Source organism: Typopeltis vanoorti, chromosome 16, assembly GCF_054136105.1.
Source record: "Typopeltis vanoorti isolate ZY-2024b chromosome 16, IOZ_Tvanoo_1.0, whole genome shotgun sequence".
In the NCBI taxonomy this organism is placed as follows: Eukaryota; Metazoa; Arthropoda; class Arachnida; order Uropygi; family Thelyphonidae; genus Typopeltis; species Typopeltis vanoorti.
The window spans coordinates 23,232,178-23,304,266 of NC_143564.1; positions in this window are offsets into that span (position 1 = coordinate 23,232,178).

Consider the following 72,089-nt stretch of genomic DNA (forward strand, 5'->3'; position numbering starts at 1 on the left):
GAGCATAAATGATACAGAAGAGATAAATGAACGATGTATTGGCTGAAAGACAACAATGGACCATCCATCAACAAGCGTTTCTTACACATCTCAACAGCACATATCCAAGCACCACTCGATTTACCGCGGAAGAATGATACATAGAATCACTTCTGCTCTTAGATCTCCTCACCCGTAAAGGGACAAATCAGTCAACAGAAAAAGGAAGATACACGACTCATACTTGCGAAAGCTGGGGAAGCAATCAATTCATGTACGAGGCCTGGTTAAATCGCATCCATTTTCTAAAACGGAAGAATGTACAGGAAGCAAACAGGACAATGCAGATAGCAAGATAACCAAAGCCTGCTGAGCAACAATTCACGCAAGAAATCTGGATAAAAAAGTATCCGGACTGGATGAATATTTCGATGTCAGCTGCACGCTTGGTATTTGAACAGTACAGAACATATCAGTGTACGTTTAGATAAGTAGGTCACTACAGCTCTCAGTACTTTAACTATCAGTACTTAGTTTTTTTAAATACTTTTTTAAATCTAAATAAAAGTGCCGTGAGCCTTCTCTGGCAAGCAAATAAATTTTCTTATCAGCTGTAGATAAGTGACGTCATTGATCTGAAGTACAGGGTGTTCGGGATAAATTTGACAGTTTCGTAAGGAAAAAGAAAATCTTCTTTGTATCTATTAAATTTAATGAATTGACAAAAAAACATTACAGGCAGAGTTAATTACAATACTATCAACAAGATTTACTCAAAATAACCACCATTAGCATCGATCACAGCTTCAATTCTGCTTCGGAACCTCGAACAAGCTGATGCTACAGTCTCCCTGGGAAGGGCCGCAAAAACTGTTTTAATTTTATCCATTAACTGGGCTTTTGTATTACTGGAAGTGCGATTGGTGTCTTTTTCAACTGCGCCCCATACAAAATAATCCATGGGGTTAAGGTCTAGGGAGTTTGGAGGCCAAACATTTGGACTGGTGAAGTCGTAGAAATTTTCAGACAACCATTTTTGACTTTTCCCAGAGGTGTGGCAAGGGGCCGAATCCTGCTGCCATACATACGGCCTACCATTGGCTACCCTTGTTATCCAGGGCTTGACTACAGTTAGCAACTCCACGAACAAAGCCCGAATTCCAATGCCAGGGTTCTTCAACACCTGTTCCTGCAGATTTGAGAGGAATTCTGCTGTACGAACGCAATCAGATCGTCTGCTAGGGATCTTTCTTCTTGCTACATCCTCGTAGTCACCATTGCAAGTCTCTAGTTCATGCCTGATTGTTTTACTGTATTCAGGGAGCATTGGGCAGCAGTCGTAATATCCTTATTTTGATGGCGGGCACAAATCATCATGATACAAGTTATTCTCTTCCATGATTCAGGTGGGTTCCAGCTATCCATCCTTTCTGACATCTTGTATATGAATGAAGAAGGGTCCAAACTTTTAAATGAAGAGAAGTGTGTGTTAATACATGTAACTTACGGAAAAATATAATTAATTATAAATATGTCAAATTTATCCCGAACACCCTGTAGATAAGTGAAGTCATTATCGAGATGTAGTTTCATGACGTCATCTGTATCCTGGATGCATGAGTTGTGCGAGCGCCCTCTTTTTGTTTGGTTGTAGTGGTGCATTATGGGTAATGGTTCGAGTATCACTGAAAACCAAATAGAGGTAGGGCAAATTGGGAGGATGTGACGATGTCACTTATCTACATCTCATAAGAACAGACAGGGATGATAATGACGTCACATCCCCCATTGGCCCTGTCCCTATTAGGTTCTTAGTGACTGGTAATATGCGAACATACCATTCAATTATATTAAAAATGTAACAGAGAGATCGGCTTTAGGCGGTACACAAAATAAGCATCAGGAACAGAGACGCAACTAAAGGAAAGGGTTGAACATTTTGAAGAAATCTGTAGCTAACCATGTTTGTAAGCTAAACACATGAATTAAAAACGATTACAACTATAACTTATAACCATATAACAATTTAAACTGAAGCCTTTTGGAGAGCATGATATGCATGTTTTCTGAATACAAGGGAAAAATATCCTTGCGTTTATTTTAATGCAAAGGTTTTATTGAAAACATTCTCCCGATTTTAAAAATAAAATGCAAAAATTGACCACATTAAAGGTCATTTACTGAAAATCAAAATAATGGTTGAATTGTGATTTACATCATCTAAATTTTATGGAAGAAAAAGTGCTTAAAAAGACTTCGTCTGTATACTGAAACACATCCAAAAAGAAGGATAAAAATATCCACATTTTTATCTTTCTTTTTTGGATACTTTTCGAACTGGAGACATAAAAAGTTCTAAAGAAGTTTCGAAAGCGATCAACATTTTACAGAGCTCCGCAGACTATACTTTGCATCGGCATTAAAAACATGGTTATTTTATACTTATTTTTTTACGAAATGTCCTAGTTTATTACATTCTCTTTGGCTCAAATTACATTAGAAGTTCCCTTTTCTAATTGTATGTGAGAAGTTCATCTTAAGTTTTCTGCGGCAGGTATAACAAAATTCTATTTATTATTTCTTTCCCAGTTGAATGCGATGAAACCACATGTTTCCTGTTCAGGCGCCCTCTTGTGCTTCCACTGAGTATTTAGACGTAAGTTAAGAAGCAACGTGTGCGCTAGTCGCTTCAGTGGCGCGAGACTCCTGTAAGCATTCGGATGTCTGAGCTCAGATGTCAATGCTACCTTTAGCTAAGCGAGAGAGAGTTATATAATATTATATAAATAACATCAGTGACTCCTGCTTTGGGGAAAACAGATGGAACCAACTCTAAGAAAAAGTGCAGGTCGCATATCGTTCTACTACAAAAATTATTTCGTCTAAGTCAGCAATGTCTGCAGAATCATAGGATCGTCAACGTCTGTGTAGCATTCTTTAATTGCTAAGATCATCAGGTAAGCGTTTGCTGTTTACTCAATTATTATTATATGACATCAGACGATGTGGGTCGTCTAGCTCGAACTGTAAAGTAATTCGTATCCTAGATACGGCAGTTATATACACGATATAAATAAATTAAATGGGCTGGACATCTAGTTATTTTGGCCCAAACAAGTCTTAAAATATCTTTATTCTCTGTTTTGTGTTAAAAGACGATCCAGAACTGTTATTTATCGTATACCTATATCGATTACATCTAAAACAAATTTAGATGCAATCCTAGAATGGGAAAGTGAATCTTTCTTTGCAGAATAGTGGAAGAGTTACGACCAAAGTTGTCATCATTACACGTTTATCAATGGGTTATGATGACAACTGATGCTTCAGAAATTGGCGGGCTTAATGAACTACTGGAACTTGACGCTTTTCATTGGTTGTTATAACAGCAATGAAAACAACACTTATTTTCGTCAGTTATAAGGTTTCCAGGATCTGCTTTAACTGCGTTATCAGAATTCGTATTATTTTCATCATGTGCATCATGGTCTATATCTCCAATTTCTTTTTTTCGAGTCAGTAACTTTGACTTTCCAAATTGAGTTTTCTTAAAATCCATCACAGTTAAGCGTACCAAGATTTCTAACATTTTGGATTAATTTTAAATTGTTTTCGTTTTGTTTCAATAAATCACATAAACAAGTGTCTATATGACAAAGTACTGTGTGTTGGTTTGCCAAACATGGGTTTCCTCAAACTGTCATTTGCCGATGCGAAATTTGCACTAATGCCAGTGGTTGGTCATCGCTGACCCAGAGCGTTATTGTCCGGTTAGTCTCATTAAGTTTGATTATATTAATTATATTGTGCCTGTCAATTAACTGCTTATATCCTACACCTGGTATGACTCAATTGTCAGAGTAACAACAAGAGTTAGCGGAGGAAACGCTATTGCCATACGAGGCTGGTTAAATGGTCTCTGACCATTTAACCAGCCTCGTATAAGAAAGTCGTTCCCATTTGCATAGTCAAAAGACTGAATGCTTATTTAGATGACAGATGTCCATCTCTCACTTTGAGACTGACATATCTCGTTTACTGGGAGACAGTAAATGCTAATTTCTCCAAAGACTATGCTAATTTCTTCCCAGCAAGATTTTCGATTTATCCAATTTTTAACAATAGAATCAATGTCGTTTTATAGACGTGTCAAAAATGATTTATGAAACAGCGAATGATACTGTATTTTTATTTTATTCCAGTATTATTCGGATTGTATTAATCTATCCATTAATGGATACATTAAGAAGTGCATTCTTCTTAAACAGATTAGAACACTAAAGATGGGTCAGACCTAGAAAACCCAGTCAAAGCGTACATTTATATTATAAAAGTGAGAATTTACGTTAATTCTATCCACTTTTTATTAATAACTCAAGAAACATTATACAAAATATCAATAAGATGTGTTTGATAACAGCTCATAAAGCACATCTCATATTTAGATTTAAAAAAGTATTTAAAAAAACTAAGTACTGATAGTTAAAGTACTGAGGGCTGCAGTTTAGAAACGGCCACTTTACTGACATCATTTTGAATAACCAGCGATATTTTTACATAGGCAAAGTGGATATTAAAGATCCAACATTATTTCAAAGCCGATTGTTTGTAGAAAGTATGAAAGTTTCGTAAGTTGACCTAAGAGCTTACGAGAATACAATCCTCGCCATCCCCGAGTTGTCTTAGCTGTACTACTTAAGGTATGAGCTCTGCCCAGGCGTCCATATATTCACCTTTTGTTAGTGCATTTCATAAAGGTTTCACTTGCCTGACAGCTGTTTCGAACTGGTTGGTTGTCTTCAGAGACCAGGCAGAAACCTTAAGAGAGCAAAAACTCTCGTTCAGTACTAACGAAATCGAAAGGTCAGAGAAATGTAGTTTTCGTAAGTGAACTCTCGGCCGGTGCGTAAAAGTAATACTAAAGAAAGAGCCAAACGGCATCATTTCGGCTTTGAAATAATGTTGGATCTTATCCACTTTGCCTATGTAATTTTACAGCCGAAATGAAGTCTTTTGGCTCTTTCTTTAGTAATTACAGTGGTATGCTGTTATGGTACTACTTGAATTTTAAAATGAATTTACATTGTCGACAATTAAAACAATAATGTCAGCCAAACGGCTGCTCTAAATTGCAGTCAACCTCATGCTTTTTCAGTACTTCGTTTACAATAAGATCTGAACTGTGTGAAAATTGTCGCTGGGGGGAGGACTTAAACAACATAAGAAACAACTACGTTCCAAATTTGATCAAGAACGATTGACAAATCGAAGGTGAATTTCTAAGGAGACCTTGAACAATTTCAAAATATCGTAAAGCGGTTGAAGGATCAGACTTTTGTAGGGGTTTTGACATAAGAGATTCTCTGCACCCTTCCCCCACCAAAAAAAACCTTTCATTTTATCCCGATAGCACTGAAATTTTCAGAGAGCCTTAAATAATATCAGAAATAGCGATGTTCCAAAGTCGAAGTCAATTGAACGAGAACTATACAAACCTTCCTTGCAACCGAATTCGTTTTTATTTGATAGAGCTAATTCAGGGGAAATGCAAACTACGTAAGAAATGTATTCCAAATTTGGTTGAAATAGGCTGAATGATGCCATAGAAGAGTATTGAGGACAACGGATCGGTAATATTCAACTTCAAACCAGAATTAACAGCAGATGGAACTTTAGCCCCAACGATTCTTGTAATAACAGTGGTCAATGACTGTTTACAGTGGGGATAAAACTATCACTCTTGAATGCAAGACTCATTTCTTATTTCTTTTAATATGTCAATTAACATAATCGGATTGCAACAAAGTGACGAATTCTAAGCAGAGCAGTAAGATAAAATGTTTTTTTTTAAATTTAGAATGCGTTATGTAAAATCCCATCCCACCAGGAAAAGTTATAAATCTACAGTAGATTAATACTTGGATTTGCAAGTGAATCCATGATTCTGGAACACATGGAATTTCAGGCCTCCACCAAGCAGGGGCTTACACCAATGAATGAATTCATCTCCAACCTAAAAATATTGACCACTGTTATTGACTCAAATCATTAAGTCAAGCAAATAAATACAGATTCCGTAAATGTAAACCTCCCGAACAGTTCTAAATTTAATTTCACATATATAAAGGATTTTAATTCCAAACTCAGGCTTGTCAATTTTAATCTTCCAAGCCACAACTACAATCCTGAAAGACCTCTATCAACTCATCAGTTTTCATTTCACTTGCTCCCAATTACATACTCTTCGAATTATTTCATGTCAAGGGTGAAATTTGTGTTCACGCTCATATTCCATATCGGAAAGTACTCGATCTAGAACTACTGCATTTTGATCTTCTTTGTCTAAAAAAATCTTGACATTCCATTGAACTGTTTGTTGTATCAACTATTCTATTCGCCAAACTACTAACCATTCTTAATTGTTCTAGTTTTCTTTCCTAAGAGAAAAGTAATCTCCCTTGGATATTTTAATGTTTGTTAATTCAGCAGTAGAGATATGTCCAAGCATTTTCTGTCACCAACAATTGCAAGCTATTGTTCTTATGCTTACCAGAATACCAAATAATAACCGTTCAAGTATGAACAGTTGTATACCGACAATAGATTAGCACCGTTAGCAGGTTAGAAAATCTGGAAACAACAGTCCAGAGACCAAACACAAACACGGAACGTTTTAAAAACACTCCAAACCATCAATGAGCAGGTTCTGGTCTTACCGATCAGTATAAATTATCTATCACCCAAAGATTTTTCACAAACTGTCCATGTTACAGTGACATTCGTATTCATGGTATGAGAGTGGAGACTTGAGACGCTTATCCTCAGCCATCCAGGCCGGCAAAGTAAGATGATCATCATGATTTCTGTGATTCGTTTCCTTGATTGGATTATTGCTCTCAGTGATGCATTCTGTTTGGTCCGCGCGGTTAGCCTAGTGGCTTTGCGCTTCGCAACCATATGACTGGGGAAGGAGTGTCCTAGGTTCGATTCCCATCGAAGACGTGAGGAGCTGAAGGATCTTCCTCAGCCATAGCCAAGTTAGCCGGTCTTGGGCGCGGGCAGTAGGGTTTTTTCCGCCAGTTTATCTGGTGTTTTTCATCCTGCAAGCAGGCAAACTGGCCCCGTGAACACACAGGGATACAGCCAAGAATACTTTGAGGCATAGGAGTGACCATTCTATCCTCGTATTTCGGTTACGAAATCCAAGCATGCTTGGAAGGTTGTGGGCCTTAAAGGCCTGTTAAAGCCATTGGGATAGATAGATGCATTCTGTTTACAGAGAACGTGTAGTTGCAAGACAATTTATTAACTTTATTACCACATCCAAAACTAAATTTGAAAGAGTCAAAAGCAATCGACGAGCACCGTGTCCAAATGACAGCCACACTTTCTGACCTTTTGACAGAATTGTCGCACGTAAGTCTTGTCCAACCCTGTTTCTAATTTTTTTCCAATCGGGTGGTCTGTCGTACCATAACCCAAAGAAAAAGTCAATATTTTGTGTTCTTACTTTTCTTCTAACTATTGTCTAATGTTCTTGGTAAATATCCCTGTATCATTTCAAATTCCAAATGTCCCTTTGATTTTCTGACAAAAGCCGAATCTTTTCTCGTCTGGATACCAAAACAACCCTTAATCCTGATGGCGTTTCTCCGATTGTGAAGGGTTCATGTTCACGATCTGAGGAATTTTGAGAAAAACATACCGCACCTTATACATCTATATACTTCACCTAATACTTAAATTTTAATTACAAGTGTTATAATTAGAGACAGTTGAACAAGATTTATCAGTGTTTGCTTTCCTAGCCATAAAACCTCAATGAAAGACATCTCAGACAATATAAGTAACCAATTTGAGTTCATATCTTAATCAAAATGTAGAAATAATCCTTCAACCACTTTGGAACTTCTTTATCAGACAATTTTGAAATGGAGATATGCTGTTCGATAAACACAGATGAGTTTATCATACTGCCTATACTTAATGTTCTGCAATGCAGAGCTTCAAAATACATTTCAGTTTTCAAAGGAATTATATTGGACACTGCGCAACCTAAAGTAAAATTTCGGAATCAAAAACTTACACGTAGGGATTTAACAACTATTCCGATTATACTAATGCCTAGAGTGTCTAAAAATCCCCACCGACTTCGAACCCACTTCAAAGGAATATTTTCGTTGAAAAACAGCCATCGCAATTTTTAAACGATGTATTTTTATCTGTATCATTGTAAATTTTAACCATTTAGTTCTTCGTTATTTTTAAAACATCGTCTGTACCCGTTTTTAACCACTAATAACGCATCCATTAGAAGACATTAGTAAAGAATGTCCCAGTCGTTCAGCACTAGTGCGAGGATCAAATGTGCGCAGTGATAACACTAAGGAGAATAGACGTGCAATTTGTTAGAGTTGCTAGGTGTGACGCCGTTACTGATTCACTGTCTCCCTGTTATTACGCTGCTGTCATCTTTCATTGTGCGTCGTCTGGTCCGAATACTCATCTAAAAGCGACACTGCCTATTTGCCATTATCTATTCGCATTAAAAAGAGACAGTTGAACCTTCCTCCTCTTCTTTATCTCCTAATTCCACTCTAGAGGATTTCTTGAAGTGTGTGTGTGTGCTAAAAATGCTTCTAAGATGTTTTAAGAACAAAGAGAGATCTCTCTGAATAAATTAATATTAGAGAGGATCGGAAATAAAGCAAGGTGGAGGCATTTGTGAAAAACCTATGCAAAAAGGCAGCATATCGATTTGAACCGCAGTTAAATTGGGCTAAGCCAACACTTCCATTCATTCGGAAACCAATAAAGGTTACTGGCGTAATATATTTTGCATTTGATATAACTTCGCTCTGCTAATGTTGGCTTATAGCTAATATCATTGGATCAGGAGATCAAATAGATCAAAGTTCGTAGCGAATTCTTACAAGGGCGTTATTAAACAGAGAAATAAATAAAGAATATTAAATCGATAAGGCTGTGATTAAACAGACTCTTTGGAAGTGTTATGTCATTGTATATGGCTTGTGAACTCATTGAGTAAGAGATAATATTTTCATTTGTAATTTTGAGTTTAAAAAAAGGTTGGCGATATCAGCAGAAGAGCTTAAAATCGCAAAGGAAATATATAAGAAATTAATGTCTGGGCAACTGTCCGGATGTAATGAGCTTAAGGATCTTTCTCAGCCATAGCCAAGTTAGTCGGTCTTGGGCGTGGACAGCAGGGTTTTTCTCTCCCAGTTTATCTGGGAGTTTTTCATCCCGCAAGCAGGCAAACTGCCCCCGTGAATACACGAAATACAGCCATAGGATAAACCGGGAGGTATAGGGCTAGTCACCTTATCTTCGGGACGGATACGACATAGAAGAGCTCAAGTCAGCTCTGTAACAGGCCAGTAGGCCTAACACGTAGTAGGGAGAAGACAGAAGATGTCTGGGCATTAAAAGTGGACAGATGACAAAATTTCCAAATACCGGAAGCAGGATGTTTTGCTGATGTGGTGACAATAACTGTGAAAGGAATAATATTGCCAAATTCAGAATGCAACATTCTATTACAGGAGTGTCATAACACTGACTTGTTAGAGAAGATTCAATGGAGAAAGACAAAAACATAATGTAATTAGAAATGTACTCATAACGTATCACGACAGAGTAGAGGATTGGCGGGGATAGCTAATAGAAGCAAAACATCCTTTTGGAAACGTATTATTGGTGTATAAGTTAACGAACAAACCAAATTTGAACAGTTAAGTTGGGAAGCTTTTTAATATGTTTAAGACCAATCCACAAGAGACGAAGCTTATTATATCAAGTAGTAAAATAATACTAGTAATAAAATATTGATAGTTGTAGCTGGAATAACTGCCAAACGAAGTAGCAAATATCTACAAAGTTAGGCAACAAGTGCTTTATCTATCTGGTCGCTGAGGAGGACCCATAGTTCGAAACAGCGATGTCGAGTCAGTGCGTGCGTAATACAGTTTCCTAACAGCCCGTAGTATATTCATCTTTTTTTAAGCTCATTACATTATGAGTATATTTATATAAAAATATAAATATTTTATCCTTATTTTGATCTTTCAATACAAGTAAAGCAATTTTAAGGTCCATTCAATAATTACAGTTAAATCCCAATTCAACTGGAAAAACGAAGGCTACTGAAATGCTTGATACGCGAAGGATGTTGCTTGTTCATTGGTTGACGTTCTTTATATAAAGATGTCATAAAGAATGAGCCCTCATAAATAAGTTACACCGGTCGTCAAATACTAAGGAAAGGTATTTAATAAAATTGGAAGTACTCAGCTAAGATGAATCACTGGGATAGGAGGAAAAGCTTTTTTTATGTCGTTCGCGTCTGTCGTTGGATGTTTTTATTGTGTAATATGTCGCTTACTAGTTTTAATACAACATTATTGCTTCCAAAAGTAGGACTAATAAGTATACAACGTAGGTTATAAAACTGAATGTTATACTGGAATTTGAGCACTAGTGAGAAAAAGGATAAACAGAATAAAATAACTGTGATCGCATAAGGTTTGAAGTTTCTCTTTAGATATTTGATAGCACCTTTTGCACTGTCAATACCTCTTCTTACATCACAACAGCTCAATCTATAAAAACGTTGAACTGTCGAACGTAGTGATTGGAGGAGGTTACACCTGTATTGGACTTTCAGATAACGTTTTATGAATTAATATAAATTTATCATCCTATTAAGAGTTATTTGTGTATGTCTCCCGATGCTAAGGCCTAACATATATAGCACTGAAACCGAACAAAAGATGACCTTCAATGCACGAATGTCTTATCTCTATTTCTTTTATTGTGCACATGTCCATCACGTTCATAAAAGTCGTAATCGCTTTTCAATTCGAAGTCTATTTAACGAAAATATAGCCTGAGGGAAGCAATATAATTGAAATCAGGACATACTTGAAGGAAAAGATGAAATAGAATGCTATAGTATATTATAGTTTATTGACCATTGCTTTCACCTTAACGTATAAACGAAGCTTACCGCTATTCGGCGTCTCTGGTTTGAGGTTAGGATTAGCGGTTAATAAGAAAAAGTTGACCAAGCGCGCTTTTGCTTCACTGGCGATATTTCAAGATAGATGACCGGAAGGTTTGCCATTATGGCATTGTGAAAGATTTCAGTTAAAGAAATCGATCAATTCCTATTTTCGTTTAATTAACTGAAAATAAAAGAAATTTTAATAAAAATAAAATGAAATAAAAGAAAGTATTTCTTTCCTGAAAAAAAAAAATCAGGACAGAATAGGCATAACTATTCTATTACAGTATTATTATTCATATACTGTATGAGTGAAGTTACTCGACCGCTAGAGGTCACTGAGCATACATTAAGCAGAAGACATGAGAAAAGACCCAGATTTCTAAAAAAAATGTACAAATAATTAATAATGGCAAATGTTTCCTGAGCTAGCTAATTTTTTTTTACTTATTAAAATGAGGCGTGTGGTGAAATAAAAAAGAGGAAAATATTAAAATGAAAGTTAACAGTGATGAATAAATATCTAGGGTTTTTTTTTTTTTTTCATTTTATTAATGAGCGCCTCTACTTTTGTAGCTGTTCCTGTGTCCGAACTGTTTTTTTTTTTTTGTTAAGTGAGTGTCGAAAATACAAGTACAGCATAAAGGTGATAATAAAAATAGTAAAAAAAATGTATTATTCGACGGGAACAATAATTTATTCATTTATTTTTTTCTATTTAATTTGAATTCGAATATGATCGTGTCTCTTGCATAGACTGTAAAGTTCTATGTTTACGTTTCTAGTTCTTTCATAGTTCTTTTATCTTTCTTGTCTGGCCTTTCACAGGACTTCAACATCTTGAAACGGCAGCATCCGCTGCCACAAATAAAATACCGTAATGGTAAACTTTTCTTTATCATCTTTATTCTCACCTTTATTTTTATCTTTATTTGCATTTTGCATGCACTTTCCTTTAAGCATTTAACAAACAAACAAAAAAGTTAAGAAAAATCGAAAAAGTTGAAGGAAAAGAAATGCAATTAAAATCTGATTATAATCTTGCCATCTGTTTAATAATAATCATTTGAGCAACATGCACAAAAGATAGACTCCCAATTACTAAAATTAACGGATTGCGAATATTAAATTTGCTCTCTTAAATGTGTGACATTTAAATTGCAGGAGCATTACAACAGCAGTATCTTAGAGATGGAACTAGAGCCCTACGAACGTTTTAACATGATTGCATTGCTCCAACTGTAATGAAAGTACTATGTTATGCTTTCCAACGTGAGGTATTAGGACCGCATCATGCTGGAACATCTAGATAGGACTATGCACTACCTGCAGTGACGTAATTCTATGGCGAAGTAACCTTTAAAACGAATTATTCTTCCTATTCCGGTGAAAAGATGTGTGATAAGTTTGAGGATTCGTGCTAGTCAAAGTAAACATATGTAGAATGCATTTGAAAGGCATCTATACAAAACGTGCCAAGGCTGTATTGTATTGTTGACCTAGGGCGTATTATAAATGTTTTAAGTTATGCTTCTGTGTGTTTCCTATGTGTACCAATACGTTTGGAAAGGTAATATACACATAATGACACCCTCTCCGTTAAATATATTTATATTGTATGTATATGCGAGTTTCACCGATAAATGTATTTCGGTTGAGCAGGCTGGTTCACCGAACCAAATAATCTACTGTTAGTGTAGACAGAATTATCACACATGATAAGAATCCGCCAGACATTGTCACGCACGCAGATCATTAAACATACTTCTCTGGGCAATATCTGTCTCTTCCAATCCGCGTCTTAGGATTAATAAACTGAGCCTTACGTCAAGACAAAATTAATGAAGATTAGTTGACAAGGAAACGGTTGTAATTATAGAACAAAGGAAGTATCTACAATCAGACAACGCTATTATTCGAGAAGTTTAACATTTTTGTTTTCACTATATTCTAAGTTGGATACTGTTGGATTCATTTGTTTCATAAGTGTAATGGATTAAACTTTCATCCGTGGAGAGATTAGAAAAGATGATGTCTGATTGGATATTAGTGATTACTGGTTGCTTTAGTTACATTAATGCTTGGCATTCAAAGGATAAGAGTAAGATTTACTGGATAAGATCAAATCTGATTGGCACGCGCACTTTTTATGAGAATCCTACAACGAAATGTTGTGAACTTATAACGTTTAATACTACACGTGGGATAAAATCCAACAACTCTGCTTTAGAGAGAGAGTAAACGCAAGTTTTTCAAGTCATTTGTGACCTCCAATTAACAGAATGGTAGCCTCGTTCGCAGTGATGAAAACCATCTACCTCTTAAAGACATTTACAAACTTCCGTGCCATACTAGCATTCGAATCAACAGCCTACCATCTGGAAAGCGAAGATATCCTCTGCTCTCAACCAGACCGGCAACGTCTAATGAAAACTGTAATAAATGACATTTCTAATCCCAAAGAGCTTGCAAGTTTTGTTTTCTTCTTCAAATGAATCACCTTGAAATCATGCTGTTGCTATCTTATTGCGCAATACTACGCAACAGGACGTAATCTATAGTTTTTCATTTGTTGGCTTAGCGTACAGCACATATTAATATGTAATAGCGGACAAATTACAATTATTATCTAAAATGCATATAATTTTACAAGGGTGAGTACAGAGACTCACTGCTGATTGTACATATAGTTGAATGATACTTTATAAGTAGAGTTTAATATTACAAAAAGAACTAATCCCTTAAAAAGATCTTTAGACTTAACTAAAGAGGTGACTTCGTCTATCTTATCGTAAATATGAATATTAAGTTCTACAAATAATTGAGATAAATTTCTAAACCAATGAGTTGAGAGTAACCTTTCACTGGTTCCCTTTTTTGTTCTCTCAGTCACGGTAAAAGTCAATTTGTTTAGAGCCCAAGAACAATTTATCTCCTGTCTACCTTAAATAGACTGGTAATGAAAGTAATCTGGGGCTCAGGCTAGTTTATTGAGAATTCTCCCACGCCATTGGTCACACGCTGATGTTTAATTAGTGTTCAATTTAGATCTTAAGAGATGGGCTACCTAAAGAAGGCTTTGTAATTAGGGGAGGGGAAAGAGCTGGGTAAGTGTATTGTGATAACACAAAAGGAGCGTTAGTGTGTGTAATGTCACCTTAGATACTACTTTTTAAATGAAGGGATCCTAGCCGGAAGCCTTCTTTGAATAACTGACAAGTCAGTTTGAAGTTTCAACGTGATCTACTCTTATTTTTTTTTTAAAGTTCTCGCATTCTTTTTTCCCTCAAATTGTCCAGTAAATGGACAGGACAGTCAATCAATGATTCTTCTAATCAAAATGCGCAAATAATGCTTCCCAAATTCAACATTAAGAAATTAATTGTAATATTATTAACGATGCATGTAATACTGATTTCATAGCGTCTGGGTAAAGAGACTATTTTAGTATTAATTTTTCAATAACCTTTTGACTTGCTGGCATCTTCGCACATAAAAAAAGTGTACATCCTTACTTCCGCATATGAAGGAGTGCATTCACTCTGTATCCATCTCCAGTAATGAGGGTGCAACTGAGGTATTCTGTTTCCATCATATTACCAAACAGGTGAACGCATGGAAAAACTAGAACGTGTAAGTGCCTGGCTGACTTTGCTGGAGAAACGGTAGTTAATGATGAAAAAATTTTAAGTGACTGAGTAGGCTGGCACCCACCCGTGATATCGCATTAAGGTTACCTAATGGATACGGCGGGAGCAATCTGCAAAGTACGGAACCGTAACACGAAAGTCTCCCGAAATTAAAATTGCGTTTAATGTTTAAGGCAACTGCGTGCATCTACCACAGATGAATCCCATTAATATTCAATACCCGTCAGATGCCCGGTCTTGAAACTATTTTAAGTTTACGCAGTTGTTCTTTGAATTCAATTAGAAATTGAGTTTAAAATCGATTTGTAAAGAATGAACAAGATTAGTTATGAGAGAAGCTCGGAGTGTATTAGCCGAGAATCAAGGGAAGAGCAAGGAGTAACGGCACTTAAAAATTATAATTATATTCTAAAAGCTGGAAATTCGTGATAAACAACTCCAATATTTCAAAAACATTTCAGATAGAGTGCCTGCCCTTACTGTGAATATATGCTGAATCAAGTATGTACTGTAGACACGCCAGTTTTAATCCCTGATAACAGCGCCACCACACAAGAATGATAGCGCAGAAAATTCGTTTTTTATGGTTATCTGCATGGGAAGAATATTTTAGTACATTTTTTGTATTATGCGAATGAAGAAAAAATAATTTTACCTTAAAACCTGAAAGATGAAGAAGATTTAGAAATAATATCACAAACAAAAAACATTTTAAGAAACATTTGAAACAGGAAAGCCAGAAAAGAGAAAACTGGCAAAATATAGAAATGGAAATAGAAAAAAATCTTGTGATTACAATCAGTAAATCCATGGGGGGAGCAAAGAAGAAAAAGGAATGACCGAAGCATGCTAGCAGAATGCCAAAGACAGAATCATCAGAATACAAAACTGCAATTAAGAACCAGTCGGAGGACTATACAAACAATGGAAAGAAGGATTACATTGAACATGTAACAGGTCTACAACATCAGGTGGAAGAAAAAAAACGATTTTACCAATCTTTAGTGATAAATATTTTTTTCAGTACCAGTGGCAGACAAGACTTTCGCTTACATCCGGCAGCATCTTGTTGATCTGAAGACAACATAACGACCTTCCATCGCTCAGAGCTGCTTTAACAACCCAGAGAAAGTAACAGAGTGAGGAGGATGTCCGTTGATGTTATCGAATGACTGTAACGCTTGCTCGGTTCCCAACAAGTCTCCTAATCCATTGTAGTAGTTGATGTGGTCATCTATCTTTTCCATCCATGTGTGTGTGTTACTAATAGCAGAGTGTAGAGGACGAGATATAGAGAGAAGAGAAAGTATAATATCTGCGGATGCTCATGATCTTGACAACTTTCTTTACCCTTTTTAAATAACCACACACACACACACACACACACACACACACACACACACACACACACACACACACACACACACACACACACACACACACACACACACACACACACACACACACACACACACACACACACACACACACTGCAGCATAGTGAATCTGCTCTCCGACCAATAAGTCGTGCGGTTAAATCCCACTAACAGACGTGGGAGTTTGTGAAAATCTTTAAAAGAGAGATGAGTTTCAGTGCCCCATGTGAGACGACCCCCTGCTTACCGAAGGTCTTAAGTGAATTGAAAAAGATCCATGTTTGAATCTATAGGTTTCCGGAGTATTTGACCCTTAGTTCATTCACAGTACTAATGTACAACAGTGTATACAAATTTTCTTGGACGGAATTCGCATGCGCGCGAGCGCGTAAACACACACACACACACACGTTATCGTTGGATAACTATATTATCTTTTATTATTTTAATGTATTTGTAATTAATTTCCATTATTTTTTGTTACTGAAAGTTTATATATGGTTATTATATTCATTGCTTTTATTCTTTTGTAAGTATGAACATCCAAACCGACTCCTTACGCTCAGCTGTTGAGCATGTCGCACACCGGATGCAATTTGTTGTACACAAGAAAGGTCAGCACATTGAAAATCGTGTATGTGGTTCAGGGGACCCTGATTCTGATGAATAAAACATTATTTCCTGCCAGTTCAATCCCTTCATTAATTTCTGTGTCTCTCGCAAGTCGTTGTTTTAGTTTAATTATTATTATTATTATTATTATTATTATTATCATTGTTACGCGCCACATATCCAGCGTCGAAATGTTATTATTCCATTTTGTCTGCCTTTAATGTAATTATCCGCTTGTTTTCGGCTCAGCCAGCGCCAACATTTCCCCTATCGGTGCTTTTTGGTACTAAATATTGTTTTCATGGAAATCATCTCCCCATGCCTTCAAAAATCTCAATATAGAATTTGGTCTCATTCCATTTATTGGTGATTTTAAAGAAACATTAGTGTGGGTCATAGTTATAACTGTTAGTTATTAGAATGATGTATCAAAATATCGTTTGTATTAGAATAATTTATAAAATATTATATCGCTTTAAAACTCACTCTTAAGTTCCCAAATCACTCACTTTAAAATGAACTTCGATAAAGCTACCATAATAGATTCTAGTTTGGATTCTAGATTCTCCTAGTTTGGATATACATTTCCATGCGTCGTAATAATGCCGATTTATTCTCTCTGTTGTTAATGGTTATTTCAAATGTAATATCCAGCGTTCAGAATTTGCCAATACAGTGCATCCCGATCGTGATCTTTTTGTACGCACAATAAGGCTTCCATAAAACCTCAGTTGTGTTTAGTTTACAGGATTAAGGTAGGGAGATGTAGCTTCGAGCCGTATTCAACGTGGATTCATTTTCTCCATAGCTTTCCACGGAAACCTATGGGGAAAATGAATTGAACTCCATTACGATGGAAATACATATCCTTCAATCGAGCAACGTACTCCAAATGAGTGGGTCGTGAAAAATTGGTCAATTTATAAGGAGCTGAAAATTCCTCCTAGATATCTTGTTAATGGTTTAAAATTGTTGATGATAGCAGAATCTTATGTAACATAATCATGTTTATTTTTATCTTTAATTTAATAAATTAACTTGACAGATTTTTTTTACAAAAAGGAGCAGCAACATCATAACCAAGATCAGGATACTCGTTTGCGTAAATATTAACATCTTAACGGTCATAATTTTTTTTTATTCCAGTAATATCACCTGGCAAAATTGCACCTGGCTGTTGAAACAAATAGTTGAAAGTTTCTGAAGAGAATGTACTGGCCAACACCCAAACGTTACCGTAATGAGATAAATTGTTATAAGTTCAAGGCTATACTTTAACCAAAGGTATAGCTTGTCTGTTCTTCATTATAACAGAATCGTTTCTCGAGCTGGGACATAACTACTGTTCGTGAAGCCAAAACATCTTCATACACGCAAAAGAAGGGATGATCCGGACTTATTTCTGAGATCGGTAATACCTCAGCGTGAACTAAGGCGACACTAGTCTCCTTTATAGCCATTAGGTGAACTGTGCTATTCCAATATTTCCCAAGCACTCCCTTTGGCGATCACTTTCTTTCTGCTGTTTATTACCTTTAATTTTCTTCATCAAGGTTATACTTCGCTTATCAAAAGCAAAAGAGAAAAAAAAATGAAGGATTACGTAAGTGCTTAATCCCCGAAAATTAAGGCAGTGAACATGAAACCATTTATATCGGTAACTATAGCAATGTATTCATGTGTGGATAACATCAAGACATCAGCTAACTGTACTCTGGGAAAATGCCAGGTTGGTTCTGGCTATCACTTTTCACATCTTACACTACCTACTCTGCTTCGATGTGTTCATATGACCAACATCCATGAAAGGTGATCAATCTATAGTACGGTGAGTTGAATAAGGAATTTTTTTATTTATTAACTAATAGGTAATTAGTTAATTTTTTAACGAATAGGGTAAAAACCCTGCTCTAGAGATCGAACTCTTTTCAAGCCTCCTGAGGTCTCACAAACGTATCGATGGTCTCAAGCTGGACGATGAAATGCATCTCTCACATAAATACACATATCCGCCACTAAATTATAGATTATTAATACCCTGTTAGAAATCCTGTAACCCGAATTACAGAGCATATGTGGTTTGGCATTGATTCCATAAGGTGTTGGATTGCATCCACGTCTATAATACCAGGCGTTCACCAGACAGTGCTTTAACTGGCTCAGATTTGACGGAAGAGGACTTTGCACCCCGATCTGTTTTTCTAACAGGTCCCATACATTCTTGATTGGGTTCAGATCCAGGCTTTGTGGTGGCCAGGGAAGATGGTGAAAGTCGCTGCCACTGCTGAAAAATTCTTGCGCGATGGACAGAAGTACTCGCGTCTACGATACAACCGAGGAGGTTGTATCGTAGGAGGACACCTTGGAGGACACCCGACCTTTCAGCAATGCTTCGATCAACTGCTGCACTCGACCAACCAGCTTGCTCGAGCATTAAATGAAATTGGAAAAGTTCTCATCATATGCTTATTTTAATACACCGCTGTTGATATTGCATAATAATGGCTATTTCACTTTTTATTCTTCTTGCATTCCTGCCCACGAAAGTATGACTTATATAGGATGTTAGTGTGAGCGGTACTGATAGGAAAGGCAAGAAAAAATTGCCTATTTTATTCTTGAATGAATGAATGTAGATTCTAGTTCCTCGGAAACACTGATGCAGGAAGCCAAATCCACAGCACAGCAACAAGAGAGTTAAATGAACAAAGGTGATCTAAATTCGAAAATAGAGTACAAATTAATGGGATTGGGTTGTAGCTGAATATTTATGTTTGGAAAGGGTATCGGAACTATAGGAACAAGAGAAAAGGCACAAAAGAGTGAACGATTCTGCAATAGATTCAAACTGTTAATCAGGCTCACTGCTTTCCGTCAGACGCAACTATGATTCTGAGGCGGTGATCTGGTTTGACCGAGAGTAGTCTAAAGCAGAATCAGAATTTTAACTTTTTAGATGCTGGAGCCACCATATATACAATATATTTAAGTCGGCTTCTCGAAGAAAAGGCTGTAATAAGATTAGAATATACTGTATATCTTATAATGGAAATTTGCTTCTGTTGTATGACACTCGAGTGCATTAATACATATGTCTATTATGTGATTTTCTTTAAACTGAAATATCCATCATGAGATATTCAGTGGCCAGGTTGGGGGAGTGGATAGTGTCTCTACTCTCCAACCATAAACAAGCTATGAGCTCAAACACCACAGTGAGCAAGGCTGTTGTGCATAAATTAGGTGTATTATGATTGTCAATGACATCAATTCCTTGCTTATTAGAAGCCAGAAGTGGCTCCAAAAGTTCCATATTTGGTCTCTAGGGAAGGATTTCTGGTTATCTAACTTAGCCCAAACTCGATGATAATAGTATAATTTTGTAGCCTTTCGCGGATGGAATTCACATATACAATGCACCTTCTTTATATTACGTTTCGTTATCTTTTTTGGTTTAAAATATAGCATAAATTTTTGCATTCGACATGGTTGGATAATAATTAATCAATTGTGGAAGTCTTCGTTTAGGTGAGAGACGATTTTCGTTTATCACAACAAGCTTTTGTTGATCCCACCGATGAGTGGCTCTAGCTTTTCATCAGGCTTTTTGGAGATCTTCACAGTGGCTTCCTTACTCTCCCATTAATATCATCCAGCGAAACCGAAATTCCAAGCTGTACGTTAATGGAATGATTTATGATCTAGAAATTTTGTTAATGGTTACACAGTACTAAACTGTTATTTTTTTTAAAAAAAATTAAGTGGATATTAAATCCAACATTATTTCAAAGCCGAATACAGAAACTATAAAAGTTTCGTATGAAATTTGACCAGAGAGCTTACGGGAATACATTCGCCGGCGTGTACGAGTTCTCCTAGCCGGATTTAATGGTGACGACGACCGCTACCAAGCCGTATATTCGTCTCCTATTTGTCCATTTTGATAAGGTTTCACTGAATTAATTTTGTATAAATTTTGCATTGTCGAACTGAAGCCTTTTGGCTCTTTATTTTTGTGTTATTTAACTCTATAAGCATTACTCTATTAATCTTTAAAAAAGAACACGAATCTGTGAATTAACTCTTAACATTACCAGTTGATAACAATTCGAGGTCAAATCAATATTGTTATCGATTCGACGTGGAAGTGATATGAATTCGCGGTCGAAGTGTTATCAATTCGTGGTAGAAGTGATAACGAATCCAAGTGATCTATTGTTAGCAATTCACGGTCAAAGTGATAACCAATCGAAATGACCAATTGTTATTGAAAAGTGACCAATTGTTAATTCGCGGTCGAAGTAACAAGTTGAAGTGATCTATTGTTAGCAATTCGCGGTCGAAGTGATTAATTGTTAGCAATTCGCGATCGAAGCGATTAATTGTTAGCAATTCGCGGTCGAAGTGATCAATTGTTATCTAAAAGTGATCAATTGTTGTTAATTCGCGGTCGAAGTGATAAATGATAATTCAATTTATCACTGTAAACCATCTTCTTACTTATTAGGGGTCTGAATTGGCTTGAAAAAAAGTTCCATGTTTGGTCTATAAAGCAGGGCTTGCAGTTACGCAAAAAATAATTTCAAAAAAGCATTATACCCCTATTAGACATACAACGTACTAATGTACTATAGATTTATAACTTTTCGTGGTGGTAGTCGCACTGGAAAAAAAAATGTATTAAGATAAAGCAGCAGCCACAGTTGAAATCAGAAAATAGCATCGCATTCAGTAATGTCATGTGAACAATACCTAGAATAGTTTCTCTTTGAAGTGGACCATTTATATCGGAAATTTCCTCCGAACTATTCAGCATTTGACAGCTTTTAATTTTAAAAGCTATCAAGAGGAAAAATTACTTCTTTAAAAAAATTCGTCGAATATATCAAGATTCTAAATTTGTTCTCGTTTTTTCCTTGGTGTTTAGATTCAGGTGCGCAGATTTTAGAATTAAATGAATAAGAAGCACATTCTTCGCATGTTTCTAACAATTTATAGTAATAATAAGTGGTCGCTAAAGACCATGAATTTTTTTTTTTTCTTTCGCTTTTCTACAAGCAGTGAGGAATATGATCGCGCACGAGAGGAGGTTCAGAAGTTATTACGCAAAGCCAGATAAATAAACATGGTTAAGACCGTTCATAAGAGTCTCCGAGAGCGCATTAGTCTTTGCCAGCCTCGAAGGTAGTTTAAGTTGATTTATGAGCAAGCACGTCAACTCTTATTTCTCTTGCTCTTTCCTTTCATTCACTGCAGCTCAGATTTAATAGCACTGTAGTGGAAGCATCCAAAAGAAAGCAGGAAATATAGAAAACTCAAATTTCAGATAGCGTAAGGGTTTGCAATTAATGAAGTTGGAGTTGGCGAACAGTCACGCATTTTTCAGAATGAATGGTACCAACAACGTTTGTAACCCCTTAGATTTAAACATTATTTAGAAGTTTTTTTCGCTTATAAAACAAGACAAATTTCGCTGTAAGTTTGACAACACTTTACGCTGCTCTCAACTTATTTGTGGCTCAATTACTGAATTAATTTTTCAGTAAATTAGATAATATAAGGTTGAACTTAAAAGTAAAATTTAAACCCACAATTCACGTTCTGCATTCATTTCAGATATGATTAGTAGTTTTACCTAGGTTGAATGACAAAGTATTAGTCTAAATAGAAAAGCCATTGTCAAAATTTTTACTTGATACTGTATGCAGTATTATGAACATTTAGAACATGCAAACGAAAGATAAATCCTTAATACATATTTTACAGATGAAAAAGATGAAAAAATTTCAGATGAAAAAATTTTCCAGATGTGATTGTCTGTGGAAAATGGTGGTAGCGGTCAGTTGGTGGATTGAGAGTGGTGGAGACAGAGTTGTAGAGATGAGTCTTTGGACTTCCTGGAGATGTTAAATAATAATAATAATAATAATAATAATAATAATAATAATAATAATAATAATAATAATAATAATAATAAAACTGCATTGTCTGGTATAATTCCAAATACAGTTTCCTTCTCTCTCTCTCTTTTGTCCACGTCAGAGAAAAAGCAGTGTTGTGCAAATTTTGTAAGTTCAGAACGTCACATTACCTGACATGTATCAGAAATGGCTCCTCTATATGAGAAGAAATATTAGTTAGCCAGATGAAAAACCGATACTCTAAGCCAGGGGTTCCCAGCCTTTTTGTTTCCTAGAGCACATTCTAAAATACCGGTAGGGCGACGGGCACCATCTCTTTTTTGAAGCAATTTTTTTGAATTCTTTTTGTTAAATGAATACATACAAAATTTACATTATAATCAAATGTTTTATTATTTAAAAGTTTATATCATATAAAAATTTAAATATATATATGTAAGCTAGTGTGATCTTTGGCATTGCATTTCATTGGCCAGTGCTTCGTAATTAGGAGAATATGATGATATTCCAGTTCTTAAACTGGAATGAACAACTTCGAATGCGCGTCTACTTTACATGGTATGCGTTTAATACTCGTCATGTGTCATTAACGCATGCGTCATATACCATGCCATGAATTGTTGCGTGATTATTTCAAACTATACGACACACGGTTGAACAGCGGCGGGCACACACAAATTGGTCAACGGGCGCCATGGTGCCCGCGGGCATAGGGTTGGGAAACCCCTGCTCTAAGCAATATTCAAACATCAACAGATCGATATCTAGGATGCATAAAAAGTTCTGTTGACAAAAATTTGAATGGCGGAGTTGGAGAACTCTGCCATTCAAATCAAAGGAAACTGCTAATGATTGCAGTTCGTAGATAACTATTTACCAATGCCTGCATTACAAGAAAATGTGGTAGCATAGCGAATACCAAAACCACTGAGAACCAAATGGCTATCCATGAAGCATTCAACCTGGAACATATATAGCAAATTGAGGATGAAGTTTTGGACTGCATCGTCCCCCGAAGAATGTTGGTTCCACCATTACGCTTCAAAGAGGAAGACGTAGAATGCAGACTATAATTGTCATTATACGGCAAAAACTCATGAACTTAATGAAATATTAAGCTAACTATTATACTCTGAAGTGTAAAATTGTATTGATTTAAATTCCTGGATTTCAATTAATATTTTCGCGGAAATAGAAAGGACAGAACTCTCGTGACGATAAGCTATTTTCCTTTCATGCAAACTTTCTTTCTCAGTATCTTAAGCTACCATCACGAGTCATTTAACGTTCTGGAAATTTGTGTTATTTAATATGCGGCAAGTTAGTTGCCAAATATTTCTCCAGCTAGTTTGTCTGTTTTTCGTGGAGAGAGAGAATTTCTGGATGACCTTCAGTCAAAAAAAAGTCTTTATAAATGTTAAGTCGTTGATGTTATGGAAAACAATTTAAGAAGAAAAGAACGGTAATAGCATTTGCACGTTCTTCTCTAGCTTTCCCGCCTTACACACAAACACTTTTTCTGTTTATTTCAAAGAATTCTACATCAATGCCTTTATATGTGCTTTGAAGCTCGTTCCATATTTCTCACTGTTGACAAATATTTCGGTTCAATTCAACTCTCGATCTTAAAAGCACGGGAAAAAAATTATATTCTGGTATTCTTTTGTGTATTATTGACGATTTAGAAAAGTGGTAAATGATAGGCTTTTAGTGGGAACCAACGAAAAGGGTAAAAGCCAGAGGGTAAAGAGCGGCACATTCCAACCAAAATCAATCAAGTAAACGATGAATCTTACTGCTCAGATCACAGATTCGTAGTGAGAAATAATTTCAGTGCCCACCTTCATATAATAGTAACTGATATGAAAATTAATACGATTAAACTAAAACTTATAAATTTTTCAAGAGAGAAATTAAAAAATGTCCTAATTGGCTGTATACGTGTTTAAAACCAACCATATTTCCATATACACATTTATAATTATTAAAGTTGAATTCAAAATTATTTTTATAATTAAATTGTTAATTACATATTAAGTAAACATTAAAAAGACGAAATTGCTTGATTTCAAAGGTAAATGGAAGACAAAACAAACGATAAAAGGTATGTCGGGGGGGGGGGTACAAGCCCTTATGGTAGGCTGTAGCCACATCTAAGGTCTTCATCCTCAAGTCCTCCTCCACCACCATCTCACTCCATCTCTTCTTTGGCCGTCCCCACTTCCTCCTCCCCTGCACATCCATCTGCATGACTTTCTTTCCACATACTCTTCCTTCTTCATCACATGAACAAACCATCTCAACCTTGCCTCCTGTATCTTTGCTCCTAAGTTCGTAACTTTCACCGTTCCCGTTACATAGTCATTTCTCAGACAGCACGATGTCATCTGCATACAACATAGTCCAAAGCGCGTCTTATCTCACCTCCTCCGTCACCACCTCCATCACAATATTAAACAGAAACGGACTTAATGCTGACCCTTGATGCAAGCCAACTGTCACTGGAAAACTTTCTGTCTCTTCCAGGCAGGTTCGAACTCTTGTCTTCACATTTCTGTACATCTCCTGCACCAACCTGACATATTTCTCCGGTATCTTCTTCTCCCTCAGACACCTCCAGACTTCTTGCCTTGGCACTCTATCATATGCTTTCTCCAAATCAATAAATACTAGATGTAGCTCCCGTTGCTTCTCTCGAAACTTTTACATGATCTGTCGTAACCCAAAGATAGCATCTGTCGTCGATCGACCAGGCATGAAGTCAAATTGTTCCTTTGCAATCTCCACCTTATGGTAGGCATCCTGCAAAAATGCACATCTCAAAAGAATACCTCATTGACAACGCCTTTGAGGTATTCTAAGTCGCCTTTTTTTTTATTAATTCTTGCTCAATGTGGCTTTGGGTTTATGGCAGAACCCATGACTTGTCTCATGTAACGAGGTCACCTATCTTCTTTGCGTGTATGCCTGTCTGAGTTTCTTGAATACGTTTTGGTCCAGTTCGCTAACTTACGCTTAGCGATGCAGCCACTTTAACATTCAGAGCAATAGCATCAGTGGAGGCTGCTCACAAACGTATTAGCTGACAGTGAGATACTGCATCGTCCCAATAATGAGTGTAAAGGAACATGTCTTGTCCCATGCAAAGATATTTGTTGCATAGTGACTTTTTGGACAACTCCAAAGCTGTAATATTTCGATAACAGTGGCTATTCTCCGAAAATATCCTCCAAGTACTGAGGATGAACGACCATCTCCTTGGAACACCAAGGAGAAGGTTTCCAAATCTTTTTTTTAAACTATACCCTTTGTTTCTCTCAATGTTCCATCAGAAATTTTATGGCAGTATTGGATGTAAATCGAAAAGTGTCGAAAATTTGTCAATATTTGGCTCACTCATCTCTGACTGCAGCTTAATTTCGAATACCACATATCTGTTTAAGTATATATATATTTGTGCAAATACATTAGCAAGGTCAGTTAAAAGTTAAGAGACAGAGCCTGTGTTGTTGGTAACGTTTTCGCACCATAATAGAAGGGACTGGAACCCAGGTCTCATCTAGGATACGAAGAACCTTTTTCAGGACTTAAGCTTTTCCTAGGCCTTCTGTCAGTAGATTCCCGAGTGAGTCAATCTAAAGTAGGCAAGCAGATTTATAACCTGCATTTTAGAAAAACTGCCAAGGAAATACACAATATTACAAACAACAATACAAGTATTAGGTCTAGAATAAAGACAGGTCTTCCCCCGATTTTCCAAAAGTTAATCAGGGCTAAAAGAGCTCCACCTTTATTTTGCTACTGCAAGAACTTTTTTGCTACACCTAGATATCGTACCTATTAATTATTTGCCTGTAAGTCCTGAATTTTGGAATTATCGAATGTTTAACTCTCCTTTTCATTATTCTAATATTTTTAAATGTGTATAAAGTAAGATTCTTTTAAATCTATAAAAACTTACGTGTAACATTTATTTTCATTTAAAAAAAAAACACTAGAAGGGTATTGTGCGGAATTTGCTATCTACAGTTGAGAACATAAAAGCACTAAATAGGAATGTAAAATAATTTTTAAGTGTACACAATGTTGTACAAAAATATCCGACAGTTCCAGTAGGATTAATGAACTTAAGCTCATTAATCCTTCTGGAACTGTCGGATATTTTTGTACAACATTGTGTACACTTAAAAATTATTTATGAACTTTAGTGGAAATACGGCGCTGTGAGCTAGAAAAGATTGTGAATTTTGCATACCACGTGAGCAAAATGCTACAGCAACAGCATTTCGCGAGTACAGACGCCTAAAAGCTTTGCGGAAAGGTCCAATGTCACCAAATGTAGTACGACGCATGCTTCGTCGATTTGAAGAGACAGGCAGTTTGACAATCCCACCAGGAGGCAGGTGTAAATCTGAAAATTCTCAAAAGAATGAAGGTGTTGCAACTGCAGTTGCTGAGCAGTCAAATAAGAATGCTGTAGGTTCATGCAGTGCACGAAGTTCTCCATAGAAGGGTATGGAGAACTTCGCTTAAAGCGCCCAAAGCTATCCGTATATACACAGCCACAGCCAAGACTTGCAAATGGTAGATTTGTCTCAGTCGTTTGTCACGTTCAAAAAACGTTTGCGTTGACATTTCTGCCACGCATGGAGGTGGACGAGGATTCGCCTTGAAACATTCTGTGGAGTGATGAAGAATATTTTCATGTTTGTGGAGCAGTAAACACTCAAAATTGGATTACATCCGCATCTGGACTACAGAGACCCCCCCCCATGCATTTTACAAGTTCCCTTACATTCGCTAAAGGTCACAGTATGGAATGGATTTTCGGAAAGTTCGCTATCGGGCCGTGTTTCTTCGAAGAAATCCATCGAACAGAATCTGTGACCTGCACGGTCACGGAGTTGACGAAACTGCATCGTGTTGAGCAGTTTCGTCATGTCGATGCAAGATGGAGTACCTTGATGTTCAACAATATTGCACCAACATTTCACAGAGGATAGAGTAATCAGTCGTCCATTTTCTATGAAATGGCCACTGCGTTCACCAGACCATAACCCCCCTGTGACTTTTGGCTTTGGGGATACTTCAAAGCATGGTGTATCGTAGCAAAGTTCTTCACCTGGCAAATTTGAAAAACAAAATCGCACATCACGTGAAAAACCATCTGACAAGATCAGTTGCTTTCCACTGTATGACGGTATCGACTATTGGTCCTGCACAAAGACCGACACATTAAACATCACTTCCATTGACCATCCGGGTCTCACTGGCAGCTCCTTGAAGCATGTTCTGCTCTGTGTGAAATACTTTTTTGGTATCAAATTTTATGAAATGAGCCAAATAATCATCATCAAATAACTTCGTTTGTCACTGACTTTGAATCATTTCATACTTACATACCGTCCGATTCACATTAAGGCAATTTTGTCCTACTCACAGCGCCATATTTCCCCTATCGGTAATTTTTGAATTTTTTTTTATTGTCAAAATCTCTTCCCCATGATCCGGTTAGGGGGTTCTCTCTACAAATTGCTATGAATTAGGATATACTTTAATTTGAACAGCTAGTGAAATGTATTTAATTAAAGTTTTTCTCTTTTATTTATAAAACACAGAATAATGACATTAATTACAGAAATTTATAAAGAGTACATTTATTACTCAGATATTAAATAATTAAATATTAAAAATTAAATGTAGTAACATTAACAATCGGTCACATTAAAGAGACGATTTGCTTTAAATAATTCTGAAAAATGTCCGCTATGTGCATATTATGTAGAAATCTTAATACCAACTAGTAGTGGTATTTTGGTTTTAAGTCTTTACAGCTACTCAAGTTATTTTCGTGTATGAATTAAAACCATTTACAATGTTCGGACAAATCGTAACGTCGGTGCCCTTTGGCGACACACCAAACTTCAACGTAGATATTAATCAGAAATCTCCCAGTAAAATAAACGTATCATTCCAATGAGGAAAAACTCAAAATCGTATCATGAGGAAGTCTAAAGGTTGATTTAAGTCTATTGTCACATAAAAATCAACATTGATTTAAAAGTAGGAATTCAAGACAAAAAACGTCGAATGCTATTCAACATAATTATAAGAAATGTGGAGTTATCCTTTACAAAATGAAATTTTTAACATATGAAACGGAAATTCAATATTGAAAAACTATTTAAAAGAAATTACCATGTCAGCGCACTGTCCATTGAGGAAAAATATTACTAAAATGCGATTAATTATTTACAAATTTACAAATTACTTTTCTAAAGAACTAAGAATACCTGAAAGACACGCTAACAATGCAGATATAGTGTCCCCGCTTTTTATTTCCAAATAGGAACTTGTATTGGCTGTACGTTAGTTAACCACAAGATCGACTCAGATTCTTAAAGAAAGACGTGTGTTTCTTTCTTTGTAGCTCCTTCATTTACCAGAGTTCGTGACAAACTGTCAACGACACTTGACCTTGCTGTTGGTGACAGTCGGTTTCGGCGTAACTTCGTTGTATTTCTTGACTATTGCGACTGCCGTAGTCGCTCCACGAGATCGGCTTCCATCCCACAAGGGTGGAGAGGAAGTAATTTATTTACTCATGACGACCGACACAAGAACCGCTCAGATGATGGGCAATTATCTGATCACCGACTAACGTTCTTTGAATCTTTTTCAAAGCAGACGCCAAAAGATGCGTTGTTATTGGAAGACGTCCTTGAACACGCACAGCCCCATAGAATGGTTACTTATGTATTGCGCACTCAATGTTTGCGGTAGTTTGTCTGGATAAACTCTAGATATCTGTTAGAAAGGGATTATATCAGACAATTCAGTGCTCAAAAAAAAAAGTTTACTTTCCAAATGACTGATACAATGTCTTCACATTTCACAGTGTAAATCACAGTTACTTACGTTACTGCATTTCACACGACAATAAAAGATGGCTTAATCGACTAACTCGAGATTCCCTTTTAAATGCTTAGAAAAAAAAGTCTGTTGTATGTAAGCATGCATGAGGCAGCACCTTCGAATCAATGTAATCATAGTGCTTTAGGATGAAGTCTCTACAATATTACTGGATTTAATCTTCAATTTTATTCTGACTTTCACTGACATTTTCAATGAACACTCGAATACATATACGACCATATACTACCATTGTTTAGCGAAGGGATGACGGACTTCGCTAAATCTGAAGACACCTTCCTTGACTGGGAATGATTAGGGTTCTTCTTAACAATAAAGCTTCGTGTTTCAATAATAATCCAGAGGTTTAGTTGGTATTCTTGTGAAGATCCAAAATGTTCTATTGCGGTTCTAACATGAATGCAATTGGCTGAAATAAGATGGGTGTATGACACAAAACAAACAAAAGGTTGTTTGTTTTGTTAATGCCTACATTTTTTTCGATGCAGAATTTTGTTTTCATAAACATCTAATAAACGTTATCAATCGATTTTTTTTTTTTTTTTTTTTGCCAAATGAAGGATGGGAGAAATAGGAATCTAATCGCCAATCTTTGTTTCTTTCTTTCATTGAATATATTTTACCACTTCACGTGAAGAAACTTCAAGCGGTGGAAGGGATGGGGGGTTGCTACATGTGTGTGTGTGTGTGTGTGAGGGGGGGACAAAAATTTTGGAAGGCAAAATGTTATCTTTACATTCACAATTATTTTTCCCTTGAATAAAAAATTTCAACACATGTGCTTTCCTAAGCCTACGATCAGACATGATTTTCGTAATTCACATTCAAAAGGTAAAAAATATTCACAATCAATCCCCCTTTTAAATGCAGATTTGAATGAAAATCTGAGCAAAATAATAAAGTATTCAAAATACAAATTTTAGTTAAGACTCGCGCAGTATTTTCTTAAATATCAAACCTGTTGTCGCATCGTGATTTTATTGATCAATATAATAAAAGTGTATTTATTTCGAATACTCTTAAGTACTTAGGTATGGGAGGCTTACCGAAATATTAAAATGCGAGAGAAAATATTCGCAAAACGATATCTAATTATGGCGATTAATTTCCGATTACATCTTTCGAGTGGGGAGTGAATTCAACTGATCATGTAAAGGTACTGAATCCTCAGAAACATCGTCATTGGACGTGACCAGAGCATCATCCTTTTAAATAGCGTGTAATGTGACAAAAATTACACGTTTAATGACTGACTTATTTTTTAATCTTTTAAAAGTTCCAGTAACAACGAACTTTAGCCTTTTTTTTATTAGGGCAGCTTTTTGAAATGAGCTTCCCATAGTCATATGAGAAACTAACGTTAGTCTTCTATAGTTATTATGATCTAGTTGCATCCGGAAGAATCAAGATTACAGTAAAGAAAATAAAAGTCTTCTACGTTCTTCAAGTCTTGTTCAGGCTGAATGGTCCGCTGGTTGCATCTACACGTCATGTCTTGTGTAAGAACAGACTAAACTGACAGATACACTTTGCAGAATTCAGGGTCTGCCGTCGTTAATATGAAATCAGTAAGAAAGAAAGCAACTCAGTGCACCCGCTTGTCAAATGCACAGACTACTTGATCAGTTCTGCTTAAAAAATGATTGATGATTTTTATATAAAAGTGGATAAACTATTCTATTTGTCATAGTATAGATTTACAACAAACTAAAAAAAAAACGTTACTTCCACAATTCCACCCCTCCTGCTAAGGAGCATTGAGTCGGTTTTTGCCATGTTTAATTTGATATCTGTATTACAATAATAACAAATCCTAATATTAAATAATATGGTAGGATATGTTAATATACTTACTAGCCATGTGGGTGTGCGTGCAAACACTGAATGAAAGGTATCGATATCTGTTGTGACTATCGGAAAAAAAGAAAACTAAATTAAATAAATTTCAAGTTAAATATATAGAAGGAAAAAAAATTAAATCAGTGCTAAATAGTCAAATGCGTTTTTTATTATATACAAAATGTTGCAACAATTATCAGTTTTTTCTTAGTATTTCACAAGCTGTGCATATCCACAAAGCTCAATATATCGTTGGTTAACATTCAGTTCTGCCAGGTGGCGTCCAGGTGTACCTGGTAGAACAGAGGCAGAAGATTATGCTTTAGCAGATCTGAAAGTCTCCTAAACTACTACCACTAGATGCTGCCAATGTACACTATTTTGGCAGAGACCCAATCTTTCTTCTTTAAGATCGTCTCGTAAAGAAGAAATATTAGGTCTTCTTTACACGATGTTAGATATGGTTCTTAAAATATTTCGCTGAGAATAATTCTCATAATTATTTTTCAGAATTCAGAATTGGTGTAATGTTTTTTCTCTTTGCAAACGACATCCAAACTTTGTTAACTAGAAATAAACAAAGTTTGTGTCCATTTTCATTACGCAATTGACATATTTTGCATTAAGCGCCAGCAACTTTTGTTCAGAAAAACATGTATCAAAAGCACATTTGGATAAATTTGTGTGCGTTTTCCAGGTTAAACGTTTTTTAAGCCGAAATACTGTTATCCATATGATATGATGGGTAACAATATTTTTTAATTTTTATATAAATAAATGCCTTTCGGGGCCACTTCTTAACACCAATCTTGTCTCTCGGCGTTCAATTAAGGGTTTTCTTGTTGGTAAGCGAACAAGAAACGAAAGAAATTACTCAGACCATTCGCCCGCACTACTTTAATAAGTTCGTAGGAAAGAAATCCCAGTAATGGGTTTAGTGAACTGATTAATTATATTTCTGTAATTCTCAATGCTGTTCTAGATCGCCTAACACTATCAACGTGTTCCTTATTTAGAAACGTAACAGGAATTTCTCTGGGAAAAAAAAAAACTCAAGTGGGTATCAAAATTTCAGGTATAAAATTGGAAATAAATCCACTAGCATAATCTGAAAAGACCTGAAGGGATTCCAAAATGCTCGATTCAGCTGATATATTTTCGTTACGGATTGTATCCGCCTTAAGTGGAATGTAAATAAGACAAAACGTATTTAATAAAACATTAACATGGAGTATAAAATACCAACAAGTAAATACAAGTTTCATTCACACAAGACGTACTTTAGAGGAAAATTCCAGATACTTTTAGTCGAAATATAGAAGAGGGCGTCAGCTAGGTTGGCGGAGAGATTAGCATGCCCGTTCTCAGCCAAAAAGCTGCGGGTTTGAACCAGGCATGAATGTTGGTGATGTCCATCATTCATCCATATATATACAATATATGCACTGTCAGTATTTTTCAAAATTCATGTTCTTTAGACTTTACTTTCAGCGTTTTTAAAGCATATACAGATTGCTGTATATGAGACGGTGCAAACTAAGAATTATGGTAAGTACTAAGGTTTTTTTGTGATCAAATTCCATCAACTTCTGGGTAGCACCTCGTATGCGAAACATACCAGCAGAACAAATACGTTATGTTAAATATATAGATGTTTGTTAATGACTATGGGTAGCAAATGAATTTCATCTTTCGGTGTGAGACCATAAGCTGTTGGAACAAAAAAATAGCAAAAAAAAGTTTAAATTGGTTCTAAAGCAAGGTTTTACCGACTTATCTAACCCTCAACACACCCACAGTAATCAATACTATGGATGTATCTGTTGTGCATGGGATTCACATAAAAAACTTAAGGCAGTCTGATGGTTTTATTAATGGCAACATCAAGAAATTTTATGAACTCGATGGCGCTTATCTTCCACTTCAGACCTGTCAGAAATTAACCAATAGAATCGCCTTTCTATATACTCCTATCCTAACATTTATCCTCTAGTCTTTTCCTATTCACTTATTTTTCTTCAGCTTACTTGAATAATTTCCAAATGGAGTTAGCGCTTTTTTTATGACAATCCCCCCAAACCTATAGCACATTTATACACTGGGATGCTTAGGATTAAATAATCCAATTAAGAGTCTAAAGATAGCCTATTCAAGCCAAGCAAGGTCTCCTAGTTCATAAGCATCTGCTATCTAAAGACATTCATAAACATAAAAGCTCCAGTTGACTCTCAAGACTGGTGTAGTTGAATGACTTGAAGCATCTTGCCGACTAGAAACGAACAGTGTGAGCTCCTCATTCCAAAGCAAGCAGGATATGCTTTCTTAAATCACGAATAATCTTTGGACGTATCAAAGGCAGTTTTACGAAGCCCAAATAGTTACTGCAAGCATTTCGAAGACTTTTGACAGATATGAAAGTCATTCATTCATTACGGTCACTCCGATGCTCGGTGATGTGCCACACTAGGCCTCTCCATGTAGTCCTGTTGTTTGCTTTTCTGGCGGCCTCAACTCTCTGAAGATCAGTCACTCCGCCCACACCATCCATCCATCTCATTGATGGTCTACCACTGCCTCTTTTTCCAGGAACTTTACCTTATATTACTCTTCTGAGAAGTCTCTCTTCCACCCTTTCTATGTGTCCAAAATATTTTGACTTTCTTCTGTCAATATCCTTAAGGAGCCTTAAAGTTCTGATCTTTTCTAACACCCATTCATTTGTACGCCTTTCAGTATATGATATACTCAACAGCCTTCTGTAACACCACATCTCAAAAGCAGATATCCGTTTCTTATCTGACTTCTTTAGGTTCCATAAATCGCTGTTGGAAAAACAACTGCATCCAAAATCCTCAACTTTGTTCCCATGGAGATATATCGATCCTTCCATATTTTAGACAGGTTTCTGACTGTTGTTTTAGCCATTCCTAACCTTTTTCTGGCGTCTTCTGAACAGCAATTATTCACATTAATAATGGATCCCAGGTACTCAAACTTGCTGACTTCCTCAATTCCTTCTCCATTAGAGTATACACTTGTTTCTCAAGAGCTTCTCTTTGCATTTCCTTTGAGAACCATAATCTTTGTCTTGCTAGGATTGAGTTGAAATCCTCTGTTATTACTGATCTTGTTAACTTTGTCAATAATTAGTCCTAGTTCTTCCATGTCATTACAAAGGAGTACAGTATCATCAGCATACCTCAGATTACTGATCAATCTACCTCCTATTCTAATTCCTGTCCTGGGCTCATCCGTTGCTTCACGCATGATGTCCTCCGCATATATACTAAACAACTGAGGAGAAAGTAAACATCCTTGCCTAACTCCTTTTCCAACTTGAAGCCAGTCAGTCAATCCAACACCTGTTCTTACTGTGGCTTCTTGCTCCTTATACAAATTGGCTATCAACCTGATAGTGTGTTGAGGTAAACCCATTCTTTTCATTACTTCCCACAGTTTCACATGCTCAACACAGTCAAAAGCTTTAGAGTAGTCTAAGAAACACATTACAAGAGGGAGTCTCAAATCTTTATATTATTCTATGATCTGTCTAAGGCAAAGGATCTGATCTCTGGTGCCCTTACCTTTCCTAAAACCTGCTTGTTCCTTGGAAATCTCTGCCTCAATCCTATTTAGCATGATCTTCAATCAAATTTCGCTTGCATGAGATATCAAACTAACAGTTCTATAATTCTTACACGCCTTTATATCACCTTTCTTATGTAGTGGTATGAAAACTGACTTCTTCCAGTCTCTAGGCCATGATCCTGTCTCCCATATCCTTATAATCAATCTATGAAGCACTCTTATCCCTCCATCCCCTGTGATATGAAAAATAATAAATAAACAAATAAAAATAAAAGCTTTCTAAGAACCGTAACTTACATATCCAAGTGTACAGTGAGTATCAATCCCCTACAGTACAAAAGCTAAATTAGACACTTTGATAACAATACTTTATGTCAGGGGTGTTCCACCAGTCGATCGCGATCGACCGGTCGATCGCGGAGAGATTTTTGGTCGATCTCTTGTGTATTCCTCCTTACTTACAAATTTAATTAAAACTGAAAACATAATATTTTATTTATCATTATTTTGTATTATTTTTAATTCGCTTTAAGTGTATTGCTATTGTTTATTTATTTTTCGTTAAAATTGTCAAATCAGTAATTTTCTTATGAATCCGGGTAAAGGAATTAATTTGGATCAGTGGAAGTCAAACAGCGAGCCGAATGAATACGACTATAAGCAACGTGTAAAAACTCGATTTTAACTTAAATATTAAATATTCCAAAGCACATTACATCGATTTTTTTACTTAGGTTAAGTCCCATGTGAATATTGTAAAAAAATAAACTTTGTTTGTCTCGGTGTAGTTTGTATTAGATGTTTTTGTAAATAACTCTTTTGAAGCTAACTGTATATACTGCTTTAATAAGAATATGTTAGAGTGTTAAAAACAAAGGCAATGTGTTTGTCGCCGAAGCTGTACATGGCGGCATTAGAAAGATTGTTATTGAAACTTGTATGTATGAGAAAGGCTTGCAGGCTCTAAGTGTAAATATTTGCTAAGTCAGTCAGAAAGAGTTCAAACAACTTTCCGATGGCTGGCAACTTACAATCAAAAGAAAGCGGAGGAGAACCAAAGGCGTGCCGAACTTGAAACTTAAAATGAAAGACTCATACCGATTCTTTGGGGGTTGCCAAACTTCATACGAGGTCTCAGAGGAGGCCTCCCGGTCCGGAGTCGCCATTAGAGAGGCTGCCCGGATCCACGTTGCTTGAGAGAGGAGTTTCCCGCTTCCAGAAAGGAGCTTCTCGGTTCGAGACGTCGCTAGAGAGAGAGAGAGAGAGAGAGAGAGAGAGAGAGACTACTTCTAAGCAGCAGACAAGGTTTCAAATTGCCGAAAAGAAAAGGAAGAGTTCCAATTGCCGGAGAAAAGTTTCCAGGCCAGGTTAATGTCAGACATTCACCAGGGTGTTGCGTTTTCATTACAATTTGATGAATCAAACGACTTCACTGATATTGCTCAGTTAATTGTATTTATTCGCATGATATTTCAAGATTATTCAAGTAAAGAAGAACTTTTGAAAATTATACCATTATTGGGAAGGACTAGGGGAGAAGACATTTTTTCAGCATTTGATGAATTTGTGAAACAACACAAAACTTCCGCTTTTTAAATTTATGTCTATTACTACTGATGGTGCTCCTGCAATGATAGGTAATAAATCAGGCTTCATTTCATTATGTAAAAATGATGCCAAATATCCAGATCTTTTAACGTACCACTGTATTATTCACCGACAAGTACTGTGTAGTAAAAGATTAAACACAAACGATGTTTTGGATATTACATTTAAAATTGTAAATTCCGTTTGAGGAAAAGCCCTGCAATGGCGGTTATTTAAATTACAGACAGATGATGATACGGAACTTCTGTTGTACAATAATGTTTGCTGGCTCAGCAGAAGTCAATTTTTAGAAAGATTTCTTATATTAATTAATGATATAAAAATTTTTCTTGATGAAAATATCTACAATTGAGTGATAAAAGATGGTTGTTACACTTATCATTTTTAGTAGATTTCTGTACGAAATTAAGCAATTTAAATTTAGAGTTACAACGTAGAGATAAAAATTTAATTGACATGTTAAGTTCAATAAAAACTTTCCAACAATACTTACTTTTATTAAAAAAAAATATAAATGACCACGAATTTAGACATCTCCCTTATTTATTAAACATTTTTGAACAAAATCAAGAAATGCTTCACTATGATTTAAAAGAATTTATTCGTGAAATAGAATTAGTTGAGGAAGAAATAAATTCTAGATTTAAAAATTTTAATAAAACAGAAATGATTGTATCTTTTATCGATAATCCATTTCAAGAAAACTTGAACATCACAGAAATTTCAAATAAAATGAGTGGGCTGTTTGCTATAAACCAAGCTGAAGTATAAACTTGAGATAATAAACATTCAGAATAGTTTACATTTAAAATCAATAAACAATGAAGTCATTTGGAAGTATGCGCATGAAAAATGCCCAATATTAACTGATATTGCGGGAAAAATTCTGTCGTGTTTTGGATCGACATACTTGTCAGAATCCTCTTTTTCAAATATGACCGTCATAAAAATCAATTAAGAAACCAAATTACAAATGATCATTTGGATGATTGTCTGCGATTGGCCACTTCATATCCACTTGACTATGAAAATATTGCGAGGTCCAAACAATGCCAAATTTCACATTAACTTCTTTTTTTTTTTTAATCAACCAGCATTCCCTGTAACTTGTGAGTTTGTAATCAATCTGTTGTTTTTTCTAACTTTGGTTTTCCAAAATAGAGAAATAAATATTTTATTCCAATATATTTGTTTTGTTTTTTGTTGTATTAAAATAATTAAAAGTGATAAATAAATTTTTAAATACACAAATAAAGTTTTTAGTTGTGTATTTTTTTTTAGTTGTTTATTTGTGCGTAATCAGATATCAGGTTGGGGGAACGTGATCTATATAAGGGAGTAGACCGCTGAATAACTTATGTATAAGAGAGTAGATCGCCGAATAACTTTTTATAAAAAAGTAGCTCGCGTAGTAAAAAAGGTTGAACACCGCTGCTTTATGTCAATCCCACCCAACAAAGGTTAGTGAACGTTTATAGTATTACATGAGTGGACCTGATCTTCCCTTTCGGTCGTTTCCGACCGTGATTTTGTAGGCATTGCCCACAAAGTATTCGTGGTGAGATTTTTAGAGGGTAGTTCACCGTTGCTTTCCCCAACGTCCCCAATTTTATCCGCCTCGGGACCTGCATATGGCTGGGACGTATTCATGATTGTAACCCATGTGTGTTCACGCCTAACTCACCTTTCGTCGAAATAGACCAAATAAAAGTTCCTCAGATCACTGATGGGAATCGAACCTAGATCTTTACAACCAAAGGGTTTCGCCTATAGTAACTGAGCTACGGAGGCTCCGTGAGTGGACCAAGTAATCAAAAAATAGTTTTAAAATAGTAGTCCTGTCAGCTTTCATGAAATCACCACTACTTTTTATGTATAATTCAAGGATAATTCCTATTATTCCATGAGCAGTTATAAGATGTATTATTCCATTAACACGTATTGTTTATTGCAAATTTTCTAAGCATCAAGCAATATTAAACCAAAGAATGGCAATTTATTAAGCGATGTGTTAACTGATTGATCCACTAAATATTCTTACAAAACGAAATATATTTTAAGTGTCTCATTTTATTTCAATCTTCTATTAAAGCACTTTGAAAAAATCAGACTAATTTTAGTGTTTCGTTCGAACAGCTGTCTACCTTTATGATGCGTTGGCACCTCCGTAGAGCGCTCGACTAGACGCCTTGCTAATTCTCAAGGTGCTGGATTTAATTTTGAAGTGACAGGTTCATTAGACATGGTCAAATTGAATTACAGTTTAATAATTACATGGGCTCCCTTGCGCACGCATTACACGAAATTTAACTGCTAATTAACAGAAAAGTAAAAGCGAATTGCTTTTAATGTGTTCGTTGATTGTTTTCAGATGGCTCAGTTTTGATAAAGGTGCAAATTAACAAACACCGTATGAAGTCCGTAAAAATTTCTTTTCCCTCTGAAATATCTACACTTCGAAAAAAAAGTTGACTTTATTCTCCTTTCTAAGTACAGTACGTAAAGTTAGCAACGCGTTTCAAAATTTTAGCTTACAGCTTATTCCAATTTTCTAAAATGCTTTAAGGCATCGTTTAGGGTAGGCTAGGATGTTGACTAACCTTTCCATTGCCCTTAGCATTACAGCCCGGCCATTTTGTTACTGTTCTATTTAATATATGCAAATCGCTTGGAATTATGTCAAATATTTCAATGCACATCTCAAGCAGCAATGCGTGTCTTTAACTTGGTGCTTAGATAATCTCGTTACACTTACACTGGTTAACAGGAATTCGGTAACTGGGATTAAAACAGGTATATTTTAGGATGTACAATTTAAAAATGAGTTTCTATTGCTTTTCCAGCACGTTACAGTTCTTTATTATAAATATACCAAAACATAAGCCTAGATGAGTACTGTCCACTGTTAAAAAAATTGCTAATTTTTTTAAATGATTATAAACAGCCAAAATTTAAATATTTGTATGCTGTACTATAGTTCAAAATGTCATATACAGGGTGTTCGGGATAAATTTGACATATTTATAATTAATTATATTTTTCCGTAAGTTACATGTATTAACACACACTTCTCTTCATTTAAAAGTTTGGACCCTTCTTCATTCATATACAAGATGTCAGAAAGGATGGATAGCTGGAACCCACCTGAATCATGGAAGAGAATAACTTGTATCATGATGATTCGTGCCCGCCATCAAAATAAGGATATTACGACTGCTGCCCAATGCTCCCTGAATACAGTAAAAACAATCAGGCATGAACTAGAGACTTGCAATGGTGACTACGAGGATGTAGCAAGAAGAAAGATCCCTAGCAGACGATCTGATTGCGTTCGTACAGCAGAATTCCTCGCAAATCTGCAGGAACAGGTGTTGAAGAACCCTGGCATTGGAATTCGGGCTTTGTTCGTGGAGTTGCTAACTGTAGTCAAGCCCTGGATAACAAGGGTAGCCAATGGTAGGCCGTATGTATGGCAGCAGGATTCGGCCCCTTGCCACACCTCTGGGAAAAGTCAAAAATGGTTGTCTGAAAATTTCTACGACTTCACCAGTCCAAATGTTTGGCCTCCAAACTCCCCAGACCTTAACCCCATGGATTATTTTGTATGGGGCGCAGTTGAAAAAGACACCAATCGCACTTCCAGTAATACAAAAGCCCAGTTAATGGATAAAATTAAAACAGTTTTTGCGGCCCTTCCCAGGGAGACTGTAGCATCAGCTTGTTCGAGGTTCCGAAGCAGAATTGAAGCTGTGATCGATGCTAATGGTGGTTATTTTGAGTAAATCTTGTTGATAGTATTGTAATTAACTCTGCCTGTAATGTTTTTTTGTCAATTCATTAAATTTAATAGATACAAAGAAGATTTTCTTTTTCCTTACGAAACTGTCAAATTTATCCCGAACACCCTGTAAATATTATTTAAATCCTATACAAGATTCAAATCTTCTAAGTTTTCATAACGAAGGGTACCGTTATAACCAAACGAATGCACTTCAGATAACAAGTTTAGAATTACATACGTAAACATAAATCTGTGTATAGAGAGCATCGAATGTGGACAACTCTGCCATTTCTTAATTATTCTTAGATTTACAATTTCTGTAAAAGTAACAATTGCCAACTTTCCAAATTGATTCAGTAATCTCCAGGTAGCTATAGTCGACGTTAATTTAGATCTCCGTCGCAAGAGGACAGCTTTAACTTCGTAGTGCCATTTAATGAAGCCATAAACATAGGCTTTGTCAAAGATATAGCTATTTACTGTGAACAGTATGCGACGGCTATCATTGGATTTCTAGCTATTAGAAAATTGCGTTTTCGGATAGTACTGTACTCAGCGTCATTTCTATGCAACATGAGATTGACATGCAAGCGGATATTGAAGAGGAAACTGCTGGTAATTCGCATATAGCGTGGGTAAATAAAAGTGAATGTTCCCTATCTCTATATGCATTCTGTTCTTAGCTAATTAAATATAATTTACAAGGCAAGAAACATTTTAATTGGCATTCCTATTTTAGTTGTTTCGTAATGTGTCTGCGTAGTCTGTTGTAAAATTTTAATTACTCACTAGTCTAGTTTTATTTTATTTAAACAAGAACTTTCGCCCGTAATGTTCCTATACCAAATATTTCAATTACCCAAGACTCAACATACGTCTATCCCTTTCGTCCTGAATCACTACTATTTCATTTGACACCAAAAACTCTTGAGACGTGACAGGATCACAGTCCAAGTCAGCTTCACGTAATTTCTTCTGAATTAAGGTATGTTTTTAATTCTAATTCAGAATATAGGGTGTAACAATTTTTGGAATCTGGAATAAGTATTTCGTTGTTTTCTGTTAGATCTATATTCATACGTTTGCAGTGATCATTAAGCAGATAAACTGATGAAGATAGCATATTTAAGAGAAGTCTAGAAAGTTCCGATAAACACCTAGAACAAAAATTAATTAATTTTATGTCTTCTTATACAGCTGGTTCAAAATTCGACGTACAAACTTTGAGGGGAGGTAGAGAACATCAAAATCAACCATATTCACATAGGAAAGCATTCCCCAAAACGTCATCGGAAGGTACTAACAAGGACACAAAGATACAGAAATAACACAAGGCAGTAAGTAGTGTAAAAAACTTTATTAGGCGTAACTGAACAGTTCAATAGTAGTTGGATACATAATATGGTAAACGAGGTGCATGTCTGCCATCTCAGCGTTCGTAAAACGACGCATGTTCTTCGTATGACGTCGAAAGCTTGAATGAGGAAGCCCCAATTGCTCACCTGGAGCGCTGGCGAACAGCGCCACCTATCATTTTCGGGTGGCATTTCCGGTCATGCTTTTCTATGTGAATATGGTTGAGTTTGATGTTCTCTACCTCCCCTCAAAGTTTGAACGTGGAATTTGGAACCACCCTGTATATCCTAAAAGAAAAACAATTTGATGAAACATGGGGATTACAGGGTTTTAAGATATATTATTTCTTGTGGTTATAGCAGTTGTTTTAATATCATTTTCATTCCAGGTGTTTATCAGAACTTTTCAGACCCCACCCCTCGTATATCTATAATAAAATAATTGCAAAAACTGCAAGGCGAAATAGTTGGTCGCATGTGCAAGTGGTATAGGGCTTTTCCTACCACCTCCATATCAGAAGAACTAGCGCGATTAACAGATGTAATACTCGAGCCTTATTAACTTTAATTGCTCGAATGTATTTCCAACCAAACTGACCCAATCTTAACTAAATTCGGTAAATCATGCCAAAGAGAAGCGTGAACAGAATATTTTAAACTTGTTCCTGAAAGTCAGTGTAAGTTCAGAGAGCACAGTTTAATTAACAGAATTGTTTCAATCACCATATAGCTTTTACTTCTATAGACTGTGTTTGATCACCAAAATACCGTATGGTGAACGATCCAGTATGTTAAAACTGACAATTTCAAGGACATAAACTATTTCTTCAAGTTTTGCATAACCACAAAATTAAATCAAACTTAGATTATCTCCTTTTTTACCTTTAAATCAGTTCCAACGTATTTCGGCGTAGCTGATACATGTCATTGTGATCCCATCGTAGCAACGATTAAACAGTGGAATCCAAGAGATCCTTATTCTCACCAATTCGATTCTATTTCGGACAATCTCCGCTGAATATGTAGGTAATTATAACGAGAAGCAAGCATTCCTCAGCTACGCGTTTTCCAAGTCAGTGCTGTTAATTAAATTTCAAATCAACTACTTCAAGTGTGCGTGTTGGGTCATCACTCATTCGGGATGAGTTAATACAATTTGCCTTACGAGATCTAATAAGAAAGGTTACACTTAGAAGAATTTGAAAGATCGAATAAGACTTTCTCTCCCTCTGTGTATAGTGACTTTTTTAATAAAATGGAAGCGTAAAATTTTTCTCTCAGGCGTACATTTTTGCAATGTTGAACGATGGTAGAAACACGTTTAACTTACTTCGTTATTTTCAAACATACACCCTCTGTCCAAAAAGAAAATGAACTGTTCGAAAATAGAACAAACTAGTGGCGCCACCTGTTGTATCTTTTTGTTGTCGAAAGCGGCAACCTTCATTAGTGTTGTGTCAACTGTTTATGACATTTGTTTCATTAAAAGCCGAGTTATAGTGCAAAGGTGACAGTGTGCTTTGACGACGGTCGGTCGTCACGATATTCAAGCCATAAGCGATGAATTCTCGCTATCAATCGCTTCAGAACTTCGAGATAAAACTCACCATTGACCGTTTGGCCAAGCGGAACGAATTATTTGTGGATAATGCCCTTGGAATCGTAGAAAATAATCATCATTGTCTTTACTTTTGACTTCTCCAAGCGACTTTTTTTCGGATGCTCCTCTTCTGGTGGTCTCCACTCAGTACTCTGGTGCTTTGTTTCGGGCTCGTACTCAAAACATCACGTTTTGTCACCAGTAACAATCGTTTCAAGGAAGTTTGAGTCCTTACGAGCGGTTTTAATAAGGTCCTTGCAGTGTTCAATTCGATGCATTTTTTGGTCGTCGGTCAACTTGTGGGGAACAAATCGCGAATTCAATTTACGAATGCCCAAACTCTGGGTCAAAATGTTGTGCAAAGTTGATTTTGGAATCCCCAATTCATCTTCAATCAATCTCACGGACGATTTCGGGTTTTCTTTGATAAAATCACGCACTTTTTGGATGTTAACTTCGCTCAGTCCAGTTTTTGGACGGCCCAGCTTTTCGTCGTCCTCAAACGTCTCACGACCACTTTGAAATCGTTTATACCACTCGTAAAAATGAGTACGGGATACGCATTCATCACCGTATGCTTTTTGAAGCAGTTGATGCGTTTCAGTAAAACGTTTACCAAGTTTAACACAAAAGTCAATCGAAGCTCTCTGTTTGAAACTCATTTTCCGACAGTTCGTCAAAACACACTGTCACTCTTGGCACTATAACTCGGCTTCTAATGAAACAAATGTCATAAACAGTTGACACAACACTAATAATGGTTGCCGCTTTCGACTACAAAAAGATACAACAGATCGCGCCACTAGTTTGTTCTATTTTCGAACAGTTCGTTTTCTTTTTGGACAGAGGGTGTAAATCAGGAGAGGCAATTTTAATCTCACTACCTAACGGCCATAGGAATCTTCATATCTAAGCTGACAAAGATGACCACGTAAGTGAGGTGAGTTAGCCAGTCTCGTATAAAGGTGGTAGGGTTTTTCGCTACAGAAATTCGGACTTCTCATTCTGCAAAAGAGAAACCGGTCAGAATAGTCCACATAATACAGTGGACTCATACCCTTAGATGCTTCAGTAGAAATTTCAAATAATATTACATTACCGTCATCAAAAGATCAGGCGTTTTGTTAATACCACGTTACAATGTTTACAAACACATGCGCTCAGTATGTGTTTGTAAACACATGCACAATGCATTACCAATGAATAGATTACACCTTTCTATATTTCCTTGCCAAGCATTCGTCACAGATGCTTTACTGACAAGTCTAATCATGACTGGCGATAGAATTCACGATTCTTATTTCTTCTCGTGTCAGGTGCAATAGGAGTTATAAATTAACTTATCCTGAATAAAGTGAAAATTTCGCAGCAGTGAGGAATTGTATTTCTTCAAATAGTCATGTTGAAAACGGGAACCTCGCGTCTCTCAACAACTACAAGCTTGGCTTCAACTATTCTGATTGGCAAAATCAGAAAGGAAAAAAAGAGAGAAAGAAGAATAAACGAGCACCCAGCTATCACGCAGTCAGCTCTTGAAGAGAAACACGCCCATTTGTTTCTATCACCATCTTTTTCTAATGACCCCGTAACCTGCGATCTCTGTATTCATTCTTTCACAGTTGAAGCTTCACATTAAGTTGCCTCAATATCCCATAATGCCCAGCACGCTTCACAATGGCGTGCACACTGCCATATATTATGCTGTTGGTCACTACCTAGCCGGCGTCGGCCTTTATTAAAGTGAAATACTTTGTTTAAAAGTTCCAGAGGTTTAACAACTATTAGAAGTCTATAGAACTGTCATTACTCTATGGATGAACTGAAATAGATTACCACGCTAGAGGGATTATACCAGGATTCTTGATTCTGCCGCCGGATCTCCACTAAATCTCTAACGTTTGGGTAAAATAAGAATAAAACAAGCATATCATTTCTCTCATTCAATCCAGAGATTGTCTTCACACAGAACATTAAAAAACAGCCCACTTAAAATGTTCATCAAAAATATCAGAGACAGTACGAGGCTTTCGAAAAAAAAAAAGAATAAGGAAAACTATAAAGGAACATCGATTGATCGAAAACTTTTATATTGCCTTTAATTTTAATTTAGATTCATTTACAATCTGCTGCTTGTTTTCTTGTGCAACTTATAAACTACAATTCATGGAATACAAAAGAATGATATTGAAAAAAATCTGTCCCGTATAAATGAGGAGTGCAAAATATTTAAAAGAATAGGAAGTTATTTAAATTACAGTGCGTAAATTATTCCATTTATGTACTTTAATTAGAACTAATTAGAACCATGTCCATAATATTGAACCAACCATTTTTTCGAACAATTAGTAAAATTAATTAAATTAACTAATTAATTTTAATATGCCTCGATGAGAACACCTTACTGTGTTTCTACTGATGTTGAATCAGGCGACGTCTTCAGTAATTATGTAGATCAGGGTTTCTCAAATCTTTCCTACGACGGAACACTTCACAAATCCTGAAATTTTAAAGTCGATGATACTCGACTCTAACACCTGGGTTAGAGTCGAGTATCATCGGTCTCGTATTCAATGTAAAGCTAAGCGCACACTATCGCCTAAGCAGGCTGTATCGCATCGCAAAAATGCGACAGCGCACACTACAGGCGTGCCGGGCCGCATCGCATCACATTGACCTTGCTTGTGACCGCACGTTTCCTAGAATAGATACCTCTGTACTTCACTCGCGCTCGGGGGTGTCGACAACCGCGGGCGACTGAGTCAAGGCCAGCGTACGCTGTCCTTAATAGCACAATTCCACACGCAAAGTGAGGAACGTCTGATTTTCAAACATGTTTGAACTTGTCGCAGCTTTTAAGATCATTTCAAGCTCATATTAATTTTGATAATTTTTCACGGAACACTTATTCACTTTTCGCAGAACACTGGTGTTCCACGGAACATAGTTTGAGAAACGCTGATTTAGATTATGTAAATTCAAAGACATTTAAAAAACAAATAATATAACATGCATCATTAAAATGAAGATAAGATATTATAAATATAATATAAGTGGATAAGGTAATGGTCGCACATCAACATTGTATCTGATTCTTAGCTGTTAAGAAAAGATAACTGGTGGCATAAAAAAAATCTGTCGTTCCTCTCTGTAGAGTAAACCCAAGTACAGTATAAATATCATTTACACTGAATATTGCTGAGTGAAATAATCAACTCGCACATCATTGGACTGTTACACGGGAAGGAAAGTAATAAATTCATTTTATGAGGAAATATTAATGCACTTCATCTAACGGCGTTATAAATTTATTCGTAATTTTCTCAATAAAATCCAAAGTGAAATTACAAAAAACAAAAAACTTATATTGTAATCATAATTAGGTTACTGTAATTGGATAAATGGTTAATAGGACATTTATAGTTGTAATCGCTAAAGACGAATGACGGCTGTCGAGTGTCTGGTAAGGAAGCTCGTCATTCGACAATCTAATTTATTAGTCTGGGATTCGCTGATAAATGTCATTCATCCCTGGTGGAAGAGAAAGGACAGTAATCATTACCAACTATGGGCATCATCGCCTTTCACTGTTAGCGAAAAGGAGGACCAAGATAGATGGAAAGAACCCACTTTCATTACTCCATTAACACCAATGTTAACCCATCAGACCATATTTCATCCAATCAAGTTGTGCCTTTTTTTGAATATATACTGATGGAGTGGCAGGCGAAACGAAACTCTACATAATTATTAGATGAAATGCACTGAAGTGTGGTTTAGTGGTAGAACCTTAACGAGTGAATCCAATCTGACCAATCAACAATATCATACGAAATCTCCTACTAGGGATGACATTAAGAGATATATTACTACGAGCGAAATATTTTGATATTAAACACTGCTATTTGGTTTCTGTCATCAGAAGACTAAGAACTAATATTTATACTTTCAATATAAAGTAATCCTTTATTGGTATATTTCGGTTCTCTTCTAACTGCATCAATCCACTTACATCTAGCTGGGGCTTTTTCCTGCCATCTTGGCATCAAACACCTGTTTTACTAGCTCCAGTCTCTCCTTTCTGTTTAAGTAACCAGACCAGCTGAGTTTAACTCTGCTCACACCATTTTGAATGCTAACGAATGTCAAATTTCATCCTAAACAGGGGCGGCTCGTGCATGGGCACTGGCACATAATATTTCCTCATAGGAACTGCAACACCCCCAATTTTTCTCGATGTATAAATATATTTATTAATTTATTTATAATATATAATTTTATCATCAACAATCCCATACAATTCTCTTATTTTCTATAAAAAATAATAAAAATCCATCTTGTAGCACTTAGGAGAGCGAAGGACGCTAGCAGCACTGTGTTTACCACAGTGTCATATTGCTAGTATTTGCTACGCGCACAAGCATGTGCACGTCATAGTGAGATGGCAATTAGCGTAATGGGCCTGTCCGTCGCGCAGTTCCACTGTTGTTTATATGCAGTTTGCGCCAGTAGTAGAGTGTTCGTAGTGCTTATCGTGTTAACTTTATCTCTTTAAATATTTGGACATTACAATTAAATCCTTTAATTGTAATGTCCAAAAATTGTAAATCCATTCCTTTAATTACAATTAAAGGAATGGATTTTATTTTTAAGTAATTTTGAATTGTAATAAACTGTATAATTTTATCGATAATAAACAATATTTTTTCATATTTAATTTTTTTTTATAATTTTTTACCATAATTCTGATATTTTATTCAAACACGTATACACTGCACTTATAGTGTGTATGTATATTTCGAAAGTTGCAGCACCCCCACGATTTCAAGCCACGAGCCGCTATTGATCCTATGAATTTTGTTTTTCGCATGATTCTACCACGGATGTCATCTTCACTCCCCAATGTTCTCTCAAAACTCAAAAGGTGTGTTAATTTTTAACCCATCTCTTAGATGGATAAGTTAAAATCTGGTCTGAACACTGATTATTCTATATTACTAGTCTGGCGTTTTGGATAATTTCTCTTATCCCATATAAATTTATTCAACTTGCTCCCCACGATGTCAGTTTTTCTTATTAAATTGTCTATTTCCAGATTTAAATTTTTCATCTTCACTAAACATTGCGAACTTATTTATTGATATGGGATTCACCTCTTTCTCCTCCGTCCCTTTGGGAAAGAGGGTTGAGCCCTCCTAACGAAGAATTAGGTTTATGCATCTTATGGCCGTAAGTCCGTGTATTGAGGGGGCCGGTTTGCCTGTTGTGAGGGACGACAAAACAAAGTTTCCAAGTAAAAATCCTCTACCTCCGTATGAGACCGCCTAATTCCTCTTTAGTTTGAAAGAGACCAGATAAATGTTCCTCACATCATGGACGGGAATCGAATCCAGGTCATTCCAACCAAACAGCTTCATCTATACTGACTGAGCTATGGAGGCTCTAACATTGTACAGAAATTACCTCAATTACTTTATTTGTTCTCTTCTGTAGGTGGTGTTTTCCATTTTCCTGCATCACGCAGATTCATTACAAGAGTTATTCGCTTTAGTTAAAGAATACTGAAGACATATTTTAGATTTATTTACGTGTATAACATAACATGCATTTTATGTTTTGTTATAACATAATGCATGTTATCATTATGTTATGTTATGTTATGTTATGTTATCATTATGTTATATTATTATGGTAATGATTAAATCCTTTAATCATTACCTCAAGGGCTCATTTAGTGAGTACGGGCATGGCAAACCCGAGGTACCTGATGCTGGACCATGCGTTACTTAATGTAATATATATCTGTTATATTATTCTATAGACTGGTCCCTCCTCTCCTTGCTCCTTCCCCCTGATGCTCTTAGAGTATTCGAGGGCTAGGGGTGAGTCTTTCCTATCTTGCTAAGTCATTTCGTTTTATGCAGCCACCGAAAGAGGCAAGCTAGCCTCAATAGGTGCCGGTCCCAAGCCCGGATAAATGCGAGGGTTGATGTCAGGAAGGGCATCCGGTCGGAAAACTTCAGTGCCAACTCAAACTATGATTATGAGTCAAAGAGAAAATGATATAAGGGCTAGGGTGTACCCCTTAAGCGACGCGCAGCCACATCGCCCTAAAGCTGCGAGAAGTGGATGAGGGCTACTGCATCAAGGGCGGGTGCGGTTAAAGAAGCGAGCCCAGCAGGTGGAGAGGATGTTGCGAGTGGGAACACTGAATGTTGGAAGCATGACTGGAAGGGGAAGAGAGGTGGCAGACATGATAAGGAAGAGGAAGTTGGACATTTTATGTGTGCAGGAGACAAGGTGGAAAGGAGGAAAGGCAAAGGCACTGGGAGATGGATATAAATTGCTCTACTCTGGAGCGAATAACAAGGGAAGAAATGGTGTAGGAATTGTGGTGTGTGGCAGAATGAAGGGTGAAGTACTGGACGTGGGTAGAAGGAACGACAGGATCATGCGAATGAAATTGGGTCTTGGAGAAGAGCGGGTGGTCGTATTATGTGTATATGCCCCGCAAGTTGGTTGTACAGCAGAGGGAAAAGATGAGTTCTGAAACGTGTTAGATGAAGAAATTGGAAGAAAATGAGATGGTGATTGTCGGAGGAGACTTGAACGGGCACATAGGAAGACAGAATAGAGACTGTGAAAGGGTGCATGGTAGCCACGGAGTGGGAATGATGAACCAGGAAGGAGAGAGGTTTGTGGACTTTGCAGTAGCGTTTGATCTGGCAATTGTGAACTCGTTTTTCTACAAGAGGGAAGAACATTTGATAACATTTAGGAGTGGTAACAACAGCTCACAAATTGACTACATTTTGACTAGAAGAAAACATCTTAAGGTTGTGACAAATTGTAAAGTAATTCAGACTTTAAAATAAGATTGAAGATAAGAACTTCTGGATGCCATGGGATGAAGACAATTAAGTGGTTTCGCTTAAAATAGGAGAGTGTGAGGAATCGTTTTAGGGAGAGGGTGTTAGAGAGGATTTCAGATGGACTGGAAAGTGTACAAGATTGGTGGAAACATAATTCAAAAGTAATCCTGAGCTGTGCAATCGAGGTGCTTGGTGAGACATCTGGAAAGATTAGAGAGCAGAAGGAGGGTTGGTGGTGGAATAATGATGTACAAGTGGCAGTGACAGCTAAGAGGAAGGCAAAGCAGAAGTGGGATGAGTCAAGAGTGGAAGAGGACAGAGAGGTGTACAAAGAAAGAAAGCAAGAAGCCAAGAGAGTTGTGGCACAGGCGAAGGCCATGGCATATCAAGATCTGTATGATCAATTAGAAACAAAGGAAGGATAGAAAAAAATTTACCAACTAGCGAAATGTAGAAATAAAGCAGCAAAGGACATCTTACATGTGAGGCAGATCAAAGATGCTGAAGGAAGAGTATTATAGAGGGATGTGGACATAAGAAACAGATGGAAAATATACTTTGAGGGACTTTTGAATGAGGAAAATGCAAGGACTCACAGAGGAGATGGGCAGCCTTCTGAGGGGATGGTGCAGAATATCAGTAGAATGGAAGTGACGGAGGCCATGAAGAGGATGAGGAATGGAAAATCGGTGGGCCCCGACAGAATTCCAGTGGAGGCATGGAAGGCACTGGGGGAAGAGGGAATTGACCTGCTGTGGGACCTGTTCATGAAAGTTTGCCAATAGGAAAATATACCAGAGGAATGGAGGGAGAGTACTCTTGTTCCCATCTACAAGGGTTAAGGGGATGCACAAGACTGTAAAAATTACAGAGGAATAAAGTTGATGTCCCACACAATGAAGATCCTAGAAAGGGTTCTTGATGGTAGATTGAGGAAGGAGGTGGAGATTGCAAAGGAACAATTTGGCTTCATGCCTGGTAGATCAACAACAGATGCTATCTTTGGGTTACGACAGATGATGGAAAAATATCGAGAGAAACAAAGGGAGCTACATCTGGTATTTATTGATCTGGAGAAAGCATACGACAGAGTGCCAAGGCAAGAAGTCTGGAGGGTCTGAGGGAGAAGAAGGTGCTGGAGAAATATGTCAGGTTGGTGCGGGAAATGTACAGAAATGTGAAGACAAGTGTTCGGACCTGTTTGGGACAGACAGAAAGTTTTCAAGTAACAGTTGGCTTGCATCAAGGGTCAGCATTAAGTCCGTTTCTGTTTAATATTGTGATGGAGGTGGTAACAGAGGATGTGAGAGAAGATGCGCCTTGGACAATGTTGTATGTAGATGACATCTTGCTATGTGTAGATTCAAGAAAAGAAGCGGGAACTAAACTGGAAAGATGGAGAAAAGTACTGGAAGATAGAGGTATGAGACTGAGCAGAAGTAAGACGGAGTATATGTGTTGCGCAGTGGGCGGCGGCGGCCAGGAGACAGATCTGGAGCTGGAAGGAAATGTCATCAGGAAGGTGAGAGACTTTAGATACTTAGGTTCAACAGTGGAAGAAGATGGAGGAGCTGAGAAGGAAGTGGGATGCAGGATACAAGCGGGTTGGAGGAACTGGAGGGAGATGGCTGGAGTGTTATGCGATAAGAGGGTGCCGATCAATCTGAAAGGCAAAATTTATAGGACAGTAGTGAGGCCAGCTATGACATATGCTATAGAAACTGTGGCCCTGAGGAAAAATAACATCAGCAGGATAGAAGTAGCAGAGATGAGAATGCTTAGGTGGATGTGCGGTGTGACCAGAAAGGATCGTCTGAGAAATGACTATGTGAGGGGAACAGTGAAAGTTACGAACTTAGGAGCGAAAATACAGGAGGCAAGGTTGAGATGGTTTGGTCATGTGATGAGGAGGGAGGAAGAATATGTGGGAAGAAGGGTCATGCAGATGGATGTGCAAGGAAGGCGGAAGCGTGGGCGGCCAAAGAAGAGATGGAGGGAGCTGGTAGAAGAGGACTTGAAGATGAAGAACTTGGATGTGGTGACAGCCCAAGACATGAAGGTGTGGAGGAGACTCATTACAAACAGTGACCCCACTTAAGTGGGAGAAGCTGCAGAAGAAGAAGAAGAACATAACATGCATAAATTAGGAGCCAAGTTGAATACGTGATACTTCTGATATTAGCTTTAATGCCACCTTTCTTCGTAATGTCATCCAAATATACTCGTACGATGAATAAGTGGAGACAGCGGGCACTCTTCTATTACACCTCATTTTCCATGCACCCATCTTTCTGCACCTTCTTCACTTACAACTTAAATATATAATTAAGTCGTAACCCGTCTGGGAATTCGTCTAATTCTTATAATTTCTAAGTAATAGACGATTAAATTTTTAGTTAATTATGAGTTTTTATAAAATTATACAATATTATAAAGTCACTGTACTCACATTTTGCATCTCATATTAATATTTAAGGCAAACTGCGTTATATTCGCAGCATATAATTACAAATGAAACAATAAGCGAGACCTTACTTGCTATACCATGTACAAGGGGGGGGGAGCAAGTTTCTCCCCTATCTACGAGTCTTCAATTCGGTTTGGATGATGCCCTTTCTGGTTGGAAAGATCTGCTCTTTGAATCCAGCCAAGAACACAAAGAACCTTTATAAGTGTTTTTGAACTGAAAATGAGTTAGCATGTATAACACAGCGATGGAAAGGTCTCCCCATCCCCTCGGCGAACGAGTACTTTTCGTCCGGAAGCTCGGCAAAATCGACTGTAGAATTCACGTTATTTCATATAATAATATATAATGCAACAGTGTGGGACCGAAAGACTGCTGCAGTTGTATATCGTACTCTCCTCCCGGCATGCCAATTAAAATCACTGATAGTTTTGAGCCAGATATTCTGTAATTAGCTAAGCATGGAGACTGTACCCACTAGTTTTTAAAAGTTCGGATTAAAGAGCCTCGCTTACTCTCTTAGGAGATTAAAACGCTTTAGCAGGTTTTTTTATGATAGTCGACATCTGGAAAAATCCTGAATAATACACTAATGTTAACAGCAGGATAAATTTTAATGAAATTTGGTTTTTAGGATCATTACAGAACACTATAGCAATACGGATTCTAAAATGTACGATAAAATCTAATCCTTATTCGATTTATTTATCTTTAAATGATAATTATCTTCAAATTAAAATTAAAAGAAACACACGTATTAACCACAGTGAAAATTATTTAATTGTAAATATTTCATCCTACGTATGTTAGGACATCATCAGTACAGTAGTTTAAAATAATAATAAGAATAATATACAGTTAGGGCGCATGATTACAATAGAATCTCGTTAAACGTGCGTAAGGTGTTACAAAAAAAATAAAAATGATAATAATAATAATTATTATTATTATTATTATTTAACACAATTTTGTATGACAATTTCCCATACTTTAGGAATAGTAAGAACGTCGTTGCGGTTTAAGTTTGGTCTGCGTAGTAGGGCTTCAGAACTTTTTTTGTATAAACGTTCATGTTTATATAAAGAGCTATATAAAAGTTTAGACTTTTCCCAATGGATCCTATGGTTTGTATTTTCAATTCCGTGTTGAGAGAGGACAGATTTTTGCGGTTTAAAGAGACGAATGTGGTCTTGATGTTCCGAGATGCGTTTCTGAACAGACCTACCTGTCTGTCCAAAATAAGACAATTTGCATGAGCATGGAATTTCATAAACGCCAGGCAACATCAAAGGTGAGAGTTTGTCCTTAGGAGAAGGTAACAAGTTGTAAATTTGGTTGATAGATTTGTAAGAAATGGCAAAATTGTATTTCTTCATAATTTTAGAAAGACGTTCGGAGATGCCTTTGACGTAAGGTATGGGAATCCTATGGACTTCTTCATACGTATGTTTTTTTTAATTATGATCGCACCACAGGTTTCATTATTTAAAAAAAAATAATTCAAATGCTTTATGATTTACTTGTCGGTTAGTAAAGATTAACGTCTCTCCCTGAAATATTCTACTCAACATATATATATCTTCCGCCTAAGTCCAGAAGTTTGTGTCAGGAAACCCACTCCATGAAAAATTGAATTGATATTGAAATCAAACAATACAAGAACGAATGTTTCAGGTGATCTCGGAACTAATTCAACATTTTATAAGAACAGCACAAGTGCCACGAGAACCGAAATTTTATTAAGACATTCCCAGATTGGTCCATAAACTGTATTACGCATCTGTGGGAAAGTAGAAGCAATTGGTCTTCTGTGATAGTACAAGAAATCCATTATATCCGGTATTTTATGACAAGGGTAGGATATAAAACACTAAAAATAGCATAATTTATTGGAAAAAATCTCTTTTGGGGAAAAAAAAACAAAAAACAGAAGACCTAGAGTCACCTGAGATTATAATCGTAAAGGCTGCAGATACAAAACCTTCTCGGACTTGGTAGAAACGTAATGCGCATGCAATGGAATTATAGAACACAGACTACTGTATGTCGCTTTTAATAATCCGGTAAATGTACCAAAGAGATATATCCTATTTAGCTTAATAAGCCTGTGTTCTAGATGGATTTACAGAGTTTCCTAACGATGACAGCGGCAATAAATTACTACCTGGAGGAAAATGTTGTATAGCGTACTGATGTTAATAAAATGTCTTACTTTTTAATAAAGCTATGCATAATATTTTAGCATATCATACCAGAGATATACACTAGTGAACAAATTAATCCGAACATGCAGAATGTTCGTCAAGCTTTGGTTCACAATAATTTTGCTTTATTATTTTGTTTGGTACTGCGTGTTTTGACTGTGTCCACGGTGTTTATCAATAGTGTTGTGGGTTTTTAGCCCTGCGGAGGGTTGCGGCTAATCTGACAGATACAAGCAAATTGTTTAATATAAATATCCTTACACATGTCCAGAGTATAGCTTGGAGGTCATAAATAGCTGCGCGTGTATATATTACGAGTGATATTCCACACTGTTTATGCGGTCAGTTTTGGTTTAACACGCGTTATGTAAAGGTGTGTGATATTTCATAGTAAATTGTATCTGAGGGATACCTTGACCTCCGATGTCAGTATAGTATTGGTTTAGTTGTTGTTGTTGTTTTTATTTACCGTTGAAAATGGCTGAAAAAATATATCTATTGGATAATCCATCAGATGTTGAAGAGATTCAGCGATTTTGTTACTCGAGCCCGACGATGAGAATGATAGAGTCGAATGCGAAAGTGAAAGTAAACTGTATCAACAAGTTGGCAATTTGTCTTAGTCATGGATGTGTGTAGGAAAATAAATGGATACATCTTGGAGGTCGTATTCTCAGATAAGAGCCATTTCTTTGTCCAAATAGAGCAAGTAGCCTATGTTCACAATTCAGCGGCTGAGAATACTTCTCCCACCCACCTTCAACAAGCTCCTAAACACACGGTTAAGAAGATGTTCTGGAGTTGTTTCACACATGATGGTCCAGGATCACTTGTGCCTGTTGACTGCATGATGAAAAGTGACCAATGCATGAAAATATTGGAGAAATGAGTGGTCACACAGATCCAGAAAGACAAAAAAACTCATCTTCCAACAGGATCTCGCTGTATGCCACACTTCAAAAAAAATTAAAAAGTTTCTCAAAAATTACAACATCCAATTGCTTCAGTGGCAAGTAACTCTCCTGACATTAATCCAAAATTTGTGGGCTATGGTGAAAAAGAAACTTGGTAATTGTGATACAAAGGATAACTTAACAATCAATTATAAAAGAATGTTTTTGAGATGCAGAAATAAGAAAAATGTATTCTGCTTTGGTTGAGTCAATGCCTAAGCGAATTAATGAACTTATTCGGAACAGCAGAGCACATTTAAATTATTTGGTAAAGTTGAAGTTCAATTTGTGTACTTATTTTTTTGCAAAATTAAAATTTTTCTTTAAAATGTGAATGTTCGGATTAATTGGTTCACTTCTGTAGTTCGAAATTGAAATACAAATTATTTTAAAATGATGATATTAATTTCACACAGGATTAAAAATGTTGAATGTAGAGCATGTAGAGATAGGAGATTACTTGAATGATGAATTATAGCAAAATGGTGATATTTTTCATTACTTCCCTTCCAATTTCAATTCTACTGAATAGTTCATGTTTGTTTATCTCACTTCAATGTGTAAAAGTAGTCAGAGGTTTATTTCTTCATCACTGATAGTGGGACAGTTTTTTGTAATCCCATCTCCAACTGTAAATTTTGATGTTAGATGGCCGTCCAGCACTTTCTCTAACGTTTACAGGGTTTTTTTTTTCTTTTTTTCTGTTTCACGTCCTTGTTCCTTCCCGAGTCCGAAAGATAATCGCCCTGCTTAATGGAAGCTTGAAAAGTTCCATTTTTGGTCTCAAGAATAGGATTTCTGGATCATCTAACCTCACCCACAGCACTCATATTTGTACTGTAGACTAACAACCTTTCTTGGTGGAATTGACATAAAAAAATAAAAAGAAATATTTCGCATTTTCATTCCACAAAGTGCACGCCGGCCTAATTGGTCGAATGATTAGCGAATCAGCTGTCAAACCAACCGGCTGCGGGTTCCAATCCCGCCATGGGCATGGATGTCTGTGATAGTATTTACGTAGATGAATTTCACCGCTCGGTGTGAGACCACTGTCCTGATTATTGGAGGTCTGAAGTGACTTGAAAGTGTTCCGTTTGTAGTTCTCTAGAGCAGGGTTTCCAGACTACGTAAAAATTTAAATAAAAATAGATAACATTAATAAAATAGAAAAAAATATCCTTAGTCCACACACGGTACTTTTTAAATCTTTCGTGCGGTGGAGAATAACGTTAAAAAATGTAAATTTTTTTCATCCTTTTAATTAAAATCATTCCAGAATATTCTGGAATTAAATTAATTAAAATCATCCCGGAATATTCGCCCCTGATATATATATATATATATATATATATATTAAAATTGAACACAATACACTGTACTAATGCTTCATTGTCCTCTTCAGGAGGGTAATAAAACATTAGTGCTTCATGAAGAGGGCACTTTTCGCCACGTAAACATTGCGTCACATTAGCGTTAATAGCCCTGGTGTGCTTTCGAAATGCATACTTCGAAAAGATGTAAAGAGGGCGCAGTAGATCAAATTCAAATTCTTAGCTTTCTAATATTTTTAAACTACTGAGCAGGCAGGGCTGGGTGAGCTAAAATTTTGAGCACACTCAGCACCTAGCGTCTGTGATTGGTTATTGTGTCAACCAACTCAATTGAATGTAGTCACTTGTCATGAGTTGAGCGCTTTTCGAATCCAATGTATATTACAAACAGTTGTTACGCATGTTTTCTGGAACTGAAAATTTGAAAGTGGATGTTAGGAGAAAAATGCTAATTGTTTTTTTTTTTGTTCGTTTGTTTGTGCAGTATAGCATTTGTTGAGGTTGCAAAGTTTTTTAATGGTATATAGAGACATTTTTATTCTAGTCTTCAGAAACAACAGATAGTAAACATATCTATTCCTGAATAAAAATGAATATTATGTGTATTATAAGACGTTGTTGATCTACAAAAAATACCAGCGTATGTGAGATTGATAAGAGAAGAACCACTGATACTAAAAAAAAAAAACTAATGAATTTAGGATTCCCGAAAGTGTTAATTCCAATAATGATCGGATGTTATGTATACTGAGTCTCAGTAAACAATACAAACCAGAGAAGGACACAAAACATGTGCAACAAATTTTATGAGATGATTTTCTGCTCCATCAAACCATATTTATTCCTGCCATACTCTGTTCATAAGTTTTTTTTTAATTATGCCATCATAAGTTCACTTATTCATGTTTAGAATTTATAGGATCTTGCTATTCGCTCTACCCAGCAACTTATAGGACACACATATCACAAATGATAATTATTAATTATTCTTTACCATTAATGAAAGTGTTTCTACACACACTTATTCTTTCCTGTTCTTACGTCTTATAAATGATGATTCACATATTTTCATCTTTGAGTATTTCAAAAGTACCAACCAAATATAGCATTCTCCTTCATTGTTGTTTTCTAATAAATCCTAAAACAGATCGTTCCCCACTCTATGCATAACTATTCAAAGTTATCCTGCAAGTTATTGCATTGGACCAATTAAGATGAGTGCTGATGCACTATGCCCTCTCAAAACTTTCGTGCATCGATAAAATGCAATCACACAGTTATGGACGCTCGCAACAGTGCACTTCCCCCGAGACCGATTAAAAAATTCCACAAATTATGATCGTAAAATTGATTGAGATATGTAATCTTACACCTCGACCCTGGGAAACCTTTGTCTGTCTTAAAATTTTATTATGGGTTGGCCTGTTTCGGTCCACAGTGCGGTAGCCATAGACCACATGTTTTATTGCAGCAATAAAACACGTGTTCCTGTTTTTGGTTCATCTTTTTCTGATTTGTGAATAGTGACCGGTTAGTTTTCCCTCTGTGTCTAGTGAGTCACTGAGTGAAGTGTGAATTGTAAATTTATAGTGAAACAAATTTAAACAGAAAAATACATTTTTAAAAGGTAAGTGTATGTAATTTAATATTATTTTACTTGTTAGTTTTATGATTTTTTTTGCTTTTAAACTGAAATAATTCGATTTAGGATTTTGGGATTAATTAGTTGATTTTTAATAAAATATGCCAGTCAATTTTTTCATATATGAAAGTGTGCTAAAACTATTAATTCTGAATAGATTTCCCCCCCAAGAATTAAAGATTAAAAGATCATTAAAATCGATGCAGAATGAAAATAATGTATTTATAGTTTACATCGACAAATAATTACATCAAAGCTAAAAGACGTTTATTGATGTAATTATTTGTCTCTAAGCTTTGCCTCCCTCTCCCGGAAAATTTTCTGGGGCGCACGCCTATATGAATATGGTCAAATTGACGTGAAATCTGTAGCGCGGGTTGCATAACCCACACGACAGCACGCCCAATCGAAACGAGCACGCGACGCCACTGATATATATACTCCCCCCCACACACACAATTAAATGTACTACGTACACGAATATTTAGTCAAAGTTCCTTAAAATACCTTAAAAATAAAATGATAAAAAATTAATAATAAAAAGTTATTCACATTTTAAACCCCCTTTGTGATTTATGAGCCATCCTGTATTACGGGTTATGATAATTCTAGACGATGACAGGAAAGTGAACATTGCAAAATAATTATTCCTTCTACTTTTCCCAAGTGCATCAATGAGGCCAAGTATATTATAATGAAAATATCAGATTATTAACTACTGAGATAAAATAGCATCTAATTTCGGGAAAACATTTCCTGAAGTTTTTTTTCTTTTTTAAGAAAACCGATCTACATGTTGAGCGCCACTATCCAACGTTTTTCTAAAAGGTGCATCACTTTAGTCTCTATTTATAGCGCCTTTATAAAATATACTTGCAGGTAATCCATGCCATTATACATATTTAAAATGTATTCCTTCACTCTAACATGAAAATGGACTGTAAAAAAAAATTTTACCCAGAAGCGAGGCTACGAGTGATAGACAAGACCCTCTTTGTGTTCTGAGTTGGCAACTGCAAATTGAAAACTGATTACGTTGATTTTCAAAAAATGGCCTCTCTCGGGTTTTTTTACTCTGAATACTGCTCTTCCGTCAAAAGAGTAAAGCTTAAAAAGCCTTTTAGCTAAACTGAAAGTCTTCTGCAGTTGAGTAAGTAGATCACGCAGAGAAGTGCAAAGTTTATTTAGCATCGCGTAAACAGAGGTCTTGCTCTTTGGTGACGCATTTCCAAAGTCCCATAATAGTCTAGTCTAGTCCTCCTTTCACGTACCATAATCATTCTTCGCAAACGAATCACTTTGATATGATACCAAAAAGATACAAGTGACCTTCACAGTATGTAAGAAACTGAGCAAAACAAGATACCCAAAACATAGCGGATGTGTATTCTTCATGTGCATATTCGTTATCTTAAAAACGTAGAGAGAAGTTCTGTATGTAAGGAATAAGCATTATTTTAAGTGTCTTAATTTTTTAATTTGAGTGACATAAATTTAAAATAAATGAAATAATAATAAAAGGAGAGCAGTAAATCAAAAGTTAGAGATTTAAAGCCATAAATTCAGAGAATTATCACAATGAAAATGAATTACTTGCCCGTAATAATAAGATGATCTTAAGTAATTATTCAAATTAAGTGGATATTGAATCCAACAGTATTTCAAAGTCGAATAGAGAAACTACAAGAGTTTCATGGCGAATATAGAAATTATAAAAGTTTCAGCGGATCCAAGCGTAAGCAAACCTTTCATGACAGGGGCAACTTGTAGTAAAGGTGGAGTAAGCTCCGATCACTATCCCTAATATTTCCCATAATGTAAAACACATCTCCTAGAGGATGTATGATGTTATACATTATGGGGAGGTTACTAGTATAAGTTCTGCATCACTTCAACCTGAATATTTATTTACATTTAGGTCGGGCTCCCACTGATGAGACCTCAATAAAGGTCGAAACCGGTCTGAGTAGTGACCCCCCCCCCATAATGTCATCATACATGCCCGCTAGGAGATATGTTTACATTATGGGAAATACTAAGAACAGTGATCAGAGCTGACTCCACCTTTACTACTAGTTGTCCCTGTCATAGAAGGTTTGCTTACGCTTGGATCCGCCGAAACTTGTATGATTGCTATATTCGGTATGAAACTCTTGTAGTTTCTCTATTCAGCTTTGAAATACTGTTGGATTCAATATCCACTTAATTTGAATAGTTTTGCATCACCGAAGTGAAGCATTTTGGCTCTCTTTTTCAGTGATCTTAAGTAACATGGATTTGAATGTCTAGATACTCTCCTAATTGTCTGGAACTAGACAATTAGGGAGATTCACAGAATGTCAGTGCAGTCCCGATCTATACGAATTATAATAAAATGCGCTGCTTGGAAAGAAGTCAATGCATCGTGCAATGTAACGAGTCATGTATAAATTGGAGGAATATGATGCTCCCAAGTCAGTGCAATTGTGGTCAAGTGAAATGGCTGCAAAAAGGGAATTGATGCAGTTTGAAAGAGGCATTACGATAGGATGTCATGTTAAAGTTTTATCTGTTCGGCAAATTGTACCACAGATCAACAATCAGTGTTATCATACTGAAATGGAAGCGAAGGGAGTCAACTGCAAGCACTACCTGCAGTGGACGACTCACCACACTCACCAAAAGATGTAAAAACCACTATTCGGCCGACACGTTGGTGTGGAGTTCACAATTCTACACAAAAACATTCCGAACCGAAGCTCACAACAAGGATTTCCATGGTAGGAACACAATATGCAAGCCCCACATTACCCGAACCAACATGCAGTGTCATCTTCAGTGGTGCAAAGAACGTGTACAGTGGAACATGGAAGCGTTGAAAGCTGTGTTATGGAGCGACGAATCACGCTACACCCTCTACTGAGCAGATGGACAGTTGTAGGTGTGGCGGATGACTGGTAAACGTCTCTTACCAGAATGCCTAGCCGCAGCTGTGAAATTCGCAGGTGGAAGTGAGAGAAGTTGGTCTCGGGCCTCTGTTTGTGGTGCCACAAACATTGAACTCCGAGAGTATCTGAACATTCTGGACAATGCAATACTTCCTACTTTGTGACTCTACGGAACTGACATTGTCTCTTTCAGTAAGATAATGCAGTCATAAGCTGTAACTGCGTGGTTTGTGGACATGAACGTCATCACAATTGGCCTAGCCTCCACAGAGTCCTGATATCAACCCTATTGAACATCTGTGGATGAACTGGAGCGTCGGGTGAGGTCAAGATACGTCCGTCCCGCAACAATCCAGGACCTCATTACATGCCTACAGGATGAATGGTCCAAAATTCCCATTGAGCGCTCTCGTATTGTGGAAAGTATGGCCATAGGATTGCTGCAGTCATCGCAGTGAAAGGAGGTCTTACATCTTATTAAGGTGGGGTTCGTGGTTGTTTGTTCTTCACAATATAGCGTCAGTTGACTTCTTTTCAAGCAGTGTACATCAGCATAATGGTGACCTCCCTCCAGCTGCACGAATATGCTCTACTCTGTAGACCATCTCCATTATATTCAAATATCACATATATTATTGTTAATTGATATCAACGATATTTTTTCAGGAATTTCTTTCATATTCTCTCTCTTTAGCAACAACTGTTCCAACACAGAAACTGTTAGATCAGACAAATCAAATCTCTCCATTTCTTTCTATCTTCGCAAATTCTTCCTTATGAACACTGTGCCAGTTCATGTTTCTTTTTTTCTAGATCTTCTCTTATCTGGTCTCGCCACTTTTCCCGTGGTATTCCTCCATTTGTTTGGTAAATTTCACTGTTCTCCGAATGCTACAGTAATAAAAACAACTCTTCATCCAACAAGCAGAGTATATTTTTCAGAAATCAAAAGGGCTGTTAAAGTTCTACCTATGGAAACTTATTATGATGGCATACTTGAAAGAGATTCACTTAAAAGGGGAAGTTCCTTTAACCGAATTGTCATTTCTTCTGGAGATATCGATTTGGAATGGATAAGAACCATGTTAGAGAACCTGCGTCGTCTATTTTCATAATCCGATGCATAATCTTTGTGTGGGGGGGGGAGTAGAAAAGATCAAGATTCGAATCCTATCTAGTACCCCAAGAACTTTTAAAAATGGTTTCTCACTAAAGATATGATGAAAAACCTTCACATAACCAAATTTAAAAGTTCAACAAATATGGCGATCAACCTTCAAGAATATTCAGGTATGTTTTAGTTAATACTTTCTTAAAAGAAATTTTAACCAGTATTGTTAACCATTTAAGCCATTAACCGGTGATTACAGAGTCAATTCCTTGTCCATAAAGCTCAACTTACGCTACTGTGCACACTTGAGAGGAAAAACAGTAATAATCTATATAATACACACCTATAAAACTGACACTCCTGTTTCGAAATTAAAAAAAGGTGCGTGTAACATGCACCACAAACAGTATCCTTGTATTAATGTATCGCAATTTAAAAAAAAATGGAGGGAAGGTCTGAACCTCTAAATTTAAATGCGTATTTATATGTTCCTATCTGTTATTTCATATATTTCTATATCAATTTTACCACACTAATAACATATCGCAGAAAAGTAAAAATTCCTTAAGTTAATTATTACTTTTAATATATTATTTAAATGTGTTTGACTATCAGTTGAAAAATACATATATTTATATGTGCTGTAAATGCAGTAGTATTGAAATGCCACTAAATATCAGTTTCCCATAGTGTGGCACTCGTAACTACAGGGGTTCACGAAAAGTCTTTAGGGGATAGGAGGTACTTTTTTTATTTTTTTTATTTATAATCAGGTTTTCAACCGGTAATAGAAAAATTCTCATTTGTCAAGGGTCAAGTGCATGTCTAGGATAGGCTAGATAAAAAGTGACGCATCACATCCTGATCCTTAAAAAAAAAGTTTATTTGTATGTACTTGTATGTGTTTTTCGGTCAATGTTCCAAAGATGGACTAAACTCTCCCTCTGAAGAAACAAAGACAGTTCGCTGATGACCAGAAGGTATAATGTTAAGGCTTCCCATATATTAACCATATTTTCTCAACTTCTTTCAAGTCCTTAGAGCAACTTTGCCGACTTGCCTTATACTATTTTTTCTGGTTAGCGAGTTACAAATGAAAGCTTTCTCCTAGTGTTATTTGTTTAGTAAGATGTGGATAATGGAAAAGTGGGAAAGCCCATACGGTAACTTTGATGTTGACATCCGTTTCGGTGGTGAGTTTTCTGGGAAATTCCATTTTACGAGATAATTACCATTGGTGTCCGTTATCCCAAAATTCCATCTTGTATCATGTCTGTCGTTGCTGATATAATAAACTAACAAATGAAGTGATATGAAAATCTCTCTGACTCTTAAAGCTTTGTTCATTCAAATATTTTGATAAGTCAGCGCTGGAGAAATAAAACATTTCCTGAATGTATGGCATACTGTTTGACATGGGCCTAAACATAATACACAAATATGCAAGAGAAAAATGGAAACAGCTTACAACCAACATGACACAAATCTGACTCCAACTTTATTTCCATGCTATGATATTTTTCTATGGTTTCTTAGGTTGTTTCCCATTTCTGGAAATGTGTATACTGTTTCAGTAATTGGACCTTTATTATTTCTTATCACTCTGACAAGCAAGAAAAGTTCTTCCCACCTTTTTTGTGAAAAAGATCAATTTTTGGAGAAATAGTCAAGTGGACAGTGTTTTCAGTCACTCAAACGTTTTCCTACATTACTGGTTATTGGCGTCCAAGAGTAGGACAATTTTACAGAAATCAGCCTATGTCCTAAACATAAGGAAAGAATTCTAGGAGTTTTTGCTTCACCCATCTGAAACTAGAGAATGATACCACTCTAGCAGTGACACGATCTAAATATGAAGATTTTCTGGGCTGAATCAATGTATCGCTATTCCGTACAGTGACATTTATTACTTGGAGAATTTTAGAATTTCCTCAACCTCATTCTAATATATGAAAAATAAGAGACATTCTCTTAATAGATAGATAGAAGAACCACCTGAAATGTTTAAAGATGTACAGGTACAGAGAATGGAAAGGCAAAAGAAACATGCGATCAAGACAGACCAAATACTACGTCACTTGAGGTCAAAAGCGTTTGAAACTGCTGTGTGAGTGGAAGTATTATTTATACTGGAAAACAAGTCTCACGTAAGAGAAGATATGGTTTATCGATGAATCTATATAATGTAAAATCGTTCGGATTGAAGGAGAATTCAAAGCTGTGTCAACGCTGTCATTCATTAAAAGAGCGGATCGGCCAGTCCAGGAATATACTTTTACACAATTGTGACATAACTTTTTAACTGCCCGAATCAGCCACTCGAGGTTGTACAGCATATTTGATTGTTGCGAAACGTGTTCTATTCGCAGCAAATTTGAAGGGAAAACATGGCGTATCTCCACTCCAGTCATCCACTGCATTATCAATTATGCAAACGGACTTGGCTAGTTGTAAAAGGTGGCTTGTGTACAAGATGATTATGGTGGTCCACTCTGTCAAGTTCTCCTCAACGGGTTAGACAACGAGGAGGGATTCTAATATTAAACAATGCAGTAGCGCACTCAGGATTTAATCGAGGGGGGGGCGAATTGAGTAGACGATTGAGAATACACACTACGCATCACATACGACCTATGACTGAACATCTGCAATGATCACTAATTCATAAGTAATATAGAAATAGAAGACACGACGCAACATAAATAAAAATAAATAATTTTAATTAGGAAAAGATTGTTGGAATATTTTCTAGTGTTTTTTCCCTTTTTCTTTGAAGGGGCCCATTGGCTTCCCCTCTGGGTGCGCCACTGAAGCAATGCATCCAGTTCATCCCACCGTTGCTCCTGTTTAAGAATTTCTGTTCAGAGCTACTATTCACTCTTGACGCATTTTGCTCTCTTCGTAGAACGATACGAATTTTAAAGCAATTACTGTTCACTTATGAATAATAGTGTGAAGTAACTTTCACCGTTGCTCACCTAAATCTCCAACCACCATCATCTCCACCGGGATGGTTGACCACCACCCTGCTGCGAAGGCCCGTAGCGACATGAAACGTTAAGTTATCAGGGACCATGTTTTGTCCTGATAGCAGAATTTCCAAGTAGTCATGTGCTGTAAATTTCCCACCTACAAAAGAGTGAGACTGTCATTAAAATAATCTGCAGTTAAAGCAACATACCAGCAAGCAAGGGCGAATTCTCCATGCTTGCTATACTTGCTGCGCAAGCTCATTAATTGAGAAAGAACTAATATTTATTTGTTAATAAATGCATGCATTTATAAGCATTCCATTTAGGCTTTTATTTTTGTAGACAGAAGACGTCTTAAGCTTGCGCGGCAATAATTGAGCTTTGCGTTGTGTATCGAAAGCCGATGCTTGCTCGTCCAGTCAAAGCTACCTTGGCTTGCTCGGTTGTCGGAGCTTCCAGGTCCTCGTAGCAGCACTGTGATTTCATGTGCGCGCATAGCCATTTCCGCTCCCTTCACGTCGTCTTAAACATAAAGCTATACGCAGTCAACGTAGCTCTAGCCAGTGAGCTTCAGCAGCCTTTACAAGTGTGCGTGTTGCTTGGGAAAATTAAGTTACAACCAACTTTCTATGACGATGTTATTGACCAGTTCATAAAGAAGAACCGTAGGGTAGAATTTGTATTCAAGTAGCTAAATTGAAAAAGATAGAGTATCATTTGTAAAATAAATGTTGCATTTGTATGATTAAATGTACATAAATTTCTAAATATATAGTTTTAAATGATCAGTAATTCATTATTCCGCTAATGAGACTTCAATCACACCTCTCACTCCCTGAATGATAACAAGAGCAAGCGTGAATTTCAAGACCAGCATTGGCCCCTGCCAGCAAGTGATGTAACTTCATTCAAGGTGGCTGAAATACTTATGATACAGTAATATGACTGCCACGAAGAGATCTATATATTTCTTGTTCTAGCCATACGCTCTTACGTTCCGTACTTTGTAGAGGTTTATATGGCCAAGAATTTCCTTTATTCACCCTCAGTAGTTATGCATTAGCTTCAGTAGCGGCTCAGTCTACATTGAGAACGCATACTCAGCGAGCGTCTTCCCCACCCCACCCCACCCCGCGCGCACACACACAAAGAATGTTTGAAGTTTCCAGGCAGACTTTGTATCCCGAAACTTCCTGAGAATGAAAAGCCTCCTATCAGAAAATGCATTTTTTTTTTTTTTTTACTTTGTTATCCAGCTACTGCTGACATCCATTCTCCAACGCCTCATCGACATCCTCTCAGCCTGACATGAAGGAGTGAAACAAAGAAAAGCGACCCTATATTCCCCCATGTGTCGGCTGCTGAAGTGAGCCTGTTAAGCCTCTAGTCGCTCACAGTAACGAGTTGTGCCAGGTTCGATATGCCATCGAGGTAGAAAATGTTATAGAGCTTAGAATCTTCTGATCAGCCAACATATCAAATTTTAACATCAAAGCTAAGTTAACGCCGTAATTTCGTTAGGGTACCCATCGAAACCACTGTTTTATTTTGCTGTCTTTATAACATTTTTAAATAATGGTGTTTTTACAACTCCAGTTTACTTAAAATCTAAAAACGTATTACTCCATTTATGCATTTAGCAATATCCTAACATTTTAATAATGTCTTCAGTAATTTATTACAACAGTTAATCTTAGTTACTGTTGTTGATTGAACTAATCCTAACTGCACCTTTGCAAGTGTAGATAAATGAATGGGGACACTAAAATGAAACATGTGCACAGATTTCAAGTCCCCCCCCCCCCAAAAAAAAGCTTTTAAAGAAAAAAAAAGTTACGTGAATACCCAAATTTCTTGCGTGTGATGGTCTCACCTGTGCGATCATCGCATAAATGCTGTAAATAATATTTACGACAAAAGTAACAAGACTGACGATAGTTTATTTATGGCTATAAATTCCGTATTTTATGGCTAGTTTCCGTCCAGAAACTGAATCCCCCCTTAACTCGCTACAACTACACAACTCGATGGAATTTTAACAAACCAAATCAAGACGGAAACCATCATCCCAATAAATAACATCCTCGTAATACTAGCTACAATTTACATCTCTTGGGTTTGATTTTTAATTATTTGATGCAAATCTGTGCAATAAATAAATGCACTCACACACACACACACACACACACACACACACACACACACACACACACACACACACACACACACACACACACACACACACACACACACACACACACACACACACACACATAGAGAGAGAGAGACAAAGACACACAGAGAGAATGATGGTACATTACGTCGCTTATAATATGTGCAAGGCATATCGATCTTCTTCCCATACAGCTGTCAAAATGTCCCTTTTAGAAATATTTCTCGATCAAAATCTCCTACAGAGTAATTACGTCCATTTCCCGAGGTCATCTTCTAAATTACCAAACGAGCCTCTATCGTAAACGGGCTGAATATAAATGTTTCCGCTACTCTTAACATATGTAGAACCTCGAGAAACCTGTTTGAAATTTCGTGGCCCTGTCACTGGCAGATGAGTCTCCTTTTCTCTTAGCTGTCGCCAGGTTCCGTAAACAAATTAGAATTAATATACCCTCCTTTGTATTGACGTCGCACCAATCGGTTGGCAGAACAGTGCTATATAATTAGAGCACCTCTTGTGGACATCAGCCTTGCGTTATGCGTTCAAACTGTCTTGTCTTTCTGGAATTAAATGAATGAATACGACGAAACAAGGTCCACGAACAGCTAGCTAACTATCCTACCAGTCGCAATGGGTTGTCAATTTCCTGGTTTTTTTTAAAACTATTAAGGGTCCTTTCTAGTATAAATTTAAAAAAAATTCTAAACGCTGTTCGTTAAGTGAAAATTCGTAAAACGAACAACTTTACCATTAATTTGAAGTTAATAAAGTGAAATATCCTTCGTTAATCTGAACTGAAGGTCCACACGTCCAACGAGAACGCCAAATATCCAATACAATTCATTTTAGCCTGTTTTTAATAAGGTAAAACTTGAATATTACTATTTGATCTAAATGCAGTAAATAACGCAAAACAGTAAAGGTGATGAATCTAATTTCTAGCCAGAATATCATCTTATTACTCTTCCGTTTCCTCTCATAATTTATGATCGGCAGGTCAGGAGTTAGAATACTGTCTATGTATGTGAATCCCACCCAAAAAAGGTTGTGAACTTTTTTTGGTGGGATTCACATTATTACGGCTCTAGTGTCCAAATATGGAAAGTTTCAACCTGTAAATTAAAGATACCAAGAATCCCTTTTCCAAGTGTAAGCAAATAAAGTTTGCGCCTGAAGTATCTTCAGGACTGGGACAACTCGTTCAAACTGTCTTGTTTGAAATATTATGAAATATTATCCCATAATGCAAAGCACATCTCCTTGCGGACATATAATGCTATTCATTATGGGAAGGGTCACTACTCAGACCGGTTTGACCTTTATTAAGGTCTCATCAGTGGAAGCTAGACCCAGAGGTGATACTAAGGGTGAAGGAATGCAGAACTCATATTTTCATATACGAGTACGAGTAGCCAAAAGGTGTCATAACTTATTATTAAAACACTCTGGATTAAAGATATTTATTGGATGTTTTTCCACTTGGTTATACTATAAATTAAAGATACCAAGAAATTATATACTTGGATTAATCCTTTATCCAAATGTAAGCAAACAAAGTTTGCGGATGAGTGTTTTCAGGATTGGAGCAACTCGTGTATAGAAGCTAATGACATCACTTGCCTCCCACTGATGAGACCTCAATAAATGTCAAAACCGATCATAATGCATAGCATTATACATGTCCGTAAGGAGATGTGCTTTGCATTATGGGATATTAAGGCAAGTGATGTGAAATCACGAGCCTCTCTATACGAGTTACCCAGTCCTGAAGATACTTCGGGCGCAAACTTTGTTTGCTTACGCTTGGATAAAGGATTAAACCAAGGATATAATTTCTTGGCATCTTTAATTTATACTACCAAGTGGAAAAACTTCCAAGTTTTCAACCTGCTTGAGTAATAATAAGCAGCATACCATAAGCAGAATGGTGGTCTCACGCCATTCGACGAAATTCATCTTCCGCTCAAGAAGCATTACTTGCTTCAGACATAACTTCAACGAAAAGTGGGGGAAAATCGTTATATCATTTAAGGATCTTTGTGCAAATATATATAATGGGTTGGAAAACGTTTGTGCTGACTTACCGGTCAGATAATAAAGTAGCAATTGTTAGTTTTCATTAACTCCACCTTCTAAATGTCAGTATCCACCATCCTGAATTAACATTATTGGCCTATTTTATTATGTTTTTTAAGTCCATAAGATATTCTTCCACGAGTCCACATTGCTGTAATTTGCAATATTGATGCGAATAGAGCTTTTCCTATGTTACATCATCATTGGTGCTTAGAGGCTCTTGGAGGGGGGGGGGGACGACCTGCGAAGTATCGTTGGCTTCCGTAACCATGACTTTTAATGTTAGTCTCATGCCTTAAAACATTTCTGTATGTAAACTGTGTGTATCTTCCTGGCTGGTTTGCTTGATTGCGGGAGGGAAATCTCCGTATGAGAGCGGCTTACCCACCTTCAGCTGAAACGTCCTTATAAAAATGTATCGCGCAGACAAATCCGGGTGTTTCTATTCAAAAGAAATTGTTGATACTGGCGGAGTGAAGGAGGCAATTTCTAACTCAGGCCGATGTTACAACAGACAGAAAAATAAACAGCTTCATCCCGGTATCACTTACTTCATCCAAATAAGGTTTTCACGTAATACATTCTCTCTCTCTCGTGTATCTGATCAATGTGTGCGAACAAGACTTGCATTTAAGTCCAGTGGAAGTTTCTTATTAATAAAGAGCATTTGGAACATGAGCTTGTAAAAAAAAAAAAAACATCTTAACGAAGAATATAAAAGCGTTTGCTCGGAGCAGACAAATACAAACCTTGTAATATTTCATATCTAACGCATTTGAAAAAGCGTCAAAATTTATCTTAGTAATACCCGACTGTGACAGAAGATGAGAATATATAACTAAATATCGTCGATTTCTTTTCTTTGTCAGCGAGGTTATTTTTCGAGATTTTTACTTGTCAAAGTTGATAAAACGACAGGATTATGGTTGGGTAGCGAGGAGTTTTTGGCACCTGACTAGACTAATGCAAAGCGGTACTGGGAAAAAGAAGCTATACTTCTTTGTCGTGCAGATCAGTAATTTTGTCAGCTGATCATGTTTCACGGATGTCATCCCTGCTACAAAAAAAAAAAAAAAAAAAAAAAAAAAACCTCTTTGTCCTCTCTGGCTAAAACAGGTGACAGGGAGAGAATGCACTTTCGTACTTGCACCATACAATGTTCAAACGCAGAAGATTTTTAAGACTAGATTTAACTTTTATCAGGATATTATGTATTTAAATTATATAAGATTATGTCAGTTTAGTTCGCTTAAACGCATGTCAAGTAATACATTATTTCGATACGAGATTTTAAGAGCACTGAAATTAATTCTTACAATCAGATATTATTTTATTTTTTATTAGACTGAGGAGCGCAAAGCTTCTATTCCTGTAGGACGTTTATTGGTAGGACAAACGATCTTTCTTTTCACTGGAATAAATAAAAAAAATATATAAAAAAACAGCAATGCTTTTTTTTACTTTGACAGCAAAATTTAAGATAACTTTTAGCTGACTGCGCAGTTAACAAATTATGTACGACAAGTTTCAACTAATTCTGATAAATATGTGAATATTTTCATTGAAACTGCTTGTGATATGGCACTTGAAGGTGATGAGTCTTTGGTGTGGCTTAATATTCAATTTAACGCTCAGAAACCACGGCAAAGGACCAATATAAGAAGTTATCGCGTAATTACATTAGTCCCTTCATAGTGCGAAATCTTAGTGTTCGAGAAGGCAGTTAAGAATTGTATAAGAAAATTTATCTTGCTATCGAATGATGAATGATTGCTTAATGGTCTATTCACAAAGGTTCCATTCGCTTTATTAATGTCATTTTTACTTTATATATCTAACTTGGGAATTTTTCTAAGGATTAGTATACATAAAGAATTCCAATAAGGAAGTTTTACATATAATAAATAAATATGCGAGAAGTTAGATACGAGTAATGGTAACTAACTTCTCGCATATTTATTTCTTTGTTTATTTTACTTTTTTTTTCCTTTTAAAAATCAGCTCAATAACTGAACCAAACTTCATTTCAACTTTGTTTTTGTATTCTTATTGAATAAGTGATAATTTTTCGCCAATGAACTCATTATGCA